This window comes from Lactuca sativa, chromosome 2 (genome assembly GCF_002870075.4).
Source record: "Lactuca sativa cultivar Salinas chromosome 2, Lsat_Salinas_v11, whole genome shotgun sequence".
NCBI lineage: Eukaryota > Viridiplantae > Streptophyta > Magnoliopsida > Asterales > Asteraceae > Lactuca > Lactuca sativa.
The window spans coordinates 186187797-186259885 of NC_056624.2; the positions used below are offsets into that span (position 1 = coordinate 186187797).

The following is a 72089-nucleotide window of genomic DNA, read 5'->3' on the forward strand; positions in this document are numbered from 1 at the left end:
GGTAACAATGAAGTGAATATGAATTGAACTCTCTACTTATCTGCCTTCTACTGCTGCATTTTCTAGTTGCTATCGAATTAAAGTTCGGGATTTTCTACTTACTCTAAAAACTTGTTTTCTTGGTCACCAATAATTCAAGGTCACACTTAACACAACTAAAATCGTAATACATAATATCTAATCCTCGAAACTTTACGTATAGTTAACTTCATCAAAAACCATAATAAAAATTGTTTTTCTCACATGTCACGCATCAAATATTATGTAAATTTGTATGCATAAATGGCATTAAACTCCCTTTCAAAATGGTAGTAGCAAAAACGAAATTAGATACTTGTGGTTTGATTAGAAATTTGGCCTACATATGCCACGACTTTACAACAAGTTAAAAGTCCAAGTGGGTCTCAAATTATTCATCACCATTAAACGAATACAACCCTCCCTAGAAATATTCTTTCTAGTCTTAAAATCCTCACTTCAAAACAATCCCACTTCCCAAATATTCTCCTACATGCCTTCTCCATTTTGTTATTATTCTTGCACGCAGTTTAATAAAAAGTACTTGTTTTATGATCCGAAGATTCATCTACATGGAAGTACTTCTTTAGAAAAGATTTAAATAATCAAATTAAAAAGGTAGCCTTTTAATCATCCATCTGTTAATTGATTCCCAGTATATCTTTTAAGAAATGGGTGTTCGTTAGGCATTGGATATATGACTTTGCATTGGCGGTTTTGGGGATTCAAGGTAGCCGTCAATTTCCTCCCGACTTAATAAATGATTATACGTGCTTCTTTCACTTTGGTTCTTCTCTACACAATCATGTGGCTTTCCTTTTATACATACATCACTTTGGTTCTTCCCTACACAATTATGTGTCTTTCCTTTCATACATACATACACATATAATGATTATTCTTGCTTCTCTCAAACTCAAGACTAAAAAAACTATTTCAAAATTTCAAAAACAAGTCTGATTAACAATTTCCGAATTTGAGCATATAATTAGATATGATATAAGATGTTTAAAATAGGTATATTCATTGAATATAATGACAATGTGAAATAGGTTGTATTATAGATGTCTAGGATGACATTTCACATTGACATTGTTGGGGTGCAAAGCCAATCTCATATCGGTAAAAAAAAATTAGAAGCTAACATATAAGGCAATGCATAATTTTTTCTATCACCAATTGATTTTAGACAATGGAACCTCATTGTTCTTCTATGTTAAACATTGTTAGGCTAGTAGCGATACTAACAAATGGTATCAGTGATGATGTGGTCGGCGCAAGTGGCGCACTCCCCAGCCTTGGATCCGAACCCTCGCATCCTCGCCCTATAAATACAAGGCTTGCGAGCCTTCTCGGGTAATTTTAAGAAATTGCTATTTTTCACCCAATTTTCAATATTTTTACTATTTTGACATCCCCCGAAGCCCCGGTGTCAATTTTAACACATGAAACACGCCTCGAAGTGCCGTGAAGCCCGAAAAATTTATCTTATCGGTTTTGAAGCTCTACCTTTTTAGAGCCCGGGTTTTAGCTAATTCTCCCGGTTTTCAACGAATAAAGTCATATTTGGAGCCAATATGCTGCTCAAATTACTATTTTAACCCCCGATTATTTTAAGGTGAGTTCAATATATAGGAACAATTGTATGTTATGTGTTATATGTGCTATGTGCTTTTCAGTGTTATTATTCTGAGTTATTTTCCCGTGTTATTTTTATTCGCTATTTTTAATAGCAAAGTTATACCTTTGACCATGTGATCAGTGAAAAGACTTAGATTCACGGTGGTACTGGTATGTAGCCTCTGGCCATGTAGAACATGTCTCGTAAGAGAATGACTTCTATTCTATGGCATTGGCAGAAGGTTAGATAGGAATGGTATGTAGCCTGTGACCATGTAGAGCATGACTCCGTAAGAGAATGACCTCTATTCTATGGTATTGGCAAATGGTTAGACAGGGCTATAAGCCTGAAATCTACCAAAATGTTAATCAGAAATTATATGTCTTCTGTGCCATTTGGGCCAAAGCTTTATTGATGCATATCAAGTATTGAAACCGTTATGTCTCATTGATCGTAAATCTTTGAATCAAATCTTGAGTTGATATTGAAAGTGTGACATATGATACGCATATGCTATTGTTGTTCTTGTTCCCTTTTTCTTCTGTCATATTGGTATATATAAGGCATAAGATTATATTGTATCTATTTATTGAATTCACTAAGCGTTATCGCTTATCCCTCTCAATGTTTAACAATTGCAGGTGATAAGTATCCAATACAGTTTTATACTGCTGAAAGATTTAGAATAGTTAATACTATTTCTTTGTATTTTAATGTTCAAGTATGTATATGAATAATAGATTCCTGAGTAGATATAAAATGTAATAAAACTTTGTCGGTTTGTATCCAATCTTTTGTAATCACTTTATTAATATGAAATATTGTTTTATAAATATTCATGTAGCATGTTTTGAGGAAGTAACTTAAGAATAATGTTGGAATAGTATGAAAGTTTGGGTCTTTCAGAAATATGAAAGTTGTGGTCTTTCACCAACCCCTTTAATTCTTTAGCTATTTTGATACTTTTGGTCCTTAGAGTCAAAACTTTTACATTTTTCATAAAAAACACAAAAAACGGCTCGGGACGAAACCCGGATTTTTCCGCTAGTTCCTAGTAAATGTTTGTTCATTATTTTTTTTTTTTTGTTAATATTCCTATAATCTAACTATCTAAGGAACTTATCTCGTCATTTTTTAGAATATTGTCATTATCGTTTGTTAGGAAAAAACAATCAAACCCATCCATGAACAGAAAATGGAAAAATATTAGTGGTTCTGTTTACATAAGGGCATCTCCAACCCACCCCCAAATGTCATTTTTTTTCTTTTATTTCCTTTTCAATTCTTCTCCAACCCTACCCAATTTCTTCTCTCATATTTGGATATATGAATTGTAACATCCCAAAAATACGAGCCAAAAATTTCATTTTTAAAACATATACTTTGCAAAACATTAGAAATAAACCATTCACCGGTCATATCATTTCATAAAAGATGTCGCGTGTCTGGAAACCATTTTATAAAACATCATAATGTCAAAATACAAATCCCCAGGAAGATCTCATAGTGCGGAATACAAAGCATGTATGTGATGTGCCGCTACCACGCCAGTTCCTTCCCCTTCGAAGAAGAGGTACCTTAAACCAAAACTGTAAACCGTAAGCACGAAGCTTAGTGAGTTCCCCCACTGTACTACATACCATATAACCACATAACATACTTATATTGTCAGGCATAACTGGGTGCCCAACCTACCCCTGCGGTCCTCTTGACCGGATACTGACTAGCATATCTGGGTGCTGGCCTCCCCTTCGGTCCTCTCGACCGGATACTGACTAGCATATATGGGTGCTGGTCTCCCCTTCGGTCCTCTCGACCAGATGTTGGGGACTATTTCACCCCGTGCTACTACCACATAACGTATATCACATAATCTATCTAGCATGGTTGGGCATGACTGCCCCTTCGGCTCTGTCGACCGGTAATCTAGGGACTATCCCCCCCTACAGTCACTAGCACATAGCATCATACCATACTAGCACATAATCACATCACAAATAGTAGCAACCCTAGATGATTATCACAGAGACAATCATCTAGCATACAACCCCTACTGGTGGGTCGGCATTGTGGCCGTAGACCCACCGCTACTGGAAGGTAACTCACCTCAAAATAGCTGTTGATCTGCGTGGGAACTGACTGCCTTATGTTGCTGCTGCCCCGGAAATTCTCCGGCTATAATTCCCACAAAACACTTAATCAAATACTGCTAACCGACCTTGGGGTAAAATGGCCATCTACCCCTAACCAAGCCAAAAGTCAATGTCAAAGTCAACTTCCAGTTGACCCGACTCGCCGAGTTGGCTCGCCAACTCGTCGAGTCCCTATCCATTCGATTGACCATAAACCCCCCTCTACTCGTCTAGTTAGGCATTGACTCGACGAGTTTTCCTTTTAAACTGATATCCAAAAGTCCTTCATCCTACTCGCCGAGTTGTATGAACAACTCGTCGAGTTCATCTTCATCCGAAGAACATTCTCTGCTGAGACTCGTCGAGTTGTATGAACAACTCGCCGAGTCTGTTCTTGAGGCAAGAAGATTGCCTTGGACTTGCCGAGTCAGAGCATTAACTCGTCGAGTTCCTCCATAAGTGAGTCTGGCTTCCGACTCATTGAGTCACCCCCCCCCCCCCCATGACTCACGACCCCACTCAGCAAACACGAAAAGGGGAAAACTCGGGGACTCGTTACTCGACTCGTCGAGTCCGATGAACGACTCGCCGAGTCATTCACATGCAATTACTATATACTCGATTTTGCTTGAAACCAGCTCATGCCATACATATATCTGAGTTCTTGGGGCTTGATTAACACGTAAAGTTTCCAACTTTACGTGTAAATAAACACCAATGAAGGTTTTAGGGCTCAAAATGCACTAAAAGAGTAGATCTAGGGCTTTCATGCAATATGGCTCCAAAAAGGCAGTAGATCCGACCTCCTGGAGCTCAATCATGCCTAGATCTAAAGGTTAATCAACTTATCACAAACCCTAATTCATAAACAAGCTTGGAAATGGCTCAAGGGGGACTTTAATGGAGCTCTAAGGGACTCTTAGCATGAAAACAGAAGGAAACTGAGTTATACCTCAAGGAATCTCTGAATAACAACAAGATGCTTGGCCTCCTTCTTCTCCTCTTGATCTACTCTCCTTTTTCTCTCAAAATCTTCAAGAAATCACACCAAAACACTTCAATCTCACAAGGAACGAGGCTAGGACGATATAGAGAGCTCTGAGGGTGAAGGGGGCGAGCTTGGGGGCGCATATGATGGTTTAAATAGGGTGCAAACCTTTGAAATTAGGGTTTCATCAGACAGCGGGGACTCGCCGAGTCTAGAATATGGACTCGCTGAGTCGCCACCTTAAACGTGCTCATATCCCGGCTCTACTCGGCGAGTCGGACCTACAACTTGCCGAGTCCAAGACTAAAAATGCAAAATACTTAGATAAATTTTTAATACCAGAAACCAGGTGCTACATGAATATTATTACCCCATATATGGAGTAACACTATTCATTTCTCCAAATATGATGATGAAGTTTCAGTTGTCAGGTTTCCCTCGTTTTACATATTTATACATTTCTAGTTTATTTTATCTATTAGTTTTAATTTAAATATAATATTTAATATTTATAATATTTTGTTATATAATAAATTATATTAATTAATCATAAATATAAAATTTATTTTTATTTATCAAAATCATATAAAAATTTAAATACATATTAAAATCATAAAACACGATAACGTATTTGCAAAAACATGTATAATATTTATTTTTATAAATGCATGTATAATATTTATTTATAAGTGTATTATAAATATAATTTTGTTTATTTAATATTGTTGTAATAAAAAAATATATATTATATATTTTTTAAAACTAAATTAGTAGAAATAGTGTGTTTAACAATCTATGTAATTTGGAAGAATGAAATATACTATGAATATATTTTTGAGATAAAAAATAAAATAAAAAATAATATGGTTGGAAATGAAACATTATTTATCCTATTTTTTATTCTATTTTCGATGGAAAATATGAAAGGGTACCGGTGATTGGAGTTTGTCTACGTGTCTAAGTGCCACCGAAACCGCACTCCCTCCCCCGCCACATAAGCGTCATGTCTTTATACCCTTCATGTCGGATCCCATTTTCTTTCAAATCATCTGAATCCGACGCTTTGGCTTTGCCTTTGCTTTTTGATTTGTCTCTTCCCAATGGTCGGGAAGGTGGTGAAACTGGAATAAGTTCATCTTCGTTCAGATCTAATTGAACACGAGCATCTGATGTAGTGTGGTCGGACTCAGATGTTCTGTTGCGTTTTGACCCACTATCGATATGTTGGTCAGATGTTTTGCTACTCAGCCATTTCCTGTTATCTTTCAAAAAATTCCAAACTTCAAGAAACTTGAAAGCCTTCAGATTTTCTTATTGATACACTTTCAACGCTTTCTTCAAAATCACTCCATCGCTTTCTCCACTTTTCCATTGACGTTTCATGTTGTTCCACAAGTCATTAAACAACATGACTTCTTTGTTCATCTTCCCCCATTTGGAGTACACTTGATGTTTTGAACGCTATTCTCCACGGTTCATTCCTTTATGGAACCTGTGTAAAACGCAAATCCAAAAGCAGTCATGCTTTTGGTCTTTTCCAACCGTCGCATCTTCTGAAATATCAATCCAAGATTGTGCCAACACTAACGCTTCCAAAGGTTCCCAACATTTAGCCTCCGCCTTCTCTTTTCTTTTAGTTGTCGCTCGAGTGGGCTGAGTCTCTGTAACGAATTCCGGTTCAGAATCAGAAACGACCGTTTCTGGTTGTGTTTGTGTTTGTTGAACAAGTTCGGTTTGAGATAAAAAAAAAAAATCAAATGGGTTAAAATCCAGGTCAGGTTGTGGTAGTGGTTGCGCTGGTTGTTGTGGAAAATACGGAAGCATACCGCCGTAGTGGTAAAACGGAGGTGAGAAAATCGGTTGATCAATCGAAGGTATTAGGGTGTTGGTGTTTCTGACTGGTGTTTTTTCTTTGGTAGACCTTTTGGAAGAAGATATTTTTTCAAAAAAAAATGGATGAAAAGATTGTGTGTGTGTGTGTGTGTGTGTATATATATATATATATATATATATATATATATATATATATATATATATATATATATATATATATATATATATATATATATATAATAATGGTAACAAAAAAAAATTACACGAATCTTCAGCCTTAAACGGTCAAAATTGACCAACCAATCAGAGGATGCAGTCTTCAATGGCCGTACTGCGGTCTTGGCCGCAGGAAACCGTGGCCTGGAGGCGGTGTTCGAGGTCGACGTGGCAGAAAACGCGGTTCCAAACCGCACCCACACCGATAAGCCTAACATGTATATGTAAATATATATATATAATAAATAATAAAATAGATCGAACTTTAAAATTTTATAGTAACCCTCATGAAGCTCATGAAGTATGTATATCTTATGTAGTTCTATAAACCTTATCTACGATTCGGTTGAGCCCTGCTAAGTTTTTATGTTTATGTGAGGACGTTCATGGCGATTTTTGTCGTTTGACTAAAATGGTAATTTTGTGAAATTTGCTTTTTCTTTTCTTGAGTAACTAATTAACTATAAATACGCCAGCCGTGTTAGGCTTGAGATTCTCGTACTCCCCAGACATGGAGTCCACAATAAAATTTTCCATAGCAGTCGACTCCGACCACAGAGCCACCGAATTCCGGCCATTTTCTATCTCCTCCCCCCACATGCGAGCATTCCACCTCGCCTGGCTCTCTCTCTTCTCTTGTTTCTTCTCCACTTTCGCCATCCCTCCCCTCCTCCCCATCATCCGTGAAGACCTCCATCTCTCCCCTTCCGATGTCGGCACAGCTGGAATAGCCGCCTTCGCCGGCTCCATCATCTCCCGTCTCGCCATGGGCCCCGCCTGCGACCTCTTCGGCCCACGTCTCGCCTCCGCCACCCTCTCCCTCGTGACGGCCCCCATCCTCCTCTCCGCCGCTTTCATCTCCTCTCCATTATCCTTCATCTTGCTTCGTTTCTTCGTTGGCTTCTCACTCGCCAACTTCGTAGCTAACCAGTTCTGGATGAGCTCCATGTTTTCCGGGTGCACGGTTGGATTAGCCAACGGTGTAGCTGCCGGGTGGGCCAACGTCGGGTCGGGTCTCACCCAGTTACTCATGCCGATTATCTTTTCTATATTAAACACAAACTTCAATTTCACACAGTCTGCTAGCTGGCGTCTTGCTTTTGTGGTGCCTGCCGTGTTTCAAGCAACAATGGCGCTTCTCGTATTGGCTTATGGTCAGGACCTGCCGGACGGAAAGTACAAAAAGTTTAAAAAAGAGGAGAAAGACTCATTCGGGTTGTTTTTGAATGGGATTACGAATTACAGGGGATGGGTTTTAGGCTTAACGTATGGTTTTTGCTTTGGAGTGGAACTGACAATGGATAACATAATTGCAGAGTATTTCTACGATAGATTCGGGGTGAACATGGAGACGGCGGGGGTGATAGCGGCTAGCTTTGGGTTTGCGAATTGGGTATCTCGGCCGACGGGAGGGGTGGTTTCCGATGAGTTAGGGAGGAGGTTTGGGATGAAAGGGAGGTTGTGGGGGTTGTGGGTGGTGCAGACGGTGGCTGGGTTGCTTTGTTTATGGTTGGGTCGAGTTAATTCGTTGTGGGGTTCGATTGTGGTGATGTGTGGGTTCTCGTTTTTTGTCCAAGCTGCGTCAGGACTTACGTTTGGAGTAGTACCATTTGTTTCCAAAAGGTATAATTAATATCTTTTCATTTCTTTATTAAGTATTATTTAGAAAACCAGGAACGTGGCTCTATAACTGCCAAGAAAGGTTGGATTTTTAGTTTACACGTGTTTGTTTTTGTTGGTGCAGATCAATGGGGGTGATATCGGGAATGACGGGAAGCGGAGGTACGGTGGGGGCGGTGGTAACACAACTGCTACTGTTTTCCGGTGACACCAAATTTTCGACACAAACTGGGATTTCCTTGATGGGTGTTATGATGATTGTGTCTACTCTGTCGCTGACCACCATCTACTTCCGCGATGGGGGTGGCATGTTCTGTGGCTCTTCCGACTACGACTACCAACCGCTTCCCTGAGGTCAGACCAAACCTCAACGAATTGGGATGATATATATGATGATATACATGAGATAAAAGTTCAAAACCAAGGACCAAGGATATGTTTTTTTAAGGAAAAAAGATTGATTGGTGTTATTCATTAGATGATGATGGGGTTAAAGAAAACGAGTAGATATGATTATTTTGTAACAATTTATGGATGGAATATGAATTTGTTTGGATTGGTCGGTTTCTATACGTTGAATTTGACGATTTACTGGGTGGAAATTGAGCACACAAATATGAAAAAGGAAAAAAAAATTCCGTTGCCGGGACTTGAACCCGGGTCTCTCGGGTGAGAGCCGAGTATCCTAACCAACTAGACTACAACGGATTGTTGATTGTTTGTTCTATTTGATGATACATAAATTCGTATTGTATATATAGCTGCTAAGCTGCAGTCTAAATTTAAAATAGATACCAGCATTTTTTTTTCCAAACCGCTACTAATCTAATCCTAAACTACATGAATGTTTTAAACGAGACTTGAATTTTTAACTCTTTAAAATGAGGAACATCTTTTGTGACTTCTAATATCGCTGTAAGTCCTTCATTTTTGAACTTACTTCTCAATTGTGTAGTAATCATTATGACATATTAACATCAATGATGTGATCACAATAAAAGACAAAGTAATATCATTTTAGTCTCCTTACTTTATGGTTTCTGTTGTGTATTTATGGTTTCTCTTTGCTTTATTTATTAATCTATCTCTCTGTACGTTACATAAACAATATGCTCCCTTACGAAACGTTATCTGCTCTTTTGGAATGATCGTTAACCTGATCACCAAAAGTAACCATATGTACCAACATATTCTTGAATGATTCTGATGAATGACCCTCCCTATTCTTAAACAGTAGGTAAAGAAATAATATGTACTGCTTTTAGAAAACTCAACGGTGGATTTTTGGTAATTCGTTATTGATCTTTGTTTCATAGAAACAGTTTATTAAAATTTTATTTAAAAAGCATTAGAAACACGATTGATAATCAATATTTCATCAAGTTAAGTCCAATCAAATATTCGATTCCCATTCAAACCAACTTATCAAGTATCAATCAAGAGCCACTCACCACTCACCATGCCAATTAATATCGTCAAACTCAAGAAAAAAAAAGGTCAACTAAACTAAGGAGACATGAACATCAGACTCGTTAAAGTAGTGCCAATTAATATCTGCAACTGGAGACTGGAGAGTGTGAACCTTAATTGTCGTTACAAAATTCATATCCAATTACTACTTACTAGTCGATCCTGAAACAAAGAAATATGAATACCCTCAAGTCCATCTATTACAAACAAAGTAGGACCCTCAAAAGCTTCAAGTACAAAACAAATTCAAAAAGAAATAATAATTAAAAAAAAAAAAAAAAATGTCCCAGTTTCAACAACAAAAAGAATAGCCGGACCTCTGAAAATCCATGTGGCTTCCACCCAAGATTATGGTGCTCCGGCATAGGAAACAGGGGGTATTCAACTGAAAAAATGTCAAAAAGGGCAACAACAATATAAACAACCATACATAATAGTCATAATACATACACCTTCTCAATCTCATGTATTCAAATTTACTTTAAATGAATCATAATAATAATAATAATAACCATAAGTGTTTTGAGTTTTGAAATACATAGGTGGACACAATTAATCAGAATTGGAACAATTGGTTATATATATAATTATATATTTCATTAAGATAGACTTGACGTACCATTTAGCTGGCTGTACAACTCTGACTATTATCATGCCCTTAGACTCAGAACAAAAGCTTTACTCTTTATTTTTACTTTCATCTGATTCTTTATCAATCTCCATTTTTTCAGACTCCCCATCTCCAGGTTTTTCAGCATCTGAATTTCCTTTGGAAGTGGATAAGGGACTCTGGTTGCTGCTGCTAGATTTCATCCATGAAAACTGCAAGTTATGACCATTCCAGCTTTTACCACTCAAATACGCCTTCTCAGCTGAATGTCGTGTCGTGAAATACACACGAGCTCTTCCATTATCGTTATTTCCACCATCACTGGGCCCTACAACATCATCCAACTCCACCTTCGACAAATCACCAAATTGAGAAAAATGTTCCTTCAAAGCTGCAACCTAAACAAACAAACCAAACCATAAACAAAATGTCTTTTATTTATTAACCTTCTATTTTATATTATTATATAAAAAAAACTTACATTGGCAAGATCATTTGGTAGAGTTGAAACAATCTTAAAAGCAGTGGGACGATTGTCCAGTTTGAACCGATTCGTGACAACCGATGGATTAATCGGCATCAATGGTCGTAATGATGGTTTCAAAACCGGTGTTTCTTGCATTGCAATTGCATTACTTGATTTACAACTTTGTTGAACACCAGACTCCATAGATTTGCTACCATTATCGATTGCTTTTTCAGGATCAATGGAACTTGAAGTTGCAGCTTTTTCAGAATTATCAGCTACACTTCCAAGTTTCTGTCTTTTCGCCACCTGTTCACCTTCCGTCTCCCCTTTTACACCTGTAGCCTGAAAACAACAAAATAACCATGTTACCATTTAGATTATATATACACATCGCTTCATAAGCTAACGCATATTGCAATATTGCATAGCAAGATAAAATAAGTGTTTACTTGTTTCGCAAGTTTGTCTAACTTGCGCCTAAAGTCATTCCTTTTCCGATCAAGCATTTCTTGCTTTTTGCGAAGCTCCTCTTTCAAAACCTCTAAATTCTCCAGCTTCTTTTGTGAAGGTGGAGGGACTTTTGGGGTGTTGATGATCACGGGCTTTGGGAGATCAGAAGAAGGAGCAGATGTTCCATTATGTGATGTTGATGAAACTGGTGGGCCACGTGGAGGTATTGGAACATTACTATTATTATACCCATTAATAGGAGGAACATTATCACGATTAGCCCAAAATAACCTAATGAACCGATTACCCATCACAGCATCAGGTGCTGTTAAAGCAGCTTCTGCTTCTTCTCCTTTGGAAAACTGGACAAAAGCACGATCCGTGTTTATAGGAATGTGGATATCGATAACTTCCCCAAATTTATGAAAATGTGAAAATAGGGATTCCCTTTTGTTTTGTTGGAGGGGTATGCCACTCACAAATACTGTTCGTTGTGCTTTCTGTGTAGGCTTTCTGACACTTTTCCCATTTATGTCGTTTCGTTTATGGAGGTGAACAGCTTGACCACTATTTGATGGATCCTGTTTTTCAATTGTCTCAAAATTTGAAGGGATTGGTTTTGAGATTATATTCTCTTTGGTTTCTTTGTTTTTTGTACTTGTAATCTTGGATACCATATGTTCATCAGACCCAGATGGGCCAGGATCCAACAAAGGCCTGTTTTCCTTCACATTGGATTGATTTATTGATTGTAATGCAGGTGATGTTTGAGAATCGTTACCCCATAGAGGCTGATCTGGATCATAAAAGTCAGCTCCAACACTTGGAGAAGGATCAATTAATGCATCATTTAACTCATGTGCATTATTAGCATTGCCACTAACTCCACTTTTCCTAGTCTTGCCACGTGAAGCTTTGAATGAGGTGGTTGGGGCACCAGGGGCAGGTAAAGATCCTGCCCCAGATGGTGCTCCGGGCAGATTTGCATTTTGAAGCGATACAGGGAGATTAAACTGTGAAAGGCTCTGCAAGTTGTAAAATAACAGCAGTTTCAGATAAATGTAAAGGCAATATAATAGTGTGCTATCAGATGAGTTTGAATAAAGAACATGTCATAGTATCATACCTGAACGTCTTCAACAACAATACGATTGACACCATGTTCCATTGGGCACATATCACCTCTTAGGCAAAAACCCTGTTCTTCAAAGTCTCTACAACGCTGACGTGGCAGTCCCATTCCCATGTTCATGGAGGGATTAATGGCTCTATATGTTCCTTGTAAACCAAGGGTATGTAGTGTATCAATACCACCATTTGGTATACCTGGAACCAAACCAAATGCACTCCAAGATGGACCATATGCATTTGAAACACTTGGTAAACCCCTTCCACCAAACATACCAGGGGGTACAGATCCTTGTTGAGCTATTCTAGAAGCAATATCAACAGAGTTGAATCTTGGATCATGTTGATTCCAGTTTCCTCTACCCCTCATTGGGCCAGGATCCCTAATTCTTTGGTTCAAATCCAAAGGTCCTTGTCGTCTTTTGTCCATAGGGTTGAAATTGTAATTTTTCCATGTGTCATTGGAATGGGAACCTTGTTCCCTGTAAATATGCCCATTTTCAAAAGGTTTGTTTCCTCTTCTGTATGGCTTATTAGTAAATACTTGTTCCATGGAATCTCTTTCCAGTGACTGAGACCTTGCATCATCTCTTCTACGATGCTTATGGTTGCGATCATCATCATCATCATCACTGATTTCTTTCTCATTAGGATTGCTTTCGGATACAGAAGGTGAGCGACCTGGTTCATGGGCTGGAACTTTAAGCTCCATTGAGTGCTTCTGATTGGTTATTTTATGGTTGAGAAGATGTAACAGTTACTAGTGGAGCCAATGAACCCACTGGATCAACCTGAAATATTCTCAGAAAGGATGTCTCCTGTAAGTGGCATTAAAACCTTTACCTTTATGTTTTACTTTAATTGATATGCTCAGAAAAGATAAAATTCAAAATAACAATGTTATTTGCTTCTTCTGAAAGACTGCATCAGTCATCAGATACTATTAATATTAAGAATTGAGACTAGCAAAAGTTCTCCAAATCCCTAGAAGCATCTATTGTTAGCTATAGCAGCAATTATTACCCATCAATGATGGCTGGAACATACATTCAGAATACAAAAAATGGTAATTAAATGCGTAGAGGGAGGATGATAGATAGAACAACACTCTTAATGGAAAAATGAACATGAACCGAATATGAGAACTTTCAGTTTCTTCTTCACTATCTACAAGTTTATTTCCCCAACGTTAAACATGAAATTGGAAACTGTAGACTGGTTCTCGAGGAAATTGACCCCCAACTGCTGTGCCGCAACACTCTATAGACATCATCTATCTAAAATATAACTCTTAGCACAATCTACATTCAATTTTTGCAGTCTAGGAGATGCTGAGTGATCCTATACAGACAATACAAAATGAACTACATAGTATCTTATGCAGCAATTTCATCAATAGGATCAAATCAATAGATCGCATAGAGTTCCAAATCAATCAACAATCATATATGATATGCCCTAACAATTGTACAAATACAACAAGATTTTATAAGAACATAAGAAACTAACCTCAGTCTAACGATTTCCCTTATTAGGGTTACGATTATTTGTGTGGAAATAATATATTATAGCGTCCCGAGCTTCGGTTCGTCTAATTAATGGCGGAGCTTACGTTTTACTTGTGTACGTATACGTGATTGTCTGTGTGTATCATCTTCTCCCTCCCCCCCCCTCTCTCTCTCTCTCTCTCTCTCTCTCTCTCTCTCTCCGTAAATTCTGTAGTTTCTCTCTCCAGGACGCAGGAAAGGTTTTACAGATAGGAAAAGAAGAAAAGGCTATGGTAAAAATTTAACAACTCAAACCCTCGTACTTTGCAATATGAACGCTGTTGATTTAGAATTTGGCAAATTTAATATTTCGACCCTCCTACTTTGTAATGTTGGTTGCAAATTTTCACGTAGATTGGACTTCTAAGGTTATGAGTTACTCATGTTTTGTTTCATGATTTTGGGATTATCTGATATTGAACTCGTTTTGAAAACTATTTGTAAACAATTGTGGCTTTTTACTTTAATTTAAAAGTTTAGATTTTTCAAAAGTTTTATGGATGCTACAATAACGTCATCGACTTGCTCCTGTCTTCTGATGTACCTGAAACCTTAAAATCAAACTGTAAGTCAAAGTTTAGTGAGTTCCCCCAAAATACAACACAAAATAACATAATATAATGCATGCAACCAGCCCTATAATACTAGGTTGGACCGTCACTAAGCCTTCAGCTACCAGTTGGACCGCTCCCAGCCTACAACATAAGTTGGACCAATCCCTTGGTCCTACAGTATCAGTTGGATCGCCCAGCTATCTTGGTCTTTAATACAAAGCAGAACCGCCTCAACCCCACAACACAATAACATGTCGACATATACAACTATAACCATAATCCAACAATTACATGTAATCATATAGATATACCAGTCTAACATATTACCAGTGAATACATATTATCATACATATCTACCAGTCTAACATATAACCAATATAGCATCATCCTATATACCAGGATACATAACCTAGTGGGCCGGAATTGGTTCCTTCGACCCACGAGTACAGTGAGGAAAACTCACCTCACGATCTAAAAGATTATTGAACTGATCACTGCTCCAAACACTGTCTCTACATGTCACCTATACAATAAACAAGGACCCAATCTCAATCGACTATTCAAATTCCCCCAGATGACCTAAAGTCAAACTTGGTCAAAGTCAACAGTCAATGGTCAAAAAGTCAAAGATCAACATTCAGACCGAGTACGCCTTGCATACCAGCTCTATGCCTTACGTAGAGCATCTGTGACATCCCCATTTTCTCGGCCAGAAAATACCGATTTTGTTTATGCTTTGTAAAAATCAGAGTACTTCTTTTCATAAAAATGTTGCGGAATTTGTTCCCAGAAAAACACGATAGATACGTTATCAAAACATTTTCGAATAAACGTATTTTATTCATTTTAAACGTTTGGGATGTCATCGTTAATACAGAAACATATGCATAAACCAAACTTACATTTATTTACAATAGTGATCTACGTCTTTTTAATCTCTCAGTGTAATGTGACTTTATATCAACATTTGTGATGTAAATAAACTGAGTGGGTCAGGTTGGGAAACCTGGTGAGTACATAGGGTTTTCAACCCACAATAATATAATTATTATGTTCAAACAATCAACCCAATTACCCATCCCCGTTATCTTCTTTACTCTTAAGGATCTACCCTAAGAATCAACCATTCCTCGTTCATACATTCCTAAGGATCATCCTAAGGAATCGGTACGAAGTCCATCGTTACCGGGGTTTACGCACTAAGTCTGCATAGTCGTCAGGATTTATACAACAAGCACTAAGTTTGCATAGTCGCCAGGGTTTTGGCACCAACTCTGCATGATCACCAAGGTTTAGAGTACATCGAGTGAACACATCGTTCACAACACTTACAGGTTGCGAGCCTACTAGTGTTCCACTGGACTGTCTAGAATAGTCCGTGGTTGTCATCCATACTCTGCTGAATGATAGGGCCATCGTTTGGGAAAAGGCTTCTCACATCGTTCACCTCTCACCCTCACCTCGTGGTCTATAACACCTCTCAACTCATCGTCCAACTTATATTTCATCTATTACATCTACCCATTTTTTACCCCAACATTTTCGTAGATATAAAATACATATACAGTTTTAAATCATTTAAAACGTGTATAAAATCGTTCATCTAGCATAGACAACAGGTATTCAGATAATATGCACACATAGCATGTAGTTTATATAAAATACTTCATATCTATGTGTAAGATGAAAGGGACCATGCACTCACCTGAAAGGTGGTGACTCAGCACTCGGACAGTGCTTTGATACTCTCAAAACAAATTTTCCTTCGATAAAACCTAGTATCAATACCACTAGGGTTTAGTCTAACGATAACCGCGACAAATTAATAGTCTGACTATTATTACTATTATATAAGCATTAAACAATACTTATATAACTCATAATAATAATAGCCCAAATAATTATTTTAAGGACCTAATAACATTACTATAATTATTTGAAAGCTATATTAAAAATTGCGTAAGCGTAGCTCACTTACAGCGGATTCTAAAGAAAACCGGGCTTTGCTCGGAGCAGCGTTTTCGAAACCGAAAGACCCTTTTTCTCGGGACTCCGGGAGCCTCAGGGCTTCCTTCGGGAGCTAGGGGTTTTACCTAGGGTTTAGGGGGCTCAAAAAAAGGCTAGATAGAGAAAGAAATTAGAGAGAGAAAGAGAATTGGTGTGAAAAACTCGGAACCCTTCGCAACCTATTTATAGGCATTGGACTTCGGACTTACGCTGCGCGTAGCTTCGGATAAGCTTGCTAGCCTCGCACCAGCTAGCTCGCACCTGCATCGGATGGATAAGAAGCGAAGGTACGTTGGGCGTACCAACCTCGGACACGGGGCGTAATAGTGAGGGTTACGTGGCGTGATCCGAAGCGCCTTTCTTCATCAGCGATGGGTGGCCCAGGTGCTGCTACGTCACCAGCTCCTCACCAGGCTTCGCAAATTCGACTAAAATCTTTAAAAATTCGTAACTTTCGCGTACAAGCTCCGTTTTTTATGTTCTTTATATCCACGCGAAGGCGGGAACGTACTCTAAAACTTTCGTTTAGACTTTGTCGGCTAATTTTGACTTTATTTTAAATTTTACATTATTAACATGTCGGGACAGGATTGGTCCGTTAAATTCTCATAACTTCTTCATCTGACATCCGCTTCCGCCCATCTTTTTCTCGTTGTGCTACTCTTAATGAGATCTTCGATTCTCGTTTAGGTTGTGTTGCATAAAAACCGCTCTATCTACTATTCGAATTTCAGGCTGTACACTGTTGAGCCGAAACTTCGAAAAATCATAATTTACTCATACGAAGTCATATTTGGGCGTTCTTTTTATGAACGCTCTCGGTTTAACGTTTTCTACGACTTTTGTTTAGGTCGCTAAGGTTAAATCTCACTCTATCGTAAATTCACTATTTACGCTTCCCGGTATCGTGTCGGTTTTGCCGTAAAACTTCGACGGGCCATAACTTCTTCGTTATAACTCGGATTTCGGCGTTATTTATATGTACGGAAACCTTGTGACATATTTTACATCTTTATTCTAAATAATATTTTGCCGAAATGTCATTTTTGACACTTATTGCCTCTAAATTGACTAGCCCGAATCTACGGGTGTTACAACATCCCTTGGCTTTTATGGGATAACATAGAGCTACGTGTTACGTACACATATGCACGTCATGCATACTCACGCTGAAGCCAAACATTCCATTAAATGCTTAATATATAAAGGCATCATGTCCAACTTTTAGATATGGTCTAAATAAATGTCCTAAGTGGTAAAGTTCCAAACTTTATGCACTTACATGGCTTATCAAGGCTCAATAACAAACCCTAATCTTATAACAAATTCTAAGGATCTCAAACTCCTGCATGTATGGTTGGATAAGGCCAAAAAACCATTTTTGTGACTTAATACCCTTAAATACTTCTGGAAATGCACTCTACAAGGTCTAGAGTCGTTCATACTCAAATGGACCAAAATAATGGGACAAAATGGCATAAATTCAACATTTAAGCTAGATCTATCAAAAGATGCATAAAGGTACATACTTTATACCATCAAGAGATTAATTAGGGAGAAGAACTTCCAGATCCAAAGTTTATTCAAGCTTCTAAGAAACTCCACAAACTTATTCTTTCTTCAAAAGCACCCAAAAACACTCTTTAAGCTCACAATGCACCAAAATGGGGTTAGGGTTTCAAGGGATACGTAATGGAAGGGTTTCATGAAGGTTAAGGTCCTTAAATAGGGCTCAAAGCCCCAGAATTAGGGTTTGGGCTATGGCCACATATGCCCTACGTACTCAAGATTTATGCCCCGTGTAGTTCATTAAAGACTTTGCCTCCAAGTTCCCGCTACGCAACGTGTAGAGGCTATCTTCGCCCTACGTAGACACGTATTCAACACTTAAAATTTAAGATCAAAGGGAAGGAAATTACCTACACAAATCGGGTGTTACAATTCTCCCCCACTTGAATCAAACTTCGTCCTCGAAGTCCGACATTGCAAAGAAATCTGGTTAGTGCTCACATATCTCCACCTCGCGTTCTCATGTCTACTCGAAACCCTTTTGATGCTGCTACTGGACCTTTACTAAAGGTACCACCTTGTTGTGCAAGGCTTTCGTCTTCCTATCCAAAATAGTCACCAACCTCTCTACTTGTAACGCCCGTAGATCCGGACTAGTCAAATTAGAGGCAATAAGTGTCGAAAATGACTTTTCGGAAAAATATTATTTAGAATAAATAATCTTAACCAAGTTTTAGTATATGTTACAAGGTTTCCGTACATATAAAGACCGCCGGAATCCGAGTTATAACGAAGAAGTTATGACCCGTCGAAGTTTCGCGGCGGAACCGGCATGATACCGGGAAACGTAAATAGTGAATTTACGATAGAGCGAGATTTATACTTATCGATCTAAACAAAAGTCGTAGAAAACGTTAAACGAAGAGCGTCCATAAAAAGAACGCCCAAATCTGACTTCGTATGAGGAAGTTATGATTTTTTGAAGTTTCGGATTAGCAGTGTACAGCCCGAAATTCGAATATTAGATCGAGTGGTTTTTAGCCAACACAAACTAAACGAGAATCGAAGATCTCGTTAAGAGTAGCGTAACGAGAAAAAGATGGGCGAAAACGGGTGTCAGATGAAGAAGTTATGAGAATTTAACAGACCAATCCTGTCCCGGCCTGTTAATAATGTAAATTTTAAAATAAAGTCAAAATTAGCCAACGGAGTCTAAACGAAAGTTATAGATTACATTCCCGCCTTCGCATGGATATAAAGAACGTCAAAAACGGAGCTCGTATGCGAAAGATACGAATTTTTAAAGTTTAGACTCGAATTTGCGAAGTTTGTTGCTCGATCGATGACGTGGCACAATCTAGACCCTTCATCGCTGACTCGATACCCGCTTCGGATGAGTGACACACCACCTTCGCATTACGCCCCGCGTCTGAAACCAAGTACGCCCAACGTATCTCGCTCTTGTGCGGTCCGAGACTTCGCCACGTCGCACCACCCGGAGGACACCACCTGGCAATCTTATCCGACGAACACGCCGCGTACCACCTTCGGTACGCCCAACGTAGACCGAAGGCTCGCACTATAAAAGGCAACGAAGGCTGCCAACTTTCTTGCACATTTTCCACTCTCTCTCTAGATTACTTTCTCTCTCTAAGTGTCCTAATCCTCCCAAAACCCTAGGTAAACTCCCTAGCTCCCAAAGGAAGCCCCGAGGCTCCCGGAGTCCCGAGAAAAAGGGTCTTTCAGTTTCGGAAACGCTGCTCCGAGCAAAGCCCGGTTTTTTTTAGAATCCACTGTAAGTGAGTTACGCTTACGCAATTTTTAATATAACTTTCAAATAATTATATTAATGTTATTAGGTCCTTAAAATAATTATTTGGGCTATTATTATGAGTTATATAAGTATCGTTTAACGCTTATATAATAGTAATAATAGTCAGACTATTAATTTATCGCGGTTATCGTCAGACTAAACCCTAGTGGTATTGATACTAGGTTTTATCGAAGGAAAATTGTTTTGAAAGTATCGAAGCGTTGTCCGAGTGCTGAGTCACCACCTTTCATGTGAGTGCATAGTTACTTTCATCTTACACATAGATATGAAGTATTTTATATAAACTATGTGCTATGTGTGCATATTATCTGAATACTTGTTGTCTATGCTGGATGAACGATTTATACATGTTTTAAATGATTTAAACTGTATACGTATTTTATATATACGAATATGTTGGGTATGACATGGGGAGATGAATGATGAGAGATAAAAGATGACGTGAGTAAACATTGGCAGCTGTAGACTTAGTGCCTAATAAACATCGGCAATTATGGACTTAGTGCCTATTAGACAAACACTGGTAGCTATGGACTTAGTACATGTTAGGAATTGGTAGCTATGAACTTAGTACCTATTAGATAAACATTGGTAGCTATGGATTTAGTACCCAGCAGCTATGGAATTAGTGCTTTATGAACGAGCATTGGCAGCTATGGATTTAGTGTCAGTCCTATAAATCTGGAAGCAAAGGACTTCAGAATGAACGAATGCGGGATAAATGACTCTTAGGATAGATCCTTAAGAGTAAAGAAGATAATGGGGATGGGTAATTGGGTTGATTGTTTGATTGCTTAAACATAACAATTATATTATTGTGGGTTGAAAACCCTAGGTACTCACCAGGTTTCCCAACGTGACCCACTCAGTTTATTTATATCACAAGTGTTGATATGAAGTCACATTACACTGAGAGATTAAAGAGATGTAGATCACTAGTGTAAATAAATGTAAGTTCTGTTTATGTTTATGTTTATGTTTATGTTTATGTTTATGTTTATGTATTGACGATGACATCCCAAATGTTTTAAAACGAATTAAAAATACTTTTCTTCGGAAATGCTTTGATAACGTATTTATCATGTTTTATTGGGAACAAATTCCGCAACATTTTTATTAAAAGAGGTACTCTGATTTTTATGAAGCATAAACAAAATCGGTCTTTTCTGGCCGTGAAAATGGGGATGTCACACTACATAATTCAGTCACTCATCGACCTAAATTTCGTTCATGTGAACCACCACGAAATCATCAACCGCATACTTCCGAAGCTGAGAAATATGGAAGGTGTTGTGAATTTGACTAAGCTTCTCAGGAAGATCCATTTGATAGTCTACCTTGCCTATCATGGCCACTACTCGGAACGGTCCAATAAATCGGGGCCCCAACTTGCCTCTTTTCCTGAAGCGTATGACACCCTTCCAGGGTGATACCTTTAGTAAAACCATATCCCCGACCTGGAAATCTATCCCGAATCGTCGTCCATCGGCATAACTCTTATATCGACTCTTGGATGTCAGTAATCTCTTCCAAATCTGTTGGATAAACTTCGTAATCTGAAGGACCACCTTGGTCCTAACCATGACCATGTAGCCGACCTATCCCCGAAAAATTGGTGTACGAAACTTCCTTCCATAGAGAAGCTATAAAGGTGGTGCACCAATGCTAGAATGATAGTTATTGTTGTGAGAAAACTCAGATAGGGGAAGGTAGGAGTCCCAAATCCCACCGAAATCGATAACATAATCCTTCAAAATATCATCGAGCATCTGGATGGTCCGCTCACTCTCTTCATCAGTCTGAGCGTGATAAGCAGTGCTGAAAAGCAGTCTTGTACCCAACTCCTCATGAAACTTCTACCAAAATCGAGAAGCAAACCATACATCGTGATCATATACAATAGAGACCGGTAGACCGTGTCGAGCGACAATCTCGCGAACATACACGTCGACCAACTTCTTGGCTGAAGAACTTTCCCAAATGACAAGAAAGTGGGCACTCTTGCTCAACCGATCAACAATAAACCAAATCACATCAAAACCCTTGTCCGCCCGCGACAATTGATGATGAAATTCATAGTGATTTGTTCCCATTTCCACATGGGAACCTCTAAGGGTGGAAACTCTTTTCTTCTCAGGATCTTCGGAGCGTCGGGACTTGCTTCGGGTGTCAGGATGATACCGGGGCTTCGGGGGTGCTTCCACAGGGCTAGAGAGGGTATCGGGAGTGAGAGAGTGAAGGAATTAGCAATCATGGTCGGCTACCCTTTGATTTCTATTTATAGGGCAATATTTTTGGATTCACGTCGTGAATCTCAAATATTACCGTCGTGAATACAGTCGTCATCAGGTGCGTCATCGCAACTTGGGTCTGTCAGGCTCCAGGAGATCTCTCTCTCTCTCTCTGTATATATATATATATATATATATATATATATATATATATATATATAATCAGGATTTAATCCGATTGAAACTATACTCTTTTTCCTCTGTCACACACACACATACACACACACACACACACACACATATATATATATATATCGTTTTTTTTACTTATAATTATTTTTAAAAATAAATATTAAAAATTACAGTTAAAATTACAATTAATTATAAATTTAAAATTTAAAATAAAAAACTAATTTTAATATATATATATATATATATATATATATATATATATATAGAGAGAGAGAGAGAGAGAGAGAGATAAGTTCAAATGTTTTTGACAACTATTGTGTGACTGTGTGCACCAATAAGAATTCAGGAAATAATTAATTATTAAATAAATCATTTAAGGGTATTATAGTAATCTTGACATATTTAAATATGGTAGATAATTAATATGTTTTTTATTATTCCTTTAAATATGGGATGTAGTCAAAATCTGTTGAAAAAAAACCCTAGTCGATCACGTATACAACGATTTATCCTCCCTCTCGTTTTCCCAGCATTGGTCCCTGCTATTCAGCGGGGTTTCGGAGGTTTTGGGCTACTGTAGAAGGGGAGATGTGCTAGAGGTTTGATCAGAGGGCATCAGAGGGCAGGAGGGGTTCCGATGGGGCAAAGAAATCCACGATGAAGTCGAATCTTCATAGGCCTTGATCGATGGGAACAAAAGAGAAAGAAAGCGAGGGGAGGAGGTATCGATCTCCGATGAGTGACTAGACCGAAGAACAAAAGGAGAAGCAGCGGGGTGGGGTTGTTGCTCCGATCGAAGCAGGTCAGGAGGTGGAGAGGATGTGGTGGTGGTCGCTGATTCTTCTTCTCCGGTGAAATCTAGGTATTTTTTTATTCATGTCTTCCGATTATGTTTTTGGTTAATTTTTTATATGTCAATTAGTTTATTTGTCAAGACAGGGAAAAAAACATTGCAAGATAGGATAAGTAAAATAACATGCTGTTAGAATATATTTGATTTGAAGATTACATTCTGTTAGAGTAAATTACATTTTTTTTTAATGTTTACTACATTCTATCAAAATTTATACTTTGAAGATTACATTCTATTAGAACAAGTTACATTTTTTTAATGTTTGCTATATTCTATCATAATTACAACCCACATTGCCAATTTAAAATATTGTATGCATTCTGCCAAAATTTAAAATGGCATATATATATTCAGTCAGAATAATGGTAGTGCAGTAATGGTAATTGCACTTTAGAGTTAATGATTCTTTTAGAATTTGTGTTTGCCTTTTTTGTAATAGATTTGCTATGATATTTTTCCACAGAATGAACATGTTCAGTAAAGTCATTCTTAAAGAATACGATATTTTTTTTAACCATTCTTAGTTTTTGTTGCATTTTTTTATAGGAATTGATTGAAGAATGGTTTGAAGACATGATGGGAAATGCTTGAAGAATGAATCAAAGATTGATCACACTCACATTTTAAGAATCTTGTTATGTTTTAAAGAATTACACTTGTTATTCTTTCAGAATTTTGTTATTATTCAAGAATGTTCTTTGTATCACAATCATACAATGTAATTGTTTGATATATTATTAGTGCAAGAAGACATGTATTCTTTATAAAATGTTAGTGTTGATAATATGTTCTATAATATTTTAAGCATGTTAATATATATAAATATTGAATATAATCATATTCTGCAAGAATAAAATCAAAAATATATTTACTAGTTTATGGTTGATTTTTATGTCATTCTAACAGAATGAAATCGGATATTATTAAAAATTATATTTTAATTAAATTTAAAAAATTCAGATTTTTATAAATAAGGGTATTAATTATCCCTTAAAATCTGGAAATTTCCTTTTTTAATATAGGTTAATTGACCAAAATACCCTTATGGTGAAATTTATGTGATTATATGGTATTTGTTACCCTATTTTAATATCATAGACCCTCAGATCAAGATCATTGATTCTATTCCATCCGTTGGTCCAGATTTGTGCATACGGGCACACAATAGATGTCAAGAACATTTGAACTTAGCCCTATATATATATATATATATATATATATATATATATATATATATATATATATATATATATATATATATGTATATTAAAATTAGTTTTTTTATTTTAAATTTATAATTTATAATTAATGTTAATTTTAACTGTAATTAATATTTAATTTTAAAAATAATTATAAGTAAAAAAATGATAAATGATATAGCAATCTATTAAATTGTATATAGTTTAATAGGATATAAAATTTAATAAGTAAAATTATATAGTCTCCATCCATTTATCCATTGAACTCGATATGTGTGGATCCATTAATCGATTGAACTCATATAACTTCAATGAATTAGAATTCAATACATTTCCATTAATTCATTGAACTCGTCAGTAAATTAGAATCTAATACATTTGGAGATTGCTTTGTAATCCAATACATTTTCATTAATCCATTGAACTCATAGAAGTTCAATGAATTAGAATTCAATACATTTGGAGATGACTTTGTATTTATTCTAATAAATACATACAATTTTAGTTTTTATATTAAATGTCATATAACTAGACCAATTACTATTTTTGGAATCATCTTCATCGATATGGAAAGTGGGTACTATATATTTATGACAAAACTGCAATATTGGTCCTTGTGGTTTGCAAAAAACTTTGGATAGGGTCCAAAAAGTTATCAACTTGCATGGAAGGTCCAAAATCAAAAAATTCTTTTGGTTTTGGTCCTTGAAAATTTTAAAGGACTATTTTGCCCTTATTATTTATTTTTCACATTTTCTTTATTTGTTTTAATTGTTTTATAATTAAAAAAAAGCAAAAGAAAAGAAAAATAGAAAGACGGGTCCACCCTGATTTTTTTTTCTCTCTCTCCACCTACCATCTTTCCTATTCTTTCTAATTTTTTCTCCCCTGAATCCCAATCTTGAACATGATATCTAAATTTAAAAAACTTGAACATGATATCTAAATTTAAAAAACTTAAAATTTGGTTTAAGATAAAATCTAATAGCAAAAATTAACATGGATAAACAAATAAATGCTTGTTTCATTCATTCAGAAATGACTCAGGTTAAAGCTCAGTGTTCTTCTTTTACAAAACCCCTAAAAGATAGCAGTTTTTTTCTTGATCTTGTTGTCTAAAGAACACTGTGTGAATAATCCAGCTGTTGAGCAACACCACCATTCAACCTCAAACACATCTCAATCGTGATAACATCGTTCTGAAATTGATAGTTTCATACAATTTTCAAAATCAGGTAATAACGAACAAGAAATTAAGCTGAAAATCGACCCAAATGAAAAAATTATTTGATATAATGGTAGCGAGTTTCAATTATTGTTCCGAATTAAAGATGGAACTAACCTCCGAAATGGGGCTATGAGATTGATCGGACAAACTGGAAGGAAGTGAACCAGGTGTATGAACACGCTAATTTGATTTCTCGTTAACCCTTGCCGTCTTTAAATTTTACGACGACGACATTTCATTCATATTCCACGAAGGCGTCACCATCCTCCACGACGACGCTGATTTACTGGATCTGGACTCGCTTAATGTTTAATAGGATACAATGGTGTGAGTGGGTTTTCTTGTGTAAAAGAGAAGGGTATCAACCATTAATGAGGTAGAAAACTTAATGTTTAATAGGATACAATGTGTGAGTGGGTTTTCTTGTGTAAAAAAAAAGGGTATCAACCATTAATGAGGTATAAAACTATCTCCAACCCTTCTCCATTTTTTCTCCTATAAATGGAGTAAACAGTGTTTCATCTCCAACCCTACTCCATTTTCTATCCCATTTTTTACCCCAAAAAATATATTTTTGGAATATTTCATTTTTATAACTTATATATATTGTCAAATACACCCTTCTACTAATTAAACTCTATATTTATGATTAATTAATATAAATTAGTATACAACATGATATTATAAATATTAAATATTGTATTTAAATTATAATTAGTAGATAAAATAAACTAGAAATATATAAAATAAAAATAAGAGGGACTAAAATTGACAGCCAAACTTCACCTTCATTTTTGGAGATATGAATAATATTCCCCAGGGAATACTATTCATATCTCCAAAAATGGAGGTGAAAATGGGGTAGGGTTTGAGAAGAATAGAAGAGAAATGGGGAAAAAATAGAGTATGGGATAGGTTGGAGATGCCTCAAAATGTTAAGGAAAACAATCTCATGAGAGAAAGAGAGAGAGAATCAGGTGGGGTGGACCCGCTTTTTATTTTTCTTTTCTTTTTATTTTTAATTTTTTTATTTTTCTTTTCTTTTTATTTTTAATTATAAAAAAGTTAAACAAATAAAAAAAATGTGAAAAACAAATAATTTCGACAAAATAGTCTTACAAATTTTCAAAGACCAAAACCACATAAATTATTGATTTTGAAACTTCCATTGAAAATCTTTTGGACCTCATCCAAAAAGTTTATAAACCAAAGGATCATTTTGTAGTTTTGTCTACATTTATATATATTTGTCTTTATTTATATAGGATTTTTGTTGTCGCTGTTTTTCTTAAAACAGAAATGAAACAGAAGAACTGGCATTCATATTTGATATGTCTTAAAAACAGAAATGAAATAGAAGAACTGGCATATTCATATTTGATAGACGAAAAATTAAGCTTCAAGATCATCAACAAGTACAATACTCGATCTATCTCACCATAAAAATAAAACACACAAAAAGACTCGGAAAACATTAATTTAACTCCACCATTTCAACATTATCGCCTCAAGTCCTGGCACCACGTCCTTCCTTGGCACCTCCATGAACTTGACCCTCCGGTCCAATTTCATGAGCCTTGTCCTGTATGGTCTGGCCCACCTCCTTCGTCTTCTGCCCTGTGTACTCCACCATGTCTTGAACCCGCCTCTTTGCATAGTCAATCTGCTCCGGCACCGTCGACCCCGTCACCTGCCTCAGACTGTTCAACAGAAAAGACAAAGAGCTCAGCCCCGTCAACCCAAACGTCCCGGATGTCAGAAATCCGGCTACCGCCAGCCCGATGGTGAGGACTGCCGGAACAATAATCGGGCTGAAGATGATGAAAACTGGGGTGGCGATAGCCAGCCCGATCATAGTACCCACAAGGGTGATTCCTGCGAGGCCAAGTAGGATTCCACCCACCGGAAGGAGGGCCATGACGGCGAAGATTTTGCTCTTTGATGGACCTTCTTGATCAGGGAAAAACGACGATTTGTTGCCGCCATGTTCGTATCGTGGGTGTTGGATGGTGTGGACTTGGACCTGGTGGGGATGACGATCGTTAGTAGCCATGGCCAACAAATCTAACAACCAAGAATCTAGAGAGATCTAGAGAGAGAGAAGAATGTAGATGAGAGAGATGATGAGAGGTGGAGACCGTGGTGTTAATAAAGATGGATGGGTGGATGCATGGTGATGACACGTATGTGATGAGATGGAAGCAATAAGCTTGCATGAAGCACAAGTTTCAATTGCCTTTTGGACTCTTTCGGAGAAGGGAATATCCCCACGCGCTTTAATTTTCAAAATTTTTCACACTTCCTATTTTCAATTAACAACCAGAAGGGTTGCCTTTCGTATTGTTATGGGTTAGAAAAGAATTCGTTTTTTAGGCTGATTCAGATTTCATAGTTTATATTTGTTTGTGGGTAGTAATATTTTTTTCTGGAATGACTGAGTTTTTGCAGTTCATGTTTGTTTCTTGGGTTTTTTTAGAACATATATATTTTCATTATAGGAAAAATGACTTAAAAGCTCAACGAAGTTTCCAAACCATTCAAAAAAACTCAATCATGTTTTGTTTGTTCAAAAAAACTCAACGAACTTAACATTTTCTCTAAAAAGTCCAACAAAGTTCCAAACCGTTCAAAAAATCCTAATTTTGTTTTGTTTAAGTTCGTTAGGTTTTTTTTTGAACAATCAAAACATGATTGAAGTTTTTTAAACGTTTTGGAAATTCCGTTGGTCTAACAAGTCATTTTTTCGATACGGTAATAAACCACGTCATCTGTTTCTCTTATTTGACTTTCAGGAAAGTGTAACTTAGTTGGGTTTTTTAGACAAAATGTTAAGTTTGTTGGGTTTTTCCGAACTGACAAAACATGATTGAGGTTTTTTGAACGGTTTGGAAACTTCATTGGGCTCGTAAATCATTTTCCATTTCGTTATATTGTCAAACTTTCTACACGCAAAACACTAGATTTTCACAGGTAATGTAGTAAGATCATATGCAAATGGAAACAAAAATAAACATAATATCTTTTCATCTAAAGCATTGTTTGTTGTTGGTGATGGATATTACTTGTTGATCAATATTTGTAGCTTACTTGGTGCTTGTTTCATTGGGACGTCACCTACGTATGAATGAGATTGTATTAGTGGTAAATCAATATATTTCTTTGGTGTTTTTTTATACCATATGATTCATTAATTAACCAAAAGTTTAGTGGCTCATGAATTTTGAGTTAGACTTGTTTTTGCTGGTGTTTGTTATTGTACTTGCCCAATTGTCGGAGGTGTAGAGGGACTGGTGTTGTTGAGATGTTTTCAGAAGTGGAAGATTTAGTGATTTGTAGGCAGTGACGGACGTAAAACATTTGAATAGCGGTGTCACTCATATACTAAGGCGGTGCACCTAATAGATTTTTTTTACACTACAGGGTTGAATCGGAGCAGTGGCGCGGGACCCCAGATACCCTACACAAGCCGCCACTGTTTGTAGGTACTTGTTTCTTGCAATGTGTTTACAATCGTGGATCATTTGTGCACTACTAGAAAACGTCAAATAGGATACGGGTAAATGTAGTACGGTTGTTAAAAAATTCGTATTATATATGTGGTTTTATTAATTATTATGCACGTTTTTTATGAAATAATTGGGATGGAGCCCCGTCCCCGCCTTGACCCCAAACTCGAAAAACATTATAAAAATACCCCGTACAGAAAGGATTGACCCTGCGGTGTCGAGGTCACATAGAGGTTTTATGGCATCCTTAATTATATAAATGTACCAGGGGAATTTCCATGTGTTGCGTTGAAATATAATTATGCTGTTAGAAAATATTGACATGTGTAACGCCCGTGAGTTAGGCTAGATGTTTAAGGGATAATAATAATAAATATATTTATTATCGAGCAATTAAAATCCTAGATTTTGATAATTGTTCTTCGTACGTATTACACACAAATATTTGTTTATTGTATACAGTTAGGTGGGTAAATATATGACTATATAATATCCATAGAAAATGTTATTTATCGCCGAACAATAAATTAACATTTTTAATAAAAGATTATTTAAGATAAATAGCTAGTCTTAACAAAAATCATAATTACGAAGCTGCGAGTATAATGAACGCCAAAATCTGACTTCATATGGAGAAATTATGATTTTTCGAAGTTTCACATTCAACACAGTACAACAGTACATGTCACAGAATAGGAAGTGAAAATTGGTTACTTGTTTGCCAAAAAAAGGTAATTGTGAATTGATGTCCTAAAAAATACGAATATGTTGATATAAAGAACATCGAGAACAAAGCTTATATGAAGAAGTTATAAATTTCGCAAAGTCTTTTATAGTGTAACTTTCATAGACTGTAAATTAAAAATATAATGTGAATTAGCTATTGAAATATAAAGGAAAGTTGTAGTACTCATCGATACGAAACCAAAGATATAAAGAACGTCGAAAACGAAGATGGTATTCAATAGTTATGATTTTTCGAAGATTGCGACAAATACCAGCTGAAGAGGCGTGACCCCACTCGGAGCGCGCCACATGGCATAAGACGAACACCCCTCTTCCACCTACTTGAAGACGTGGCCCAACAAGATCGTGACATGGCACTACTACAAGGCTGGCGTACCCTATGAAAGTTGTTATCAACAGAAGTCGAATCCTCCCTCATTTGTTGCACATTTTTTTCAGATTTCTCTCTCAGACTCTATTCCAAATCCTTGGGATCCAACTTCTGAGTTTTGTGTATTTTAGCGAGGTGTTGCAGTGTTGGAGAGCTTGACAAAAAGAAGTATTCAGCATCGAAATTCTGCCTACGACGTTTCGAGTTTTCCCTATAAATTCTTGGAAGTTAAGTTGCACTTACTATATTTTTAAATGTAAATTATATTTATATTCATAGTCGTTATAATGAACATATAAATAAGATTTATTAGTAATTTCAGTCAAAATATTGATCGATCTTCTTACGGGAGTGATGTCTAAGCTAGATCTTAGTGAGGTTTTTAAAATTGATTCTCGAAACAGTATACTCTATATACCAAACAGCTCCTACCTCAAATTTGATCTTACATGGTTATTCCTTATTTGAAGGAACTCGGTATTCTTTAGGATTATTGAAAAATCTATAAATAATTGATATAACCTTATAGTTATGAACCAATAGAGTACTACGATTGTCCTTTTGGTGCCTTTAGTTAAAAGTCAGCCATTTTCTTCGTAACTTTTAACGTCGCACAATCATCGTGAACGATTGACTTTCATATCTATCATATCTACTTCATACGGAGTCGGATACGAAATTTATGTTTTTGGGATCGGGACGACGTGTACTTTATATATATATATATATATATATATATATATATATATATATATATATATATATATATATATATGTGTGTGTGTGTGTGTTTCGACACACTTATTTTTACAATTTATTGGCGATTTGGTTGATTTTTCTATTTTTCTAAATACGAATTTATATAATATAGTTTGCAGCGCGCATGACTATAAATTATCTATTCAATAATTTTATTTTTAATTATTATTACTTATGTGTAACCCAAATTTGCGGGTATTAAGAATATACTATAATACTTTAAAACATCATTTAAAACAACTTTAATAGATATATATACATGTATTAAGGTATATACTCACCTTGAGTTTTGGTAAAACGTTATCCTATTTGTCGCCTTGTAAACTCCTTCAGTTTGTCAAAAAGAGATCTACGCATTATAAAAAATATATTAAGCTTTAACTAAACTATAGTCTTATAATCTAAATAAAAACTGACTAATTAATTGTGCATTTTATGCAATATTTGTTCTCCTCAATCCACTTTACATTCTTAATCATATATGACAATATCTTAGTTAAGATATGTAACGCCTCGATTCTCATGTATGGATTTAAATAAAATGTTCTTTGGTTTTAAGTCCTACTCGGCGAGTAGCAGCTAGGGGTGTGCAAAAAAACCGCAAAACCGAAAAACCGAGCCGATCCGGCCAACCCGAAACCAAAAAAACCAGGTACCTACGGGTCGGTTTCGGTTTGGATATTTAGATATTCGTGGATACCCAAACAGAACCGTCTTTTATATATATATATATATATATATATATATATATATATATATATATATATATATATATATATATATATATATATATGAGATTCGGTTATATTAATATATTGATTGTAATTTAAACATCAAAGAACTCTTTCACTGTAATTTCAAATACACTGTGTTTTGTTATGCGTAAATCTAGAAAATCTAGAAGTGTAGTTGGTTTTATGATATCAAATTAAGTATCCTTTGTAACCAAAGAATTAGTTTGAGATCACATGCAGATAAAAAAAATATTAATAAATCTTATATATCAATATATCAAAGAATTGATGATTGGTTTTAAAGAGTTGGTTTATTAGCAAACATATATATTTTTTTCTTAATTTTGTGAGTTTTTTATTTTTAGAAAAGAATTGTTTAAAATGGAGTTTGTAGTTTTGATTGATTATTATTTTTATATTTAACGGATACTCGTGAACCGAACCGTGGTTACCCGCCTTTATACGGTTCGGTTCGGTTCGGTTCGTTTTTTTAGCAATTCAGTTCGGTTACGGTTAGTGCTAGCAAGGTACCCGTCCCGTTGTCACGGTTTATAATTTTTTTACTATCCGATCCAAACCGCCCTGTGAACACCCCTAGTAGCAGCGGGGTGGGACCGCGTGTTTAGTGACCTACTCGCCGAGTCCAGGGAGGGACTCGACGAGTAGGAGCTGGTAGAGGAAACCCTAAATCTCGGGGTTTTGCACCCTATTTAAGGAGGCCTAAGCCTCCTTTGGCCTCTTTACAGTCTATGAGAGCTCAGTAAAACCCTAATTCGTGTGGTACTGGTGGTTGTCGAGGCCAACACAAATAATAACCCTAAATATTACACACTAAAATAGTGTATAGTGGTAAAGGGATCGAATCCACGGAAATTGGTTCAATTTATAACTCTATGAAAAATCTCTTTGTAAAAGTACTTGTAAAATGACAATAAAAATAAAATGGGGGGTTTTGGTGTTTTAAAATACTTGAAACAAACTAGAATTAACTATGATTTAAATAGACAAATGCAACAAAAATAAGAGTTTGATGTAAAATCAATAAGGGAGAGATGGTTGACTTAAAGTTTCCTCACTTCGACTTTTGATGAACATATCATTAGAATCCAATGGTGCAATACTTTGATTTAAATCCTTAATTTGGCTATAGTAATCCAAGGAGCTTGAGATTACCTGGACTTTTCTTAATTGTTGAAATGGCTAGAGAAGCTCATAACAATTTCCTTAGTCAAAGTCACTAATTCCAAATAGCATGTAATTAGTGAAAGTCAACTAGCATTAAGAACCAAAAAGTCACCAAATCCAAGAGGGGTCAAATGCTTTCACCACCATGTTGGAGGAAATGTTTTTATGATTGTGTGAAGCAAAAACAACACAAAAATCATTTGTTGCTTGCTAATTTGAGGATCCTTTACTTAATCAAGAAATTAGCCAACTAATCACCACAAACACATTTAAACTCATGAACTAAAACATACAGGTAGTGATAAGATGTTAAAACACAAAACATTCCCATAAAGATTTAAGAACATGTTCATGGATTCTTCAACATTCAACAAAAGTTCAAAGGATTAACCAAAAGTCAACCAAAATTAGTTTAGCCAAGCATGGCTAAACCCAAAGAAACAAAGTTAGAGAAAATTGTACCAAACATTAAGCAAGAATCAAGAGGTAAAAATATGATGTTCTTCAAGTGTTCTTGGCCTTCAAAAGTCTTCAAAACTCTAGAGAGAATCTCCAAAAATCGGATGTCCAAGAGTCTCCAAAAGATGGGCACCAACCTTCCTCAAATAGCTCAAAAGAAGAATTTCCGAAACTGCCCCTGCAGGAGGTTGCGCGACCCGCGTGCTGTTGCGCGAGTGGGTTGCGCGGGTGGTCCCTGAATGTAGCATCTTTGAGGTTTTGGGCCTCCATAGCTTAGCCCACTTGGCCCAGTGCGAGCCCAATCAGCTCCTAGCCCATTTTTCTTCAAGTTTTCTTCAATTTAAGCCCAATTTGGCTTCTCCAAATGATTCATAGCTCGTAAACTCCCCCGATTAATAATCTATGCATGATTGAATATACTCCCGCATCTTGCAAATTTAAATGTTTATTTCTCTCCAAGCCTTCAAATAATCATCAAGCTCGCTCCATGCATCATCTCCACCACCCATCAAGCCTAAGATCCTTGTTTTCCACCAATTCCCATCGCTTTCCATACGTCCCGAACATTCCCGCTCCACTAGTCTCCATGAAATCTGCAATAAAGCTCACGAAACTAGAAAGTGCCCGAAATAGTCATAAAATAACAAAAAAGGAAAATATGCATGAAAATTAACTAGATTATGAATGAAATATGCTAAAATAAACTATAAAAAGAAGTAAACAAAACTAACTATCAAATCACCCCAAGCTTAAACCTTACTTGTCCTCAAGTAAGACAAGACTAAAATGAACTCGGGATGAACTATCCTAAGGAAAATAAAAAGAATGGATAGAACCGCAGAACTTGAGCACTGTTAGTCAACATGGTCAGAACTGATCTTGCTATTATCTCATTACTTTTTCATCCGATGACAAAGGGACCATAAACCACAGCCAGGATAACTCCTTTAGGTGAGTAAGGAGGGATGAGCAGTCGCAGCCTCAATGGAACATGCATACAATGAAGAATATCTGTAGTAGGGAGAAAGCAGCTGGATGGGCTCGGGTGGAGCTCTTATGTAAGTGTACACTCTGATCTCACATTTGCCGGTTTCTCTCATGTGTAACTAGGTTTAATCGCTCGGGCACCGTTGTAGGAATCGGTTCACTTGGTGTTGGCCCAAACCTCCCGTAGTATCCGACTCGACAGTCTCCCTAACATCACCAATTTTCGAAAAACAACTCGATCTATATACAATAAAACATACCTAAATAAATGAATATCAAACGCCGGGTGACCAAAATGTTAGAAAATTTAGTTCAATAATTGAACCGGTCACCCTTCTCAGATTTCTGCAGCTGGGAATTTGCCTCGACAGTCCCACCGTGATCGCCATTTTTTTTTGTTACTTGAAGGTAATGTAATAACAACCCTTTGACTCAAAATTTGGTTCCTAAAGTGTGTAAATGGAACCGAAAGGGTAGTAATATAATCCGAATGGTCTAAGCGAGAAAATGACCATGTGTGGAGCATAAAGATATAATGTAAGCTCCTTTTCAAATTTGTGATTTTTTTTTTTCAAAAATAATGAAAATGTCCACATGCGGACTAAAAGACTTCTCTAAAATCCTAAGAAAACCGCAAAAAGATATGGTGATGTAAATAGACCGGATATGGATTCTACTCGGGGACAAGCACTAGTGCTTCATCCTAACAGTTCAAACATGATCAAGTGTGATCCTCTCGGCGGTAGTGACCGCAAGGCTAGGACATCCATTGCTATAGTATATCCTACAGTCATTAGTACTGTATGCATAATTCTTCATGAAAACTACCTGGCCATGATCACTTACCCCTTTAAGCTACCAGCATCTGATCCCATGTATGAAATCCCAAACTGCAGCTAATGGTCCCGGTTCGATGGGTGAGATAACAACAAGATCCTGGACCAATAATGATACAATAACTGTGAACCTATTCCATGACATCTAGGGGTGAGAATAAACAGACAACAAAAATGCATGAATGTTAATGCCTAAGCTAATTGTTATGCAAAAATATAAAAGGTGAAAAAGAAAAAATAATTTTTTTTTGGATTTTAAAAAAAATGAATGAAAATTAGCTTAAATCTAAAATGTTATGCAACCTAATTAAAAATGCATGGAAAAAAAAATATAAAAGGAAAATGAAATGCCCCACCCCAAGCTTAAGAACAAGCATTGTCCTCAATGCTTAAGGTAAGGGCAAAAATGACCTAAATCGGAGGATTGGATGACGGGAGATGTTTGTGGCGGTGGTTTCGTGAAATTACGACCGGTAGAATTCCGACAATCTTGAATTTTATGGCGAGGTGGTTGCTGGAAGGTTATATAAGAGGAATGGAGTGGGAGGTTAAGATGATTAAATGAAGAAGAAAGGAAGCTGAACATTTTAATCTATGGGTCAAAAATGGTCAATTTCGGTCAATGTTGGTCACAAAAAGTCAAAAGGTCAACTCATTAAAACCTTTGGTCAACACCTGGTCAAATAATAGCCAAAAATAGCCCAAATTGCCCAGCACAGTGCGCGGGTCGCGCAGAGTAGCACGCGGGTCGCGCAGACCTTGCAGTTAAGTCTTGGGCCAATGTCGCTTCATCACACCTGGTCGCGCAACCCACCCGCGCAACAGCACGCGGGTCGCGCAACCCGCTGATCCTGATCTTCATTTTCGCTTCATTTTTCTTCGTTTTTCACCCGTTCTTGCTTCGGACAGCCCCAAACACCTAGAAACTCTTGATTTCTTCAAAAAACAACTCTTTTGAATCCCAAAAGCATCTTCAAAACTCATTTTGTTCAAATTAAAAACACGAAAACACAATGCTTTCCAAAAATGCCCTTCTTTAACGTCTTTGGCGAGACACCTCCAAACTTCACTTTAACACAATGGGGCGTCCAAATGGACGACATCTTGGACATTTGAATCAAAACCTTCATTGAATGGCTTCAATCGATGTCCATTAACCTTGCAAATTTGCCCCGTGTCTACATTTTTTAATTTCCACACCTCCATTGGGACTCTTTTCTTGTATTTGACTTTCTTTTTACGGGAGAACCATACCGGACTCAGACCTTTGAGAATAGCAATCATCCAACCATATTCTTTCTTGTACTTGTTCATTAAGGTGACCAACTCTTCCTTCTTTTCTAAACTCTTGGACATGGTTTTTGAGTAGGTGACCGGTTGGGCGTCTTCTTTCTTGTAATACATATCCTTTGAAGAGTTCGACAAATTTATCGCTTCTGGCTCTTGTGGTTGGTCTACCAATGGAGTTAGTTTCTCAATGGTAGTGGGTGGCTCAACCTCTCTTTCATTAACCCATATCACTTCTTCTATAGTTTCATTGTCATCTTTTTCAATTTCTTCTTATTCTTTAATAACCTCTTTCACTTCTACTTCTTCTTCCTTTTCTTCATGTAACACTCTTGGGCCATCAAAAATTTTCTCATCATTCAAAGGAATGGAACATGCGCTATGCGATGGGCTCTTTTCGGATGGTATTTTTTCTTGAGCTTCCATTATACTAATTGATTGAGCAATTTGTGTTATTTGTTGCTCTAAGCTTTTGAGGCTAGCTTGAGTTGTTTCCTGGAAAATTTGGGTAGAAGTGGCAATGCTTTTCACAATGTCCTCTAAGGACATGCTTGGCGTTTCAGTTTGTTGAGGAGGGTAAGGATAGGGTTCTTGGAACAGTGGAGTTGGTTGGTATTGGTTATTTCCCCATGTTTGGTATGGGTTTTGGTAATGGTTATTTCCCCAAACTTGGTTGTTGTCCCACCATTGATCATTTTGAGGCTGATCATAACTCCATTGGTTTGACCGGTAGTAGCTTCCCTTATCTTGCACTTCTTCCCATTCTCCTTGTAAATATGAACACATGTCGGAATGTTGTCCATTTTGGGCACAAAAATCACAAAGAAGAGGTGTGAACTGCACACTCTGGTCACTTTCAATCATCATAACTAACTGAGCTAGCTCAGAAAGTTGGTCTTCGGTGCAAGGAGTGTTCATTTCCAAATCATACTTTTTTTTAATTTCGGGGTTTTAAATTAGATTACCTGCACAATGAAATGTAGGCATAGAGAAACAAACTGATTAAATCAAAACCAATCCCCGGCAACGGCGCCAAAAATTTGGTGGTTGTCGAGGCCAACACAAATAATAACCCTAAATATTACACACTAAAATAGTGTATAGTGGTAAAGGGATCGAATCCACGGAGATTGGTTCAATTTATAAAAAATCTCTTTGTAAAAGTACTTGTAAAATGACAATAAAAATAAAATGGGGGGTTTTGGTGTTTTAAAATACTTGAAACAGCCTAGAATTAACTATGATTTAAATAGACAAATGCAACAAAAATAAGAGTTTGATGTAAAATCAATAAGGGAGAGATGGTTGACTTAAAGTTTCCTCACTTCGACTTTTGATGAACATATCATTAGAATCCAATGGTGCAATACTTTGATTTAAATCCTTAATTTGGCTATAGTAATCCAAGGAGCTTGAGATTACCTAGACTTTTCTTAATTGTTGAAATGGCTAGAGAAGCTCATAACAATTTCCTTAGTCAAAGTCACTAATTCCAAATAGCATGTAATTAGTGAAAGTCAACTAGCATTAAGAACCAAAAAGTCACCAAATCCAAGAGGGGTCAAATGCTTTCACCACCATGTTGGAGGAAATGTTTTTATGATTGTGTGAAGCAAAAACAACACAAAAATCATTTGTTGCTTGCTAATTTGAGGATCCTTTACTTAATCAAGAAATTAGCCAACTAATCACCACAAACACATTTAAACTCATGAACTAAAACATACAAGTAGTGATAAGATGTTAAAACACAAAACATTCCCATAAAGATTTAAGAACATGTTCATGGATTCTTCAACATTCAACAAAAGTTCAAAGGATTAACCAAAAGTCAACCAAAATTAGTTTAGCCAAGCATGGCTAAACCCAAAGAAACAAAGTTAGAGAAAATTGTACCAAACATTAAGCAAGAATCAAGAGGTAAAAATATGATGTTCTTCAAGTGTTCTTGGCCTTCAAAAGTCTTCAAAACTCCAGAGAGAATCTCCAAAAATCGGATGTCCAAGAGTCTCCAAAAGATGGGCACCAACCTTCCTCAAATAGCTCAAAAGAAGAATTTCCGAAACTGCCCCTGCAGGAGGTTGCGCGACCCGCGTGCTGTTGCGCGGGTGGGTTGCGCGGGTGGTCCCTGAATGTAGCATCTTTGAGGTTTTGGGCCTCCATAGCTTAGCCCACTTGGCCCAGTGCGAGCCCAATCAGCTCCTAGCCCATTTTTCTTCAAGTTTTCTTCAATTTAAGCCCAATTTGGCTTCTCCAAATGATTCATAGCTCGTAAACTCCCCCGATTAATAATCTATGCATGATTGAATATACTCCCGCATCTTGCAAATTTAAATGTTTATTTCTCTCCAAGCCTTCAAATAATCATCAAGCTCGCTCCATGCATCATCTCCACCACCCATCAAGCCTAAGATCCTTGTTTTCCACCAATTCCCATCGCTTTCCATACGTCCCGAACATTCCCGCTCCACTAGTCTCCATGAAATCTGCAATAAAACTCACGAAACTAGAAAGTGCCCGAAATAGTCATAAAATAACAAAAAAGGAAAATATGCATGAAAATTAACTAGATTATGAATGAAATATGCTAAAATAAACTATAAAAAGAAGTAAACAAAACTAACTATCAGGTACTCTTTTTGGTGTGTTTTAAGCCTTGGAAAGAAGGTTGGCTATAAGGGAAACTCTTGAAGAGCAAAGGGGTTGAAGCAAGGAAGGTGTGGGAAACAGAACTTATCTCAGATAACATCTTTTGGAGGTATCAAGTTGCAATCCTTACTCCCCTTTTCTTCTAGATCTCTTTGTGGTTGACTTTTAGGGTTTTATGGATTTTTGAAGTCAAATTGGTGAGCTATGGGCTAGATCTGAAGTCGTAACTTCAGATCTGGACCCTTCTCAAGTTCTAGAATCATAAAGTTTCTGTTTTGGTCGTGGATGAGGCCCTCCTTGTGCATGAAACCCCATTAAGATCTTAGATTTGGCATTAAGAGCCTTTTTAGTCATGCATGCATGTAAAGTCTGCAACTTTACGTGAAAAACATGCCCTGGAAGCTTGGATCTGTAATTTGGAGCCATTGCATGGCTTAAATGAGTCTGTATGGCTTTAGGACTGAAGGAACTCGCCGAGTCACAAGGTTGAATCGGCGAGTCACATGAAGATGGTCATGAACTCGACGAGTTGGAGAAACAACTCGGCGAGTCCGCTGAAGATTGCCATAGACTCAACGAGTTGTATGAACAACTCGGCGAGTCGGATGAGTTTTCCCCAAGTTATGAATGCGTGTGTAGGGGTGCAAACGAGCCAAGCCGAGCCTGGCCAGGCTTGGCTCGGGCTCGTTTAAGTTATACGAGGCTCGAGCTCGAGATCGGCTCGATTCGAGCTTTCTTTTACTGAGCTCGGCTCGAACTCGTAAAAAATTATACAAGCTCGGCTCGGGCTCGGGCTCGGCTTGTTTGTCGTTTGATGTGCCTAAATAAGCTTAAGTTCGGCTCAAGCTCGTTAAGAAGCTCGTTTACTAATACCCGAAATCCAAAATTTCCCAAACATGTTTTTATTTTAATATAAGTAAATAATAATAAATTATAGTATATAAAGGCTCATTTAGGCCCACGAGCCTAATCGAGCTTAGTAACATAGGCTCAAGCTCGAGCTCGTTTAATAAACGAGCTTTATATTAAGCTCAAGCTCGGCTCGAGCTCGTTTAAAACCGGTTTCAAGTCGAGTTTTTAACGAGCCGATCCCGAGTAGCTCGCGAGTAGCTTGGCTCGTTTGCACCCCTATGTGTGTGTATCTGTCGTGTTGCCAGAAGGAAACTCGACGGATGGTTTTAGGGTTTCGATCGAAAGTCGTAGGAACTCGACCAATCACCCCGGTAACTCGGCGAGTGGGAAAGAACTTCAAGGGAATCGGCGAGTAGCCGAGGGTACTCGGTGAGTTAAGGTCAACATGGACTGTTGACCTTGACTGAGGACTTTGACCAGGGGTTTTCTAGCTGGTTTATGGAGTACCTTGTGAGGTTGAGGACTTATGAGTATATTCGTACTATGGTAATAGGTGGTGGAGTCTTTGGCAAGTGATCCAAGAGTTGGGATTTATCTACCGAGTTGACATCCGCGAGGTGAGTTATCCTTACTATATCAAAAATGGTCTAAGGCACCAAGGACGGCCCTGTAGTTGTTATGGTTATGATATGATATATGCGATTATGATCTGATAGATCGAAATCAGGGTAGACAATATGTTATGTTTTGTAATCCTTAGGGATTGGTATGGTAGTGGCATGTTGGGCCTGTGCTCTAGTCATGAGAGATTGTTATGATTGATGATCTGTAAGATAAATATATTTGATGTTTGTATATGCCAGTATATGTTAGTTATGCGCACATGATTACTTGTTTGTTGGATGGGTTGAGGCGGTCCTGCTTTGTGCTGAAGGCCAACATACCCTATGAGCTGTCCGAGGATACTGCATGTCACACCCCAAAACCATGAACGGCGGAAACGTTCTGGGGCGGAGGACGTCATGTACAGTATCACAACAATGAAAAGTAGTAAACAAGCAACAACATCATCCATTGAATTAATAATATAATTTTAATACAAGTGTGTTCTGTCAAATGATAATAGACACTAAAGTATAATCAAAATGAAAGATGAGTCTTGAACGAGCTCCATCTTCTCTAAACCTTGCATCGGTACCTGTCTATCGTTGACCTGAGGATACAAGTTGTTTTGAAAGAGAGTATCAGCTTTAAAGCTGGTGAGATCATAAGTATTAATGTGTCTTAATTTGTAAAACTTGTAATGAAAGACATGAAAATGTTTGTAGATCAGCTACAAATGTTTGAAAAAACCCTAGAAATCCCTATGATTTCTACTATTATAAAAGGGAGTCTTCTACCAAGACCCAAATGCTCTGAATGTAGCCTTCTACCAAGACCTAACTGCTCTAAATGTAGCCTTCTACCAAGACCCCACTGTGCTACTATTATTATTATTATAAGAAATTGTATCCTTTGGTACTATGATACTCAAATATAATTCACCTCATCGATTATGTGAATGAGTCACAAGATAAAGGTAATAATATAAATAACCTAAGATTTACCCTTTGGTACTAGGGTAACTAACAGTGTTAACTGAAGACATCTGTAGATGTACATTTACCTCTGTTGCTAATAGTTGGGTATAGGAATAGTTAGTCCCTTAAAGTATACATGTAATGGTATCAACCGTTGACATCCGTGGATGTGCTTTTACCTATATAGCTAACAGAGATTCTAGGAATGGTTAATCCCGCGACGTATCATTTGGTACTAGGATATTAAATCCAATCTATCTCGTCGGTTATGTGATTGTATCACAAGGTAAAGATAAGAATGAGGATTATATAACATAATCTATACATATAAAATGTAATAATAACTCATCATATATTATCTATGTAAACGTACTCATGTAAATGTAATCATGTAAATGTAATCATGTAAATGTACTCATGTAAATGTATCTATGTAATAGTATAGTAATGTATTGTAATGTTCTGCGTGTGCTAGCCGTAACGTGTGTTCTCTCTCTATCTAGCATGTATAGTAATGTACTGTGTGTACTAGCTGTAACGTGTGTTCTCTCTTTATCTAGCAAGTATTGACTCATGAATGAACTGACTCATTGTATGATATCGTGTTCTAGTAATAGTTCTAGTATCTTCCTGAACTACCCCTATGGTAGCTTACTAGTAATGTAACTGGTACGTATGAACATGGATGTATACCCTTGCTACCCAAGGGTACTGAATGATCCGGAAGAACCTTTATGACTATATATGTACACATGATATATAACTAATATTTAAACGACCTTCGGATGGGTACCCGATATCCCACCAGACCACATCTCAAGCGCGAAAAGGAAATAGGGCGGGCAGGCCTTCCTAAGCCTTTTAAACATTGTTTATATAACTATACATACGTAGACATGCAATTGATAATATGAAAGCATAAAATAAGTTTTGTAAAACCTTTGAACATGATTACTATCTAAGAAAAGGTCGACATGATGTCAGCATATAAAACGGATTGAAAGCATGTGTTTGATAAAACAGTTTAAGTATAAAGAAACATTTTTTTGAAACACAATTGTAAATGAGTTTGAAATGAAACATACAGGGTAAAATGAACAGTTTAATAAGGAGTTTTAAACATATAAAATGTTTATGAAAATCATGTGAAGAAAACTTTTTGGTAAAACAACGAATGAGTGGTAAATCATTTGAATGTTGCTTATTAATCACATGATTCTACTTGTATCCCCCTGTAACGCCCGTAGATCAGGGCTAGTCAATTTAGAGACAATAAGAGTCAAAAATGACTTTTTGATAGAAGATTATTTAGGGTGAATAATCCTAACTAAGTTTTAGTATATGTTACAAGGTTTCCGTGCATATAAAGAACGCCAAAATCCGAGTTATAACGAAGAAGTTATGACCTGTCGAAGTTTCGCGACAGAACCGGCACGGCACAACGCGACGTAAAAAGTGAATTTACGTTAGAGCGATATTTAGCCTTAGCAATTTAAACGAGAATCGAAGATCTCGTTGTTGGTATCGAAGCGATAAAAAGTTAGGCGAGAACGGACGTCAAACGAAGAAGTTATGAATTTATAACGAAGTTTTCTGTCGCGGCCTATTAAAAATAAATAATAAAAATAAAAGTCAAAATTAGCCGACGGAGTCTAAACGAAAGTTGTAGAGCGTAGTCTCACCTTCGCGTGGATATAAAGAACGTCGAAAACGGAGTTCGTATGAAGAAGATATGAATTTCCGAAGTTTATTAATCAATTTGTATTTAAATTTAAAAGGAAATTCGGAAGCATTATCCGAAGGAGTCACCGGTCTAATCCGAGGTACGCGCTGCGTACTCGAGTACGCCCCGCGTACTCCGAAGTGTCGACATTCGCAGCAAGTGGCTTCGGATGACGCACGCAGTGACGTTTTTCGGACCAGTACGCCCCGCGTACTCCGAGGCTCCAGCCTCCTATAAATAGGATGCGAGGGCAGCCGACCCAATTGCCAATTTCTTCTCTTCTCTCTCCCGTTTTGCATCGTTTTGCGTGCCAGAAATATCCCGAAGCCCCGGTATTATTCTCTAGCCCCGAGGCAAGTCCCGAGATCCCGAGAAGTGCGGTTCCCGAGCCGAAGCTCTGCCCGCGAGAAGTTCGATTTTTGTGGAGATCTTCCAGATCTGCGGTGGATTACTATTTCTGCAAGCCGTAGTGCTATCCGATCATCTTCTGATCAAGTGAGTGTATACTACCTTTCATAAAAACGATAATAATACAAGTATGGTTTGAGTGTATTAAGTATATTGTTGTTTATATGTGTGGGTGTGTAGTTGCTTTCTTCTAAACACATCAATATGAAGTATTTGTTATGAAATACGTGCTATGTGTTTATATGTTATTTGTCTATTTGAGGTGGACATGGAAATTGGAGTTTTATACAGGTGTTAAATGATTTAAACTGTGTAAGTATTTATATCTACAAAGTTGTTGGGTAGAACATGGGTAGATGGGTTAGTTGGTGACTATGGAGTTAGCGCCTGCTGTTAGATAAACCTTGGTGACTATGGAGTTAGCGCCTGCTGTTAGATAAACCTTGGTGACTATGGAGTTAGCGCCTTTTGTATAAACCTTGGTGACTATGGAGTTAGCACCTATTGCATAAACCTTGGCGACGATGTGACTTCGTGCCTATTTGATGAACCTTGGCGACTATGGAGTTAGCGCTTGTTACGTGAACCTTGGTGACTATGGAGTTAGCATCGCTTGAGTAAACCCCGACGACTATGGAGTTAGCGTCTGATAACTATGGATTTAGTACTCGTTAGATAAACTTTGGCAGCAATGGATTTCGTGCCGATTCCTTAGGAATAAGTGAATGAAGGATAGTTGGTTCTTAGGGTGAAACCTTAAGAAGATAATGGGGATGGGTATTTGGGTTGATTGTTTGATAATTGAATATAACAAATGTATTATTGTGGGTTGAAAACCCTATATGCTCACCAGGCTCCCAAGCCTGACCCACTCAGTTTTCTTTTCATTACAGGTAATGACACAAGAGTATAAGTCGGCAGACTTGACGAGAGATTTTGGATTATAGATCAGTAGTTGAATAACTATTGTAAAGTCTATTTTATGTTGTTTATGCTTTTGGTCTGTAACGAACATGACATCCCGAGGTTTTATTATTTAATGAAAATACATTCTTTTCGAGAAATGTTTTGATAAAATGGTTATCATATTTTATTTTGGGAACAAATTCCGCAACCGTTTTCTTTAAACGATCACTCTGATTTTGAAAACAAAGCATAAACAAATCGGTCTTTTCTGGCCGTGAAATTGGGGATGTCACAGTTGGTATCAGAGCATTAGTTTAAGCGAACTAGGAATTTGTAGGATTTCTAGACTTAAACTTAGAATGCTAAGCAATGATTGCGAGTTGAGTGTGTCCATTATATTTTAGGTAGTACACCTAAATTGACACAGGCACTATTTTATTTTAGGAAAATTGCCTAAAATGCTTTTACGTGCTAAATGTTTTGTGTGATAGCTATATTGATGCTATTATTTGTTCGGATCTATGGTCTGTTGCCGACCGGATCTGGAAACCTTATGTGTATAGGAATCTAAGCGTACGTCTACGATATTAGAACTAGCATATAAACGTTTCGGAGTGATAAGGATGATTTGAATATCTATCGTGATTAAGGATCTAATTTCACCATATTCGGTGTATAGATCAAAAATGGTGAGAACGAGGAGTGGAGTTGGAAATGCTGATGAGAACAGGAATCAAGTACCAGTAATTGAACAAATACCTGTTGTGGCAGCAGCGCCTGAACCAATGACAATGGCCGGAGTTCAAGTGATGATCCAGGCAATGTTGAATAATCAGATGGAAGAAACTAGACGTCTGATCAGACAAAATCGCGAGGAATTGTCAATTCGAGTAGAAGAGCCCGAAGTAAATGGAGGGCATTCTGAAGGAGGAAACTATAGTGGGACCGTTGGTCAAGCCAACCCACCAATAGTTCGCCAAAACAACCAGGATAGAGGAAATGATGGACGTGGATGCAAGTACAAGGATTTCATGGCATCCAAACCACCATGTCTTTCTGGGAGCCCGACACCGGTGCAAGTCATGGACTGGATCTCCGAGATGGAGACAATGTTTGAAAGTTGCGAGTGTAGCAACAGACAGAAGACCGCTCTTGCAATCCCTCTGTTAAAATCTGGAGTATTGAGCTGGTGGAAGTTACTGGCTGGTTCAATGCCCAAGGGGGAAGCTAGCAAGATGTCTTGGGAAGAGTTCGTGGAGCAAATGAAAATGCAATACTGCTCTGAGCAGGATCTTCTGGAAATCAACAATGAGTTCCAGAATCTGAAGAAAGGAAAATTGAGCGTTACTGAATACGCTACGAGCTTTACGGAGAAGATGAAGCTTATTCCATACTTAATTCCGACTGAACTTTCCAAGGTCAACAAGTTTGCTAATGGGTTACCAGCGGACTTTGGTCCGATAGTCAAACAAGCAACCACTCTGAAAGCCGCCATCTGGGCAGCCAAAAATGTTGAGACCCAAATAAAAGAAAAGGGTCTGGAAAGGGCTGAAGTTGGAGAGAAAAGGAAGCGTGAAGGATCTTCAATAATCGACAAAGAAAGTAAATTCTCGAAATCTGGGGGAAGAGATGAGGCTAAGTGGTGTGAGAAGTGTAAGAAGAAACACTTCGGGAAATGTAGCGAGGAGATGACTTGCTACAAATGTGGGAAGACAGGGCACTATGCCAACAAGTGCGCACCTAACAAGAAGATGTGCTATAGGTGTAATGAAGAAGGTCATATTTCTAAAGACTGCCCACAGAAAAACACACCTCCACAGCCAAGGGCATTCAACATGTTCCTCAACGAAGCAGAAAGGGATGGGAGGGTTAAAGGATGAAGACTTCATATTAATATATAAAGTTGGTAAAGTCTGTATCAGGAAGCATAGCCTGTTAGAGGCATAGTATAGGGTGAACTTGAACTTTTGTGTAATAGTTTCAAGAATTAATATAAATCCTAGTTTTGTTATCTGATGTGTTGAATGATTATATGATTTATGTATGGTGACTTGGTTAACTGCGAGACAATACTTGGGACGAGTATGAGTAGGTGTGAATGGTAGTAGAGATCTATACTACCGGAAGCACAGGACTCGCGCTTGGATCAGGGGAAGTCACAAGGTTATCAAGAAGCTAGTAATTGATTCCGTTTTATTCAAGTATGTCATTACCATTGTTTCGGTAATGTCTAGTAAGATAGTTGTTATTCCGACCCTAGGGGTCATATCAATTGAGTCCGACTATGATGAGAGGTCATCGGGACGTGACCCATCAGGGTTACTACTTAGAATGGAGAGATGACTTATGGAGTCAGTATGCGAATCCTATTTCGTTGATGATTCCGGGACGTAATCATCCTAAGGGGGAGATAATTGTAACGCCCGTAGATCAGGGCTAGTCAATTTAGAGACAATAAGAGTCAAAAATGACTTTTTGATAGAAGATTATTTAGGGTGAATAATCCTAACTAAGTTTTAGTATATGTTACAAGGTTTCCGTGCATATAAAGAACGCCAAAATCCGAGTTATAACGAAGAAGTTATGACCTGTCGAAGTTTCGCGACAGAACCGGCACGGCACAACGCGACGTAAAAAGTGAATTTACGTTAGAGCGATATTTAGCCTTAGCAATTTAAACGAGAATCGAAGATCTCGTTGTTGGTATCGAAGCGATAAAAAGTTAGGCGAGAACGGACGTCAAACGAAGAAGTTATGAATTTATAACGAAGTTTTCTGTCGCGGCCTATTAAAAATAAATAATAAAAATAAAAGTCAAAATTAGCCGACGGAGTCTAAACGAAAGTTGTAGAGCGTAGTCTCACCTTCGCATGGATATAAAGAACGTCGAAAACGGAGTTCGTATGAAGAAGATATGAATTTCCGAAGTTTATTAATCAATTTGTATTTAAATTTAAAAGGAAATTCGGAAGCATTATCCGAAGGAGTCACCGGTCTAATCCGAGGTACGCGCTGCGTACTCGAGTACGCCCCGCGTACTCCGAAGTGTCGACATTCGCAACAAGTGGCTTCGGATGACGCACGCAGTGACGTTTTTCGGACCAGTACGCCCCGCGTACTCCGAGGCTCCAGCCTCCTATAAATAGGATGCGAGGGCAGCCGACCCAATTGCCAATTTCTTCTCTTCTCTCTCCCGTTTTGCATCGTTTTGCGTGCCAGAAATATCCCGAAGCCCCGGTATTATTCTCTAGCCCCGAGGCAAGTCCCGAGATCCCGAGAAGTGCGGTTCCCGAGCCGAAGCTCTGCCCGCGAGAAGTTCGATTTTTGTGGAGATCTTCCAGATCTGCGGTGGATTACTATTTCTGCAAGCCGTAGTGCTATCCGATCATCTTCTGATCAAGTGAGTGTATACTACCTTTCATAAAAACGATAATAATACAAGTATGGTTTGAGTGTATTAAGTATATTGTTGTTTATATGTGTGGGTGTGTAGTTGCTTTCTTCTAAACACATCAATATGAAGTATTTGTTATGAAATACGTGCTATGTGTTTATATGTTATTTGTCTATTTGAGGTGGACATGGAAATTGGAGTTTTATACAGGTGTTAAATGATTTAAACTGTGTAAGTATTTATATCTACAAAGTTGTTGGGTAGAACATGGGTAGATGGGTTAGTTGGTGACTATGGAGTTAGCGCCTGCTGTTAGATAAACCTTGGTGACTATGGAGTTAGCGCCTGCTGTTAGATAAACCTTGGTGACTATGGAGTTAGCGCCTTTTGTATAAACCTTGGTGACTATGGAGTTAGCACCTATTGCATAAACCTTGGCGACGATGTGACTTCGTGCCTATTTGATGAACCTTGGCGACTATGGAGTTAGCGCTTGTTAAGTAAACCTTGGCGACTATGGAGTTAGCGCTTGTTACGTGAACCTTGGTGACTATGGAGTTAGCATCGCTTGAGTAAACCCCGACGACTATGGAGTTAGCGTCTGATAACTATGGATTTAGTACTCGTTAGATAAACTTTGGCAGCAATGGATTTCGTGCCGATTCCTTAGGAATAAGTGAATGAAGGATAGTTGGTTCTTAGGGTGAAACCTTAAGAAGATAATGGGGATGGGTATTTGGGTTGATTGTTTGATAATTGAATATAACAAATGTATTATTGTGGGTTGAAAACCCTATATGCTCACCAGGCTCCCAAGCCTGACCCACTCAGTTTTCTTTTCATTACAGGTAATGACACAAGAGTATAAGTCGGCAGACTTGACGAGAGATTTTGGATTATAGATCAGTAGTTGAATAACTATTGTAAAGTCTATTTTATGTTGTTTATGCTTTTGGTCTGTAACGAACATGACATCCCGAGGTTTTATTATTTAATGAAAATACATTCTTTTCGAGAAATGTTTTGATAAAATGGTTATCATATTTTATTTTGGGAACAAATTCCGCAACCGTTTTCTTTAAACGATCACTCTGATTTTGAAAACAAAGCATAAACAAATCGGTCTTTTCTGACCGTGAAATTGGGGATGATACACCCCCCCCCCCACCATAAAGCATTTAAAAACATTTAAAACATTGATTAAGGGGTATGAACTCACCTGTTGTGAGTGGTACAGATGAACTGAAGATGTAGAACTGCTAGGTGTCAAGTGAAGTCTTGAACACACTCTATGATCCTAGTTAACATATAATATCACATATATGTAACAAATTAGTCTATAAACAACTAATAAACAAAGTCAAGACACCCTAGGACATGTTAAACACCTTTAACAAGTGTTATTAGCCTCTAGGATTGCATCTAGGTGTTGTAGGGTTACTAGTGTGTGTAGGGTTCAAGGAAAACTCCCTAATGGAGTTCACGGCCCTAATGTCACCAAAAAATGAGTTTACGGTCGTAAACTCATGAGTTTATGTCCGTAAGCTCATACTTACTTGGTCATTTGATGTTTTGAGGCTTTACAAGACCCTATGAAGCATTTTTACTTAATGGTAAGGTCTTTGGAAGAGTTTAGGGCATCCTTTGACTCCTTTGAGGAGTTCACGGACCTGGGACCAAACCCCTTGGAGATTACAGCCGTAATCTCCTTTGGAAGGTTTTTTTTGGTGATTTCAAGTCCTTAATTTAACTAAGAACTAATATAGGCTAGTGTCCAAAGCTTTAGGAGAGTTTAAAGCACACTTTGGCCCTTTTGTTTGGAGTTCACGATCCAAGAACTTCTTGGGCCATGAACACCTTACTCTTGGTGTTCTAAGGGTGTTTTCTAGTCCTAAACACATTAGGGTACAAGTCTAAACTAGTTTCATTGCAATAGGAAGGGACTAGGGCACTCTTTGCCCTTTAAAGAAGGATTTACGGTCCAAGATGTTCTTGGGCCGTAAACTCTTTAATCTTGATGTTTTCCTATGATTTCTAGTGTATTAGGCGCATAAGAAGCTCTATAATACCACTAGATAGAAGTACTCACTTTCCGGGACGAAAGTCCGAAGATCCTTGAGAGAGAATTCGGCTTTTCTCTAGTTGGAAATGTAACTAATGAATAAATATGGCTCAGAATCCTATATAGACTCCTGGGGTTTTTGGCAGAAAATAATTTTATTCAGACATTGAACTCTAATCATCATAGAGTTTTGGAAAAATATAGTTGCACAATACCCTGGTGCATCCTCTATCCTGATATCCCATCATGTGTAAATCCTGAAATACTCAAACTTATACCAAAAAGTCTGAAAATTTACTGCAACTGTTCTAACTTCTATTGACTTGATATGTTATACAAAATGGAAATTTTGGGTTGTCACACTGTAGGCCCATGTGGCGACCCAGTCATGCCGAAGGCTCGGTATAGATTCAGTCAGACTGTAGGCCCTGTAGGGCGTTCCAGTTAGGCCGATGGCCCAATATGCATATTGATTGATTATTATTACTGATATGATATTATCAGTGTGGTATTGGTATTTTGGAGGTAGCTCACTAAGCCCTAGGGCTTACAGTTTATAGTTATTGTTTCAGGTACTTCGGGAGATCATGGCAAGGCGAATGCGTGACCGTACCGCTCCTCATCCTTATAATCTGACTTTTGGGATACTCTGATTGAATAATGATTTGAAAACATTTTGTAAACAATACTATTGGGGTTTTATCTATGATTGAAAAAGTTTAAATTTGGCGTAAAATTTATGGTTGTTACAAGATACATGTTGTAACATATAAATAATTCTTGTAATAACTTTGAGTTATGTATATACTCAATGCAAATACTTGATTCTAGTACACTATATGTTGACTAGAATAGTAGGATTAAAATAAAATCTCACTCCATTGCCAAGAACTTGGACCTATAATCATAGTTTTTTAATTAGAAGGTACATTAATCATCTTTTTCTGTGTGTGATGGATATGGCTGTAAACGAACCAAACAAGCACAAAGGAGGGTTGTTCATGTTTGTTCGTTTAAGTTAGCCAAACTAATGAACGAACACGAACGGATAATCGAATGGTTTTTCTTGTTCATGTTTGTTCGTTTAACAAATTACATTGTTCATGTTCATGAACATGCTAAACGAACATTAACGAATTGAGATAAAAAAAGCATAATCGAATGTATTTGAACATAAACAAAAATATAATATAGTAATGTAATCAAACACAACTGAACACATATGAGCATAAAATGAACTTAAATGAATAAACATAAACGAACGTAAAGGAACAACATAAACGAACGACCAAAAACATAATTGAACGAACAAGACCATTGTTCATGTTTGTTCATTTAACTAAACGAACAATAATTTGTGTTCATGTTCGTTCATTTATTAAATAACGAACATATATGAATTTCCCGCCGGACGATTCACGAACAGTTCGTTAAACGTTTCAATTCAAAAAACCATAGACAAATGAAATAACTCTCCAAATTATTGAGAAACTTAAACTCAAAACTAAATTGATTACAACACAGACACATAACTTGTATTCTATACATGTATTTATAAGCCTAGACTACCAATCTTGTAGAATAAGACTAGGAAACAAACTTTCCTTATATATGACCAAACTAGACTGCTTATCCCCTACTCAAATGGAGTCTCATGTATCCTACTTGACTTAGGCATTCCAACAACCACCCCTAATTTCTAAGTCATTATAAAAATATCTTTGATCCCAACCAAGGTCTTCATCTCCTTGAACTTTGTTTGAGCTAGTGGCTTTGTCAGGAATGTATTCCTTCTGTTCTTCACCGGGAATGTACTCAACCTCCACTTGTTCGTTTTCAACACAATTACGAATGAAATGGTATCTTGTGTTTATATGCTTACTTGTCCCATGAAAAACATGGTTTTTTCATGAGTTCTATTGCAAACTTGTTATCCACTCTTAAGGCCACCTTTTCTTGGGGTGTGTTCATAATTTCGCCTAACAGATCTTGAAGCCATATTGCTTGACATGAAGTTGCATTAGCTGCCATGAACTCTGCCTCACAAGATGACAATGTGATTGCATCTTGCTTTTGTGAACACCATGTTATTAGGGATGGCACATAGTAAAATATACGACCAATTGTACACCACCTGTCATCTGGATCGATATTATGACTGTTGCCACTATAACCTACGGGCTTCTTTTGTCCCGCCCTCTCATACTTTATTCCGCATGAAGTCGTTCCTCGTATAGATACTCCAACCAAAAATGCCATGTGATTCTCTTGGACTCTACATGTATCAGCTTATAACTCCAACCGAAAATGCCATATCGGGTGTTATTTGCAAGAGACACCATATACATCCTACCACTTTCTTGTATCGAGTTAGATTGGTTTCTGGTTCATCTTTGGCCTTTGATAATTTTCTTCCATGTTCAATTGAAATGTAGGTTATATTGCAATCATGTAAACTGACTTCTTTTAGAATTCGTTGAGCATAAGCTTCTTGAGTTATGGTAATTCAAGTTTCTTCTTGTTTAACTTTAATGCCAAGGTAGTAAGTCAATTTTCCAAGACCTGACATCTCGAAATTCTTTGACATCCATATCTTGAATCTTTTAATCATGCTTGAGCTTGTACCCGTGACAAACAAGTCATCAACATAAGTTGCCAATATTAGTATATTTATGACTTCGTTTTTACGGTACACTGATGGTTATTTCTTACACCTCTGGAATTTCATATTCTTTAAAATCCCACCAAGCTTCATATTCCATGCTTTAGGTGCCTGTGTTAGACCATACAGTGTCTTCGGGAGTTGATATACCTTATGCTCGTTTCCTTTCTTTACATATCCTTCTGGTTGTGTCACATAGACGATTTATTTTAATTCACCATATAAGAATGTCGTTTTGACATCTAAATGATGAAGTTCCCATCCTTTAGTAGAGACTATGGCTATAAGAAAACAAATTGTTTTAATTCAAGTTACCGAAGCAAATACTTCTAGAAAATCAACTCCCGGTTGTTGCACGTAACCCTTAACAACTAACCTTGTTTTATACTTGTTAATCGTGTCATCCACATTTTTCTTTAGTTTTAGACACCCATTTGAGACCAATTGCTTTCACCCCCTTAGGCTTCTCCACAAGCTTCCATGTATTATTTTTATTTATTGAGTTGATTTCTGCATTCATGGATTTGACCCACTCTGATTGCTTCTTTGCTTCTTCAACCGTTACCAGTTCATCACTGTTTGCTAATAAAAGTTCATCGAGTTCATCAATATCAAGTACGTAATCTTGAAATCGTTTAGGAGGTACAATTGTTCTTGAAGGCCTTTACATACCGATAATTGTTTGTGTTTCTTGCTGCAATGGGTTTTTTCATTTTCTGTGTTATTGGATGAACTCGGTTGATCTTCATCTTCTTGCTTATTCATTTCAAACTCTATTTAATTGTTTGATTCGTTTGGATCTGTCGTATACGAGCCATTGTTAGTATCGATGTTTTGGTTGTCCTATGGTATTGTAAATGAACCTGGTTCTTCAACATTTGTTCATGAATTATTATTCGAATCCCACCCTTTGGTTTCATCAAAAATAACATCTCGACTTACAATTATTTTTTGTGTCGTTGGGTTAAGTAGTTGATAGGCTTTCGTACCCGTTCAGAGCCAAGGTGAACAAGTGGTATTGATATTGCCTCCAACTTCTTTATATTCACATGTTCAACTTTTGCGAATGCGAGACACCCAAGTATACGAACATTTTCAAAATTCGGTTTCTTTTTTCTTGAGTCTTTCATATGGAGTTTCATTAGCTAGGACTCATGTATGATTTACCGCTTCTCCCCACAAGTAGTTTGGAACTTTCATCGCCTTCATTATGCTTCTTGTCTATCCATAAGAGTCCAGTTTCTTCGTTCCACCACCCTGTTTTGTTGAGGTGCGTATGGGGCGATATGATGGCGTTTTATACCATTTTAATCAGAAAAGTTGTAAAATTCTTGTGAAGTGAATTCTCTTCCTCGATCACTTCTAAAGGCCTTTAGAAACTTTTTTGTTTCATTCTCCACCAAAGATTTGAATTTTTTGATGTTTGCAAACGCTTCACTCTTTTATTTCATTAGATTAATCTACATGTATCATGAGAAATAATCAATTAATGTGAAAATATACATGTTTCCTCCCATGGTAGCTAGAGTAATTGGTCCACATAAATCTTTATGTACTAGATCTAATGCCTGATTTGTTTTGTACTTTGTCATGGTGGGGAATGATTTCCTTGTTTGCTTACCCAGCAAGCAAGATTCACATAATTGATTCTCATGATTGAAGTGTGGTAACCCTTCACCATGTATTCTCACTTAGTTTTTAGTGAAGGCAAATAGGAATACCAATTGTCAATTTTACTTTGTAAAGATGATCTGAAGTTCGTTGAACCTTCATAAGCAAGCAACTGTTTTCATCGTGCATCGTCAAATAGTTATCTTTCATCCAAATTTCGCATCCGATTTTCGTTGCTTGTCCAAAGCTAATGATGTTAGTCTTAAGATCTGATATGTAATACATCTTTGTCATCAAGCGTTATTGCCCGAAATTTCCTTTATAACACTCCAAAAATCTTAGAAATTTAAAAATTTCAAAATCAACCATTAATCAACATTGTTTACAAAAAGAGTCATTGTTTCAAAAACATTATTTTAAAAACATTATTTCAAAATTATAGTTTTCCTAAGACCCAATGACATAAAACGGGAAGCTGTGCAAGATCACGCCTTCGTCTTCCCACGACCCTCTGAGGTACCTGAAACCATAAACTAAAACTGTAAGTAAAGGCTTAGTGAGTTCCCCGAAAGTACCAACACACATACATATAACAACATATATTGGGTCCATAACTTAAAAGACTGGATTACCCCTAAGCCACAATATGAGTCTGGCATGCCTATCGGACCCTCAACTCATATATGGATTGCTCCCGAGCTCACAAAATAAGTCTGGCTTGCCCTTGGTGCCCACAACATATGTATGGATTATTCCCGAGCCCAAAACATAAGTCTAGCTTGCCCTCGGGGCCCACAACTTATGTCTGGTTTGCTCCCGGGTTTGTTGGCTACCGCAGAAAGTAGTACGACCTCAACCCAACACAATATGTCGACATTTGAAACAGATAAACATAAACACAGAACCAACAAATGCAAATAATCATACAGATCTACTAATCAGCCACAATCTAGCATAATACTATCCTAACTAGGATAAATAACCTAGTGGGCCGACATTGGTGCCTTCGACCCACAGGTACAGTGAGGAAAACTCACCTCTCAGTCTGAATGTAGTCTAAATAAATCCTTGCTCCAACAACCGGCTCAACCCGACTCCTAAATATCAAAACACTTCCCATTATAAATTAATAATATTTTTCCCAAAATACCCTTCGTCAAACTGGTCAAAATCAACAAGTCAATCGAGTTAACTTAGACCTCGTACGCGAGGCGTACTCTGGATGTACATGGGACGTACCCGCGGTTCGAGGCATCGAGGCTCGATTTACGTACGCGCAACATACCATTTGGTACGCCTAACGTACATACATTTTTTCTTCTTAACCACTTAAGAGCTTAATACTTCAACTTATTACGTCCAAATGTAGACCCAAGGCCAAAATACCACTAAGAGTCATAAATTTTCCAACTTTATGACTTTGCATGTCCATTAAGTGCTTAATTCCAACAAACTTAACTTCTTAACACCTAAAGACCTTCTAGAGCATGCATGGGGAAGAACTAAACATCAAGATCTCATTTTTATGACCCAAGACCCCTCATTGGGTCTGAAAGGATGACTTATTTGGTCAAGAGCATGCCCTGCTCAAGAATCAAAAAGGTTGGGACCAAAAATGACCTAAATAAAGAAATAACTAGATCCATAAGAAAAGATGATCAATCTAGGAGCTCTTTACCTCCTGGAGGTTACTAGCAAGTCGAGAATCTCAGATCGAAGCTTCTTCCAAGCTCCAATGTCCTTTTACCACCTTATTCTTCTTCTTAAAGAATACCACCAAAACACACAAATAAGCTCAAAGTGAAATCTTCTCACTTAGGGTTAGCTAAAGGGACGATTTTCAGATGGAGGTTGATGAAGGTGAAAGTCTTGGGGACATAAAGTTGTTTAAATAGGGTTCAAACCCTAAATTTTAGGGTTTGGAACCCTCGCACGAATGCCCTGCATACGCGATGTATGCCTAGCGTACTACGCTCTCGCATGTACACCTTACGTACGAAGCGTATGCCCAACATACTAAACTCCGTCCATAAATTACCAAAATGCCACTATGGGCCATTTTGCAACCTTTCTCATGAACAAGGGCCAAAATGCAATATTTCTTCATACATATGGTTAAAATTGAAATTACCTCATCATCAAGATGTTGCATCTTTGGAAGAGAATAATACTTTTTCCTTTAATTTTCACACAAGAGATGTCTCCAAATTTAACTCGCCCATTTATTCCTTCACCGAGCTCAGACAAGAATGAACAATTTCCCGTCATATGATTACTTGCCCCATTGTCAAGGTACCACACATTGTTTTCTTGTGAGTTGTATCGAGACGATACTATTTTTTCTTCATTTAAGAACACGGTTTCATGAAGAAACAATGTTGCATTATTATCTTCGTTCTCAGTGAGATTTGCTTCTTGCAACTTTTGGATTCGTTCATGACATTGAGATGCAAATTATCTCAGTTTGTCACATCTATAGCAAATGATTTTGGAATGGCCTTTCTTTTGTTTTTCTTTTATCATCGAATCATTAGATGAATGAGAATCTTTTACATTATACGACCTTCCCTTTTGATTTCCATTACCCTTGCCATTTGTTCCCTTCCATCGCCCCTTATTGTTATCATGATTCTTCCGATTTTGTTGGTTGTTTTTAGTGAACAACAATTTTGATTGATTGCTATCTCCAGAATCATCACCTTTCACTCGTTCTTCATAGGCTTTTAGTCGTCCTACCATGTCTTCAAATCCCGTGGCATTGAGATCGAATACTTGTTTGAGTGATACAACAATATGTATGAACTTGGATTGTGGTAGAGTTTTAAGGAATTTCTTTACTAGTTTGGGTTCTTCTATCGTTTCTCCTAGTGTTGCTGCTTTTGATGCTATTTTGAACAACTTTACAGCATATTCATCAATCGTCTCAGTCTCCATTATCTTAAGCCTTTCGAAGTCGGACATGAGAGTTTGCAAGCAGGCTTCTTGAATACGTGCTGCTCCAACGTGCCTTGCCTTGATTGCTTCCCAAAGTTTCTTGGTCGTATCTTGATCGCCTGTTTGAATGACCAGGCTCTCTGTAATCGATTGGTATAACAGTCCCATGACCAAGTCATTTTTCTCTATGTTTGTGGTTGTTCCCGGGTCAATCACCTCCCATACTTTGTGAATCCTTAGCACTACCTTCATCCTCATCGCCCAAACTATATAGTTTGTATCTATCAACATAAGGCAATGAACGAAGGTTGCTCCGATTTCCTTTGATGGCAATGGATTCGAGGCGTCACCCGACATGGTGATCACTTAAATAAGAAAAAACTCGAAATCAAAAGGATTGGTGGGTACTATTCTACATAAAAATAATGGGATTGATCAATCGAGTGTGCTTTGATCAAAGGATGGCTGGTCAGTCGAGGATGCTTATCAAACAATTACTATTCGATTGACAAGGGAGATCCACATAGAAAAAACGATGATGACTTGTTGCAGGTGTATCAAACGTGATATACACAGAAAACTTTTGTCGAGCACCTCAAATTAGGAGATCTTCCTCTTCTCCTAATGATGCCTTGTTGCTGTCGCGGGATTTTGTGATGCTCTAGTACCAATTGAATTCAAAACACCAATTCAAAACACCATAGACAGATGAAATAACTCTCCAAATTTATTCAAAACACCTAGACTACCAATCTTGTAGAATAAAACTAAGAAACAAACTTTCCTTATATATGACCAAACCAACTTGCTTGTGCCCTATTCAAATGGAGTCCCTTGTGTCCTACTTGACTTAGTAATTCCAATAACGTTCAGTTCATTTATAGCTACTAATAATGGGACGTGACCAATGTAACATGAAGTCAAAATTAAAAACATGACTATCGAACATCTCCATACCTGGATCGACTATTGTAGAGAAAACAAAGGAAATAAAAACACGAAAACTTGGAGATAGCGTTTCCCATGGGTCAACCTCCCCATATCCCATAACCTACACAAAATGAACTTATAATCGTTTTGGAAAAATTTGAATTTTGGGGTCTAACCAATAAATACTGAAAGTTTGTCGTCCAAAAAGTTACAAAAACCACCAAAACTTTTGACCTTTTTTAACGTGTATCCGAGTTTTCTTCACCTTGTAATCTCGTCTTCCCTGTTCTTCATAATCTATCGACATTACCTGAATCTCAACAAATTTGGATACTGCGCCAACCAATTTTTAAATCTAAACTCCCTTCCAGACAGAAAACACCTACAAACGACTGACCACCGTCATCGCCTCCCCATCGTTCCCGTCGTTCGTCTTACGCCGTTGCTCACTAACTCCGTCTCTGGTTGGATTTTGTTCTTAAGCTTTCGGCTTTTCACTGGGAGATAATTCAGGTACCCTAAACCTTAAATTTACAATTCCTAAATCTGAAAAAACCTATCATAACAAAGAACCCCCAAATGTTTAAAACCCTAGAGAAAGAAATATTTTATTAATTCTTGTAAATTGGACCACTAAGTCATATATAGCGAGAACTATGTTGACCTGGTTAGCCATTGTAAAGAAGTTTATAGTGCTAGTTGCACCAATCTGAAAGTAATTTGGAGCTTAAAGCTAGACAATTCACTTGTAATTTACCGGGTATGCTATATCCTCTGTTTATCCGACTCAATCCTTCTCATGTCTCTCATTATTAATTAAAGATTCCTTTGTCCGAGAGAACAGCTCAGTTTATAAGCACCTGAAAGAACTCACAATTCTAATTGTACTTTTAACCTATGCTAAAATCTGTGAACCAATGTGTGGATAGACTAAATTTCTTTTTGTATAAGAGACCACAAATTATATAGATGCTTAATAACATTTGGCTATGATCAAACACTCATAAAGCTCATGCTTATGACTCTTGATGTTTATGTTTACATTCTTGCCAGCCACCAGGATAAAAGGATGTGGTAGGGTTGCAATAAGTTAATCTACCATGGCAGGACTAGAGGAATTGAAAAAGAAACTGGTACCACTATTCGATGCAGAAAAGGGCTTCTCTTCAGGATCAACCATGGATCCTTCTGATTCATACATGGTAATATAACAATTAGAGGTAAAATTCTAAAGCAGATCACATCAACTTAACCGATTTTGTATTTTCTTCCATGAAGCTATCAGATGGTGGAACTGTCAACCTACTCAGTCGATCTTATGGAGTATACAACATTAATGAACTTGGATTACAAAAGTGCACATCAAGAGTAACAAACGATGTAGATGAAAGAGAAAGGACTTATAGATGTGCTTCACATGAAATGAGAATATTTGGAGCCATAGGCAGTGGTGCAAGCAGTGTAGTTCAAAGAGCTATTCATATTCCAACTCACAGAATCATTGCATTAAAGAAGATCAACATTTTTGAAAAGGTCTGTATTTCTGTAAATCTGTATTTGTATTTCAACACATGTAGTATGGAAATTCATTTCCATCACTACACTCACCTTCAACATTCTTTTTTCATATCAGGAGAAAAGACAACAGCTTCTTACTGAGATAAGAACATTATGTGAAGCACCATGTTATCAAGGTCTTGTGGAATTTTATGGAGCTTTTTACACTCCTGACTCTGGGCAAATAAGCATTGCTCTAGAGTACATGGATGGGGGTTCATTAGCTGATGTAATAAAAAGACAAAGATGTATACCAGAAGCTGTTCTTTCTTTAATGGTTCAAAAACTTTTGCAGGTAAATATTCTTAATTCTCATCCTAAGATTCATGGGTCTTTTTAATATTTATGTTATTAATATATTTATTATTCTTCAGGGACTAAGCTATTTGCATGGAGTTAGATACTTAGTCCACAGAGACATAAAGCCTGCAAATTTGCTTGTGAATCTCAAGGGAGAACCAAAAATTACAGACTTTGGGATAAGTGCTGGCTTAGAGAATTCCATGGCAATGGTAAGTGTTTTTTTTTTTTTTTTTAAACCTCATTTTGTATCAAATACAACATGAAGCTAACGCTTATTAATAAATGTGGTTGTAATATTCCTAGATCCTTTTTTCAGTGTGCTACATTTGTGGGAACTGTGACCTACATGTCACCTGAAAGAATCAGAAATGAAAGTTATTCATATCCAGCTGATATCTGGAGCCTTGGTCTTGCTCTTTTTGAATGTGGCACTGGTGAATTTCCTTATACAGCAAATGAAGGACCTGTTAATCTTATGTTACAGGTAATTTTGTCAACTGCAGTATATTGGTTTTTTTCTTTTATTCTTGCTGATATATATATATATATATATATATATATATATATATATATATATATATATAAATTTTTATTTCCCACATCTTAATAGATCCTGGAAGATCCATCTCCATCACCACCAAAAGACATTTTTTCTCCAGAGTTCTGCTCATTTATTGAGGCTTGTCTACAGAAAGATGCTGATGCAAGACCAACAGCAGAGCAGGTAAGAAAAAAGAGCCTTTTTTAAATAATTATAATTATTGACATTTCAGAAGTTTTTTTTTTTTTTTTTTTTCTTCTTGTGTATGAAAAAACAGTATTTGAGTAAAAGTAGTGCCAATTCACAAGATATTTATTCAAAGAACTTATTTATCATTTGTTGATTATACATTTATACTTATGCAGCTTCTTTCACATCCATTTATCAAAAAATACGAGAATGCCAAAGTCGACTTAGCAGCATTTGTTCGTAGCATTTTTGATCCAACACAAAGAATGAAAGATTTGGCTGATGTAAAATGACAATCTTACCCCTACTTTATGTATACATGTTTTATTAGATTTTCGTTATATTTATGTTTCAATCTTGTATTTTTTTTGTTTCATCAGATGCTAGCAGTACATTACTATTTACTCTTCGATGGGTCGGATGAACTCTGGCAATCTGCAAAGAGCTTCTACAACGAATCATCAACTTTCAGGTTCATCTAATTTGAGTTTTCTCTTTTTTTATATATATTTTGTTTAATAATTTATAATATATATAAAACCATTATGGCATCTTTGATTTACTATTTTCAGTTTCTCGGGGAAAGAATCAACTGGGCCTGATGATATTTTTAAAACTTTATCAAATATTCGGAGTACATTAGCCGGTGAATGGCCTTCTGAAAAGCTTGTGCATGTTGTTGAAAAGCTACAGTGTAGGGCCCACGGTGAAGATGGAGTTGCAATTCGTGTTTCGGGATCATTTATTGTTGGAAACCAGTTTCTTATATGTGGAGATGGCATACAAGCAGAAGATGTGCCAGATTTTAAAGATTTAAATATTGACATACCTACTAAAAGAATGGGAACTTTTCAAGAACAGTTTATTATGGAACCTGGAAATATCATTGGCCGATACTCCATTGCCAAACAAGAGCTTTACATCATCCAATAAAAAAATCATCATTTTACCCTTACTTACACTTTTCACAATATAAGTTCATTGCTATTATCATGTTCAGGTGGTGAACTGAACTATTTCTGCTAGTAGGACTTTGGACTACTTTCTCTTCTTGGTTGAATCTATGATTGTACAAAGTGTTTAGGATTTGTTCCACACTAGGAGTAACTCTGCTTTTGTGTAATGTTAATTTGTTGTAAGTTAGTATCAATATGGGAAATGTACCCATTTTTATATATTTCTAATAGGCTAATACCAATATACTTATGTTTCTTTGTCTATAACACATTAAGAATGTACTTATATCTTTTTTTTTCTTTGCTGATAATGGCAATATGTAACTCCTAATAGGAACATATTTACATCTGTTTACACATAAATAACGTGTTTAAAATTCCTTGCCCATGATGGTGGCATACGTATGTTTTTTAAGCAATGATAGCAATATGTGATAAATATTAGATATTATGGGTAAAACGTGTTAGTATGATGTTAGTTAAGGGTATAAAATGTAAGTACTCTCTGCTCATGTTGCTATTACCCTTAACATGTCCATACTCATATAGTGTTGTGAGGCGGTTATTTAAAATCTACTTTTGGATATACTTAACGTGGTATATAATGTATTTAAATTTAAACAAAATTAGTGTTACCAGATTTTGATGACAAATATTAGTACACATCCAAAAAGATTGGATAGAAGTATAAATGCATAATCTAAAAACATATGCTGATTTTTATCTAAATCTCACATTTAAATTCAAACATAGTAGATAATCATAGAGAACAAAATCAATGTTATCGTATATTTTATAACAAATATATCTAAAAGGATCAGATAGAAACATAATTTAAAATATATTTTGATTTTTATTTCAGTTCCAGATAAAAACGATTAAGATATCATGGATTAAAATAAACGTAGAGTTTTCGTTGCAAAGTAACTATTGATTGTTGAAATTAACAGAAAAAAAACACACACACACAGTCCTTTTAAGTGAATGATTTTATCATATTGTAAATTGAAATGAAACTATATATCTGATTATTAAGTCTTTTATTTTAACACTAGGTGTGAGACCCATGTATTACATGAGTTTATTTAAAAAAAATTAAATATAAAATTTTAACAATTTGAAAACTTTAAATTTATAAGAAAAATAAGAAATTTTTTGAATTATTAAAATTAATGAGACTTTAATGCATTAGATACATTACATATATAAACCATTTTCTAATAAATATCTTACATATATATTAACTTATATATTAAATGTGGATTTTAATTTAATAAAATAAAAAATACAATAAAATGACAAGTGGAAAATAGAAAAATTTAAAATTTCTAGAAAATGCCATGTGTCCAAATAAATGAGAAGAGGACATGTGACAAAGTCATTTTCATTTATTAGGGTAGATATTTTGCATTTTGTATTTAATAAAATAGAGGTCGGAAATGAATAAACCAAACTATTAGAATGAGATACGAGAAATCATTTGTTCTATCGAATGAAATAAAACAAAATTAATCATTTCTTGATTGTTTCTATTTTGTTGGTTTTCATTACGTGACACTTGGTTTTTATTTTACGTGAATTCTTCGGTGATAGTGATGCACACATTTCTTAGAAAAGTAACATTAATCAGATAAAAAATATATTTTTCGAAACTTGGTTTTATTTTATTTAATTTTGTTTGTAGATAATGTTTTTTTACAAGAAGCTTGCTTCTGTTTTTATTTACAAATTTTATTGAATACGGATGTTTATTAATATTATATCAAGCAATATACTTGAATGATTAATTATATAATACGATCAGTATGGATGATATACAAATATTTAATATGTAAATTTATATTATCATGCTGTCAATTTATCCTTTATTTTTTATCTCAACAAACAAAATAACCTTATTTGCGTTTTTTAAAATTTAAAAATAAGAGGCATTAATCTCATGATTCATAATGAGTAATGACATAATCTGTAATGAAAAAATGGCAGAGAAATCGTTAAAAAATTGGGCCAACAAGCAGAAATTCTGGGAATCTTTTGGGCCCCCGGTCTGCCACCATCTGACTCGGTAATCATGCCTTAACCCACCGTCAGTTCACGCACCACTACCGGTCCAACACCATGTAAATACCAACTCCGCAGAAGGGTAATACTGGAAATTTCAAAAGCGCGGGAAAGAGAGCCGTTGTAAAAATAATGGCGCCAAAATCCCCAAAATTTAACTCGATTTTTCTCTGTATTTATCTCATTTTATTGTTTGCCGCCCCCATTCAAAGCTCCATTATTCAAGCTCCTCTTTCTCCTTCCTCTATATTCTCCATTCCATTTGATTTTTCGCTCGAACTTTGTTCTTCTTCACATCCTCTGATCAACGAACCTGCTTTTGATCGTAGAAAGCTCCGTTTTCCGACTTCAAGTTATGGGTTTCTCGAAAAAGCATCAAGTAGATGGAGATATAATGGAAGGAAAGACATGGGTGATTTCTGGAATCACCATGTGTGCTCCCTTGAGATGTGTATCGACTAATAAAGCAAATGGAGAGACTGATGAAGGTTCAAACTCGGGTTCAACGACTCCGACATTAAAGGAATCGAGGTTGCCGGAGAAGTTTCGATGTCCGCCACCACCAGCACCAAAGAAGCGTCGGCCGGTATCCAAGTGCCAGAAGAATGGAGATATCCAGTTTTTCACTTCACCGGAGTTGGATTCTTTTTTCGAAAATTTTGCAAATGCTGAGAGAGCCAAATACAAATCCCGTTCGTAAGTTTCTAGGTTTGCCATGAATATTTTTGTTTTCTGTTTTGATTTCAATAGTTTGGGACAGATTTGGTTTATAAATTATAACCATGTACAGATTATGTGTATATGAGCATTAATAAAGTCGGAATTTCATATGAGATTGATTATCTTTGTTAATTTGGTTTTGATGATCAATGTTTTAGCCTTTTCTCTTCCTGAAATAAATTCAACAATTTCTAGTTGAGTTATTTAGAAGAATTACATCGTTCATTTTAGAATTCATCTCAACATTTGTCTCTCATGATGATTGGTTTCAGGTTCAGAACTTCAGATATGTGTTTTGAAAAATATTATCTAGTTATTATTATTTGAAATCGTAATAGTTAGTTTTTAGTTTTTGGATAATTTTTTTTGAATTTGAAATAAATTAATAAACTTTAGAGCATAAAAATAAAAGCACTAGTACTAATAATTAAAAGGTGAAATATATTGTTTTTTTTTTTCTCTTTTATTCTAATCTAATATTTGTTTGGGACGAATGACTATTATTGTTAAATACAAGTTTTTTCCCTAATTTCAGATATATTTAATTCTAATGCAATATGCATTTATCTCTAATTTCTTTGGAAAATATATCAAATTCAGTATAAGCTAAGTAGAATTAAAAAAGCACTAAAAAAATAACTATCACATAATCATTATTTAAACAAACATTCAAACACCATAAATTTTAATTAGCAAATAGAGATCTTAGATCACAATTAACGTTATTAAGATAAGGCTGATAAGCATTAAAAATAGTAAGTTGGATAATATATTTGCTTAGAAGAGAATCTTACATATTTTAGATAACCCATAAAGTTGTATCCTTTTACACTATCTTTTCAAGTTTTTTAAGAAAAGGGAAAAAGGCAAACAAAGGAAAATAATTAAAATCATTATTTTATCCGTGTGATCGAGTTGAGAAAAAAAGTAACAATCTTTTATGTTTTTGAAACGGAGAGAAATATAGGAAAACTGATAATTCTTTAGCTTTTCCCTTTTGATGTGTGTATATATTAAACCTTTCATGACAAGGTGACAATCTCAAATAACATTCAACATTTCAGCCACATGGCCGGATACTTAGGTTATACAAAAATTGCTAAAATTGTTCGACGACATAGATAAGTAATAATTTTTCAGACACCAATTCAGTGCAAATCACTTTGCGAATTAGCAATAAAACGTTTTCTAAAACCATTTCTGACGAATTTCCTAAAAGAATGTTATTTCACCTAACTTAAAAAACTGTAAACTCGACTTAACATAAGCATTTCTTTAAGACGTCTAGATTTCATGTTCCATTCCTATAAGACCCTTGTTATTTTTTACACATAAAATGATCAAACAGCTTTTAATTTGGCTCAAACTCTACTTTCTTAAGCTCCACGAAAAGTAATATCGAATTGTTTGGATCATCATCATTCTTGTTATGTTATGTCATTTGGCTAAACATCAAGCAATGTAACTGTTATTCTTCTTGATGTAATAATTATGTTGTTCAATAAAACTTACAAGCTTCACATAACTATTTAAAATACGTATTAATAAAAACAATTCATCGAATTTTTTTTGGCTAAAATAAAAATAATGTTACGAAGATGATTTTATGGACGCAGACACGAGACTTAATTGGGTAAGTATATATTAAATCTTGAGTGTATGTTTTGACTTAATTATTATTATCCTCCTTAATAAATAAATGTTTTTTTTTTTTTTTTTTTTTTTTTTTTTTTACAATCTCTCATAGTTTTGACACTTGTCATTTTGTGGTATTTTTAAAATAAATATTATCCATTTATCAATTTTTGGTTTGTTTCAATTTTTAAAACTAAAATCATATACTTATATATATGTAAAGTATTAAATATCATATATATGATATTAAATTGCAATAAATATGTTTCTTCTTTTTTTATTTTAAAGTTGTACATTAAAAAAAAAAATTGCTTACACTTTAATGTTTAATCTTTTTTTAAATCAACCCGTGTAATATACGGGTTTCACACCTAATTACCAACTATGTCGATAGTTGCTTTCACACTCACAACCGTTGGATCACTTCAAACCCACATCTGTTGGATCGCTTCAACTTGGCATCACAGTCGTTCTAATTCGCTATTTATGGGTATTTTACGGTTTCTTTGCTCGATGCACAGCTTCACAGAAGACAATCTTCTTCTCCACTTATCCCCCACGTTCCTCGCAATCGCCGGTTGTCTCCTCCCACAACCATTCAATCGGTTTCTCAGCCTCCTTCCAAGAGTGATTTAGTTGCCATAAACTTCTTTCAATCACGATCGATTCCTTGCCTATTTACCGTTTCTTCTCCAGAAACCGATTCTCTTCATCGGTTGAAGCTGACGACTTCCCCACCTCCCACAATTCCTCCGCTTCTTCTTCCCCACGATATTTGCTTGCCATGTTTTTCCCTATATAAGGGTGATTATGATATCTGTGATTGAACTTTACTTCATTCAGGATAAAGACCAATGTCTTCTGAAATTGAAGATAAGGCAGATGTTCGGTCCCTCAATCTAGGGTTTTTATATCGTTAATCATAAAGGAAATTAGCTCCGGAAGAGAATCAGAAGCATCAAGCATCAGATACGTTAGTTCATAACCCTCTTCATACATTTGAAATTGAAGAAAATCAAAAGCATTAATCATCAGGCACGCTTAATCACATAACTAAGAAATTACCCTATCAGAGAAAGTAATCTAACACCAAATTAATCAAATCAGGAAATCGGGAATTCGTCAGAACTACAATTGCATATTAACGATGGTGTATCATGCAGATTAACACATGATGATTGATTAATTTCTTGATATTGGTTCTGAAAATTTCATTTTATTTACTTCTTTTTATACTTTATTTTTGTACATTTCATTCATAATTTAGCTAATCATTATGCATATTTCCCTTTTGTTATTTTATGACTATTTCGGGTACTTTCTAGTTTTTTGAGCATAACCGTAGATTTTAAGAAGACTAGTGGAGCGGAGATGTTTAGGACTTGTGCGAAGCGATTAGACTTGGTGGACAACAAGGAATCTTGGGCTAGAAAGCTAGTGGAGATGATGCATAAAATGGGCTAGTGATGGATGGATCATGGAAGAAAATTTGGGCCTTGAACTTGAAAGAAGACTAAAGAATTATCTGGGCTTGTGGATTGATTTCGAGCGAGGGCACGAGCCATGGATGTCTAATGAAGGTGTAATGAGCTAAAATTGAAGAAATCTTGGGCTATGATGGACTACAAGCTGATTGGACTCATTTTGGGGCCAATGAGCTAAGGCATTGGAGGCCCAAATCACAAATGATCCTAAGTCAGACCCTACCTGCACAGCAGCATGTGGGCCGCGTAAGGCCCTGCAGGGGCATTTCTGAAATTCTCTCTTTTGTGCTATATGAGGAAGGTTGGTGTGCCACTTTTGACACAGATTGGAGATCCGATTTTCGAGCATTTTCTCTGGAGAATTAGGAGTTCTTGAAGCCTTGAAACTTTGAAGAGACACCTTCTTTTTACTCTTGAATCTTGCTACATGTTTGGTACAGTCTACTCTTATTTTGTTTTCTTGAGTTGAGTCATGCTAGGCTAAACTTCTTTTGGTTGAATTTGGTCAATTTACTTGAATGCTTATTTGAATGTTGAAGAACTCAAAGAACTTGTTCTTGAATCTTTATGAAATTGTTTTATATTTTAACATCTTCTTGATACTTGTATGTTTTTATTCATGAGTTTAAATGTATTTGTAGTGATTAGTTGACCAATTTCTTGATTAAGTAATTGATCCTAAAATTAGCAAGCAACAAGTGATTCTTGTGTTAGCTTTCACTTCACACAATCACAAAAACATTTTCTCCAACATGGTAGTGGAAGCTTTTGACTCCTTTTGGATTTGGTGACTTTTTGGTTCTTAATGCTAGTTAATTTTCACTAATTACATGCTTAATGAGAATTATTACTTTAACTAAGGAAATATGTTATGAGTTCTCTAGCTATTTTAATAACTAAGAAAAGTCTAGGTAATCTCAAGCTTCTTGGATTATTATAGCAAAATTAGAGATTTAAGACAAGTATTGTGACGGGTTTTGAGCATTCTAACACTTCCTAAGTGTACATGCAACCCTAATAACCTTGGATCTATGTTTGTATATGAAACGACCCAAAAATACGACCCAAAAATTTTGTTTTTAATATGATCAAAACTGTAATCAGAGCATCATATAATAAAACCATGCGTGATATATTCCAAAACATAATAAAATACTATGCGGAAAACTGTATCATACTACATCAGATCAAAACATCTAAATCGATCCCAGGCTAAAGCTGAGGCGGTGGTGTGTGCGATGCCATCATCCCGAGCTCTTCCCTTTGCTTGCGGAAGTACCTGAAACCAAAACTGAAACTGTAAGCACGAAGCTTAGTGAGCTCCCCCAAAATACCACATACCATACAATAACATATAACACATATTGGGCCTTGCCCACTGCATCGGGCCGAAACCCGGAAACTGCATCGGACCGAAATCCGGAACTGACTGGGACCTTGTCCCCTGCATCGGACCGAAGTCCGGAACTAACTGCATCGGACCGAAGTCCGGAACTAACTGGGACCTTGTCCCCTGCATCAGACCGGAGTCCGGAACTAACTGACTGAACATATCATAGCATATCAACTAGCATGAACACATATACTGCATACTACATCGAGCCGTAGCCCAGAACACATAACACGTAACACATAAAACATAACACATAAATCCTGTCTGAGCCACGAAGGCATCAAACATTCTAGCTGCTACATCGGACCGAAGTCCGGAAACTACTGCTAACTGGACGGGCCGGCATCGCGACCATAGACCCGTCCCTACTTGAAGGAAACTCACCTCGTAAACTGGCGGCTGAGTGTGTGTGTCTCTGAAAGCTACTGGCTGCTGCTCCTGAATCTCCTCGGCTACAAGCCCATGAACACACTCAATCAAATACTAAACACTGCACTTGGGGTAAAAATGACTCTTTTACCCTTGGTCAAAGTCAACTTACTTTTGGGGCTGACTCGCCGAGTTGGGTCACCCAACTCGCCGAGTCCTACTCTCACTTCTCAGTTCTACCCGCTGCTACTCGTCGAGTGTGGCATCGACTCGACGAGTACCCTCTTGATCCAAGAACTCAGACAATCTTCATCCGACTCGCCGAGCCGTATGAACAAACTCGACGAGTTGATCATGATCCTAAGAAGATTGTCTTGGACTCGCCGAGTTGTATGAACAACTCGCCGAGTCCCTCCATCACTGAGTCTACCCTCAACTCGCTGAGTCCACTTTCTAACTCACTGGATTCACTCGACACTGGTCAAAATGAAGGACTCGGGAACTCGCGACCCAACTCGCCGAGTCGTTCTTCCCGACTCGCCGAGTTGCCGCCATGCAACTGATTTTTACTCGATTTTGTTTGAATCCAACGCATACAATTGATAGATCTGAGTCCAATAAGCTGATTTACCACGTAAAGTTTCCAACTTTACGTGCACAACCTCATGAATAAGGGAAATAAGGCTAAAAGATGCATAAAATGGGTAGATCTATGATTAATATGCAAAGTAACTCCAAAAAGACAGAAGATATGGGCTCTACAACACCCCAACATTCAGATCCAAAGGTATTTCGACTTATTAAGACATTCATGCAAACATAAGGCTTGGAACAAACATCAATTAGCTCTTAGAAGAGCTCTAATGGAAGTTTAAAGCATAAAATAAGAAGGGAACTCCGAAAATACCTCAATAAACTCAGATTTGCCCTTGGATCTTTGCAATACAACTCGATTCCTTGCTTCTTTCTTCTTCTCCTTCTTCACACCTTCACAAAATGGCACCAAATCACTTATAAGCTCTCAAGGGAGGATTAGGGTTTTCTCACTGAGTTCTCAGGGTGAGGGAGGCAAGAATGGGGCTATAAGGTGGTTTAAATAGTGGGCAACCCGGGGATTTAGGGTTTCACCCAGACGGATGGACTCGCCGAGTCCAGAATATGGACTCGCCGAGTCCCCGGCTCACGCGTGCTCGCAGCCGCGACCCTACTCGGCGAGTCAGGCTATGAACTCGCCGAGTTCCTCTTGCAAAACTCACAACAAAGACCAATAAATTAACATACCGGGAACGGGTCGTTACAGTATAATTATCATGCAAAGTTGAATTTCCAAGGTTATATTCCTATCTAGCATACATGGGGAACAATTTTAACTTGAATGAAAGATAGAATAACTTACCTTGTTGTTGCTTATGTTCCTTGAAACCTTGTGAGCCTAGCACCCCAAGTGTGATGCCTCAAATGCTTCACACAACACCAAATGCTCTTGGAAAGACTTTTGAGAGAATACACACTTCTTAAAATCGGCCAAGCCCTCTAGTTTCTTATGTCTATGTGTAACCAATTTTGGTGGAGAATGGGACTCTTATATAGTGTTGACACATCTAGGGTTACACCATGTAAACCCTAATGTGTCATGACTCTTCATTTCCATGACCCATGGGTTTGTAACTCCCATGGAGCATCCATGGAGCATCCTATGGGTGGAACCCAACTTGATAATCCATGGAGCCTCTTAGCCCACTATACAAGATATGAATGATTTACATAATCAACCCATATATTTAATTAGTTATCCTTTGATCACTTAATTAATTCTAAATTAATTCTTGATCAAACTAATCAAATAATATTATTAATATATTAGAACTTATAATATATTAATAATCTCCAAGTGTTATTACTCTCATTTAGTCTATCCAATTGCATGGTGCCATGCAACCCAAATGGACCATGTCGGGTCGGGTCAAGTACTGACCCGAAATAGTTATGGACTTAGACACCTTATCCAACAGTCTCCCACTTGGATAAGTCTAATAACTATAACTCCAGTACTTCAGGAACCGACCGACAATCGTAGCTCTTTCAAGGTCTCTCGGAATTGAGAAGATGATGGTACGCCATTTAAGATAAGGGATCATATAATCCTCCGTTCTAGATATCAGCCGGACAAATACATGGAACAATGTCTTACTTATTGTCCAACAGTTTGTTTCTCGATTTCCGATTTGTTTGACAGAGAACTTAATTTAACACATCAACTTAGTTCTGACCGGGCCCGGTACATAGGTCAAAACAAAATCATCGAGGGGCCCAAATATCAGCTTCTAATCCAAGAAGGAACAGATAAACTTCGACTCATATGTTTGTTCTACTGTAACGCCCGTAGATCAGGGCTAGTCAATTTAGAAACAATAAGCGTCAAAAATGACTTTTTGATGGAAGATTATCTAGAAGGATTAATCTTAACCAAGTTGTAGTATATGTCACAAGGTTTCCGTGCATATAAAGAACGCCAAAATCCGAGTTATAACGAAGAAGTTATGGCCCGTCGAAGTTTCGCGACAGAACCGGCACGACGCAATGCAACGTAA

At 36.8% G+C, this 72089-nt stretch overlaps 5 protein-coding genes and 1 non-coding gene across 7 annotated transcripts; 3 read left to right on the forward strand and 3 right to left on the reverse strand.

Annotated features, from left to right (window-relative positions):
* The first annotated feature begins 7285 nt into the window (after positions 1–7285).
* On the forward strand, positions 7286–8996 carry LOC111876411 (high affinity nitrate transporter 2.7). The gene is made up of 2 exons (XM_023872932.3): positions 7286–8431; positions 8553–8996. Exons 1-2 carry the CDS (start codon positions 7320–7322, stop codon positions 8779–8781), a joined length of 1341 nt encoding a protein of 446 aa, XP_023728700.1. The 5' UTR covers positions 7286–7319; the 3' UTR covers positions 8782–8996.
* Positions 8997–9063: 67 nt separating this feature from the next.
* TRNAE-CUC (transfer RNA glutamic acid (anticodon CUC)) lies at positions 9064–9136 on the reverse strand. The gene has a single exon. It is a non-coding gene; the product is annotated as a tRNA-Glu (tRNA).
* An 821-nt stretch (positions 9137–9957) lies between these two features.
* LOC111876410 (zinc finger CCCH domain-containing protein 41) lies at positions 9958–14297 on the reverse strand. 2 transcript variants are annotated; one of them, XM_023872930.3, is made up of 6 exons: positions 14065–14297; positions 12554–13346; positions 11427–12452; positions 10990–11319; positions 10518–10906; positions 9958–10283 (listed from the first exon to the last, which is right to left on the reverse strand). In XM_023872930.3, exons 2-5 carry the CDS (start codon positions 13265–13267, stop codon positions 10577–10579), a joined length of 2400 nt encoding a protein of 799 aa, XP_023728698.1. In that variant the 5' UTR covers positions 13268–13346; positions 14065–14297; the 3' UTR covers positions 9958–10283; positions 10518–10576. The 2 variants fall into 2 exon arrangements, with proteins under 2 accessions (XP_023728698.1, XP_023728699.1); XM_023872931.3 differs by having other exon boundaries at positions 12554–13373.
* Positions 14298–27058: 12761 nt separating this feature from the next.
* LOC111876409 (oleosin Ara h 14.0102) lies at positions 27059–27837 on the reverse strand. The gene has a single exon (XM_023872929.3). It carries the CDS (start codon positions 27760–27762, stop codon positions 27217–27219), a length of 546 nt encoding a protein of 181 aa, XP_023728697.1. The 5' UTR covers positions 27763–27837; the 3' UTR covers positions 27059–27216.
* Positions 27838–58479: 30642 nt separating this feature from the next.
* LOC111876408 (mitogen-activated protein kinase kinase 3) lies at positions 58480–62181 on the forward strand. Its single transcript, XM_023872927.3, has 10 exons — positions 58480–58803; positions 59344–59492; positions 59569–59823; positions 59924–60142; positions 60222–60359; positions 60467–60634; positions 60761–60874; positions 61057–61164; positions 61261–61352; positions 61453–62181. Exons 2-10 carry the CDS (start codon positions 59391–59393, stop codon positions 61811–61813), a joined length of 1557 nt encoding a protein of 518 aa, XP_023728695.1. The 5' UTR covers positions 58480–58803; positions 59344–59390; the 3' UTR covers positions 61814–62181.
* Positions 62182–64252: 2071 nt separating this feature from the next.
* On the forward strand, positions 64253–64749 carry LOC111876471 (cyclin-dependent protein kinase inhibitor SMR6). Its single transcript, XM_042899757.1, has 2 exons — positions 64253–64589; positions 64688–64749. Exons 1-2 carry the CDS (start codon positions 64253–64255, stop codon positions 64747–64749), a joined length of 399 nt encoding a protein of 132 aa, XP_042755691.1.
* Positions 64750–72089: the final 7340 nt, after the last annotated feature.

Bases quoted from the DNA above. Each gene is read 5' to 3' on its own strand.
- LOC111876411 (XM_023872932.3), top strand. From the start codon at position 7,320: ATGGAGTCCACAATAAAATTTTCCATAGCAGTCGACTCCGACCACAGA. The intron at 8,432-8,552 runs GTATAATTAATA...TTGTTGGTGCAG, and splicing joins GTACCATTTGTTTCCAAAAG to ATCAATGGGGGTGATATCGG.
- LOC111876410 (XM_023872930.3), bottom strand. From the start codon at position 13,267: ATGGAGCTTAAAGTTCCAGCCCATGAACCAGGTCGCTCACCTTCTGTA. The intron at 12,453-12,553 runs GTATGATACTAT...TACAACTTGCAG, and splicing joins TTGTTGTTGAAGACGTTCAG to AGCCTTTCACAGTTTAATCT. The intron at 11,320-11,426 runs GTAAACACTTAT...TGTTGTTTTCAG, and splicing joins TAGACAAACTTGCGAAACAA to GCTACAGGTGTAAAAGGGGA.
- LOC111876409 (XM_023872929.3), bottom strand. From the start codon at position 27,762: ATGGCTACTAACGATCGTCATCCCCACCAGGTCCAAGTCCACACCATC.
- LOC111876408 (XM_023872927.3), top strand. From the start codon at position 59,391: ATGGCAGGACTAGAGGAATTGAAAAAGAAACTGGTACCACTATTCGAT. The intron at 59,493-59,568 runs GTAATATAACAA...TCTTCCATGAAG, and splicing joins ATCCTTCTGATTCATACATG to CTATCAGATGGTGGAACTGT. The intron at 60,635-60,760 runs GTAATTTTGTCA...ACATCTTAATAG, and splicing joins CTGTTAATCTTATGTTACAG to ATCCTGGAAGATCCATCTCC.
- LOC111876471 (XM_042899757.1), top strand. From the start codon at position 64,253: ATGGGTTTCTCGAAAAAGCATCAAGTAGATGGAGATATAATGGAAGGA. The intron at 64,590-64,687 runs GTTCGTAAGTTT...AACCATGTACAG, and splicing joins GAGAGCCAAATACAAATCCC to ATTATGTGTATATGAGCATT.